Source organism: Macadamia integrifolia, chromosome 13, assembly GCF_013358625.1.
Source record: "Macadamia integrifolia cultivar HAES 741 chromosome 13, SCU_Mint_v3, whole genome shotgun sequence".
Classification (NCBI taxonomy): domain Eukaryota; kingdom Viridiplantae; phylum Streptophyta; class Magnoliopsida; order Proteales; family Proteaceae; genus Macadamia; species Macadamia integrifolia.
Genome location: NC_056569.1, coordinates 24415976 through 24486855, shown reverse-complemented (window position 1 = coordinate 24486855; position 70880 = coordinate 24415976). Strand labels below are relative to the sequence as shown.

Below are 70880 nucleotides of genomic sequence, written 5' to 3'. Positions count from 1 at the left end.
GAAGACCTCCCTCCTTTTTAGGAAGGTAAATTGCAGCCCAACCAATAGTATGCAGGAATTTGTTGCTTTCATTACCTTACCACAAAAAAGAGAAAAAACAAGAGTTTCTCTGTCATTGTTATAATTTTTATGTTATTTTTTTTTATTTATTTTTTCTGGAGATTGTCCAAGATAGAACATTGATGAACTGCCAATTTAGAAGAAATCAAAGGGTTGCCAATGCACTTTCCTTAGCATCTTCAGGCATACCAGTCAAGAATAACTGAGATTTATGCTTGTTGATGTGAAGACCCGACATGGCAGTATATGATTTTAAAATGCATCCATTACTGCTACCAAAGATAAGGGATTAGCCTTAGTGAAAATCATAAATGCGATAATCAAATAGTCTTGGACTTAGAGAAAAGGTCAGTAAGTTTTTGCTCAACCATGATTTGAAGACATTTAGACCTGGCCTTCATTACAAGGGTAAATATGTAAAGGGACATAGGGCAACCCTGTCGAATGCCCACTCTACTTCCAGTAATATAGCTGTACTACCAATGACCAGGGCTACAGATATGCGGTGAAGCACTCAAGATGATAAGGTATGGGGTGGGGGTGGTAACTGCATCTGGAACATTACTGGAATCACAGGCCTTGTAGATATCAAACTTTAACAAAGAAGCAAATGAGTGGGACTTCCTATCAAATCTCCTCACCAACTCAAGAACATATAGAATGTTATCTGTAATACTCCTACCATCAATGAATGCAAACTGATTATCACTAATCAGAACACTAACCACTCTCTCGAATCGGTTAGCAAGGATATTTGCAAAAAACTTATGAATGTTGCAAAATGCAGTGGGTCTAAATTTGACACAATTCCTACCCCTTTCGGCCTAGGAATTAGACAGAGTAAGATTTGATTTACCTTCTTAATTTTAATGGGGTGAGAGAAAAAGCTTTGCACAACACAAACAAGATATTCCATGAGATTATTTTTCAAGATGATAGAAAGAAACCCATACAACCATCAACCATCCGACTAAAGTGCCTTATGAAGTTTGATTGCCTTGATGGCTATAAGAATCTCCTGCTAGTGGGGGTGGTCTCTAAGAATCTCTACTGCTCCTTTGAGAGAAATTTGTTGATTCAAAATTTGAGCTTTAATCAACATGCACCCTATCATAATCCTCTCATAGGCATGGACTTTCGAAGCTTCATTTTATCACTTGATCCATTTCAAGCGGACTAAAACTTGATAAGTGGGCAAAGGATCTTAGGGTCTATTTATCCACAATTATTTTTTTTTCTTTTTTCTTTTTATTTTAATCAAGGTGTTCGAGTCAGCTTACGCGCACCTTGACTAATCATCGGGGAGACTAGCATAGTAATCCACTGTCATGGTCTCCACTTAAATCGCAGATGCACAAATGGAGAATCGAACTTGGGACCGTGCAGTCGTGCACCTATCCACACAATCCTTAATTCGCCCTAACCATATGGACAATCCCATTTATATTCCCATACCAGATTTATGTGACAACTAATAAGCATATATAATCTAACTAGGTAGAAAACTCAATCTTGCTTGAAAAGAATGGGGAGGACCTCATAAAAGTCGGTCATAAAAAGAATTTTGATAATGGGTTTACACTTATTCACTCATCATAAGGACAAGGTACACTGCCATCTGCCAGCCAATACTAATTGCTATTGATTGCCATAATGTTGTGCATGATGGGTCATTGAATCAAGGCCTAAATTTTGATACTACAGTATGGAGTGACTTATTCCTACTCTACAGTAAATATTGCCATATGCTTCACTTGGCCTTGTGGCAAAAAACCAATGATCTAAATTATTTATTTTGATAAGAAGTTACCTTTCTCCATTTCCAAAATGTTACAGTTTCATTTTTGCCCAATTCAAATATTTTATAAGGGAATTTTTTCTCCACCCATGGAATAGGTTCACCCATCATCCCAGGGTATTAAGACAGATCAGGTTTTCTTAGCAAGAAAACCGCCTTGATTTCTATTTCTGCTGATGAGTTCTCTTGAACATTTCCAATACCTCACCACACCACACCGATTTCACAGCTCGATTAAAGCAGCTCTTTGCAACTTTTTTTAGGAGCATACTCGTTTTTAGACTCAAATATGCATCTTTGGTTATATATTAAATATCTTATTTTTACAGATATCTAACTCGACTTATTAGCCTCTATTAAGAGTTCAATACTGGTTCCCTACGAGTCTAGAGATTGTCCCTATTGATATAAAAGGACTTGCTATAGTACCCATCTTTGTTAGTAATGCCCCCTCCTGAGGCAAAGGGGGAGTTTTTGAACTTTTAGTGTAGCGATGGTGCTCGAGTTCTTGAGACCAGGGTGGGCACCCCTGGGCATTGATTAAGTGCGAGAGGAACACTTGAGATAAGGTAGGTGTAGAGCCCGGGCTTGGTGTCTACTACTAGGTCTGGGAATGGCTCCATGAGAGGGCATTGCTAATGGCTGGCCCTTGGTTCCCTCTCACCTTTAGTGATTGACTGAACAAATAGGCCATCATCTATGCCCCTTAATGAATCAAATGGCCCTTTGAACTTCGTTTGATTCCAATGGCTGGTATAGACCTAATAAAACCCACCCACGATTACTATGAGAAAGCCCTTGCCACTACTAGGAGAGTAAGCAACTTCTATTAGTGCCAAATCTTGAGTCGAATTGATTGTGTCATGTGCAACGTCCATCAATGATGGTTCACTAATGTCCTAATCCTTCTACCTCTCAATCCTCCGCTCCTACCTAACATGAAAGTAGTAGTCGGTGATACAAGTTGTAGTAGTTGCCCGGCTGATGAGCACAATAATGTGTGAAATCTTAGGGATATAAATGTACATTTTGCCCCACTTTGGATAGTACTATTTTTATTTTTCTTGTTTTTTTTTAGTTTTCAAGTCTACAAGAGAAAGTGCTTAAAGTGAATCAAGAACCAGTCCAAAGGTGGGACCCACTCATTGGTACCACATCTTCTCTTCTACAAAATTCTTAAGATTATTTTCTCTCATTGCCACCTCACAAGATCTTGAAGATGCTATGCAGAGATTCCTTTCTGATTTAATCAAGATTGCAAGATATTGATGAATATTGTAAGGAAGGAATAGAATTTGTTAATTTTAGAAACATATTCTCTCTTTCCTCACACAATATCTTAGAGAATGAAGATTTTTACTAAGATTTAATTTAATTTAATTTTCTTTCTTTTCTTAAAGAAGACTTGTAGAAGGAAGGAGGCAAGAAAAAAACACTATAAAAGCCCCTTCTTCCCCCCTCCTATTTTATTATTCCTCTTAGTTTATTTTCTAGTTTATGCTTAGTTTTCTTCTCTCTCTCCCTCTCTCACTCTTTAGTTTTAGTTCTTCTCTATTTTTGCTTTAATAACTTTTGTAATAGTTTTTATGTCAATTAATGCAAGCACTCTTTTATTCTTATTCAGCCTTTTATGTTTATGATTTATGCAATTGAGTTGTAATTTTTAAAGTTATAGTTCTAGGCTTAGATCTAGGTGACAAGATCACGAGCTGTGGAGCATCTGTTTTTGTCAAGTTCAGTTTTTTTTTTCAAGATTTGTTTTCTCTAGTACTAGAAATTTCAGATTTGGTTTATACCAGATCTGATTTTTAGTACTGATAGTATCTCAAATCACCCAAGCTTTCAAATTCAAGCTTTGATTCAAGTAAGAGGCTCCTTCAGTAGTCTTCTCTCCCCCCTCTCATTTCCTCTTATGACTACCTTTTCTTTCTTAATTTAGGATTTTAATTTCAGTCGTTACATTATTGCTATCCCTTTCCCCCAAGGTTCATGGCTAGTGTATGTGTTGGCTTTGCCCTTCCTAGCCATAAAATCATCAATTTATTGCTTTTATTTTAATTGTCTCCCTTTCCTTAAAGCCAAGTAGAGTAACATTTGTAAGAGTGACTCTCTGGTCAAGTAGTGAAGCTCATATTGTGATGCATCCCTCGGGTTAAGTAGAGAAACCTACTTGTGAGTCTCTTCCTAGCTTTATCCCCTTTCTTTTACTTTATTTTTATTTCATTATTTTTTTTTTTTAAAATTACGTGGGTTGTTTATTTTTAGTTATTGATTTATTTAATTTTAATTTCGTGGCTTGAGTCTTTAAATTCTTAGATGACAAATGGTTAGGACGTTATTTTAGATACATATGTTTAGGACGGTAATGAGAATTAGATCACAACCATTAATTGGTTCACTTTGCATTATTAAAAGAAGTAAAAAAATAAAGTAACTGCTCTCCTTGTGTTCGATCCATAGCTACACTGATCCGTACGCTTGCAGTTACATTTTAAAACCCAACAAGTTTTTGCCGCCGTTGCCAGGGAGACAGTTTCATGTTATTTTTTACTTTCTTTTGGTAAATTGGAGTGCTTTGTTTGCCTTGTTTTGTTTTTCCTTTTCTTTTATTGAATTACTGAGAAGAACAACTTACAATAATAGTTGTATCGATGGAGGTCGTCATGCCTCACAGTATGATAAAGACAGGTTTTACCCTGTAGCAATACCTCAGGAATTGACTTGAGCAACCCCGGATCCCTGTCGGTAAGCTCCCAAAAAGCCAAAAAAAAAAATCAAAAAAATAAAAAAAATCAAGAAAAAGTCAAAAAATCATTGAAAAAAAGTTTTATTATCCATTCTTTTGTGCATGTCTTACTTTAGTTGTGGGTAGTTTTCTATTGCATGAGTGTTAGGTGGATACGTAGAACTGAGAATCGGTTAGAAAGAAAAGATCCAACAAGTAGTGACCCTATACGTTTGCTCTATTTAAAACCGTTCAATATGGGATACCAACAGCAAAACCCTTCACCTAAATCTCTGAAAGATAGGTTCTACCCTGTAGAATAGCCCAGCCTTCCTACATAGTTCTACCACAAGCCCAGGACAATAATTTTGAACTCAAATCTCAATACATCACTATGTTACCCCACTTCCATGGGTTGACCTCTGAGGATGCATATCTATTTCTAAGGGAATTTGAAGAGGTATGTGTTCTAATTAAGATCCAACAACTTTCTGATGATGCTGTTAAGCTTAGGTTTATCACTTTTGCATTGAAAGACCAAGCTAAGAAGTGGTTATATGGGTTGCCCACAAATTCTATAACCTCATGGGAACAGTTCACAGTTGTCTTCCTTAAGAAGTTTTTCCCAACTCACAAGACCAATAAGCTTAGAAGTGATATCCTTCAGTTTAGGCAAAAGCCTAGTGAGTCATTTTCCAAATTTATGGAGAGATTCAATGATCTACTCCAAGAATGCCCTCACCATGGCCTAGACCTATGACATTTATGTCAAATAATTTATGAGAGTATTGATTATCCAACTAAACAAATGATAGATTCTATGTGCCCTGAGGGATTCACATCCTTTACAGATGAAGAAAAGGCATGAGAATTCTTACTTGACTTAGCTGACAAAACTCGTGAGTGAAAATCAACCCAAGAGAGTGAAAGAACTATAGGAAGAAAAGGATATTTTGTGGATGGAATAGTAACCAAGGAAGCCCATTTGGATAGCCTAATCAAGAGAATTGAGGCTATTGTTCCTAGAGAGCCATCATCAGTCAATTTGGTTAAGATTTGTGCTTGGTGTCAGTCCCCTGGACATCTCATAGAAGAATGCCCTAACACCTCTGGGGGCACTTCTAATGATAGTGTTAATGCCTTATACCAGAATAATCCATATAGTAACACCTACAATCCAGGATGGAGAAATCATTCAAATTTCTCTTGGAATCAGGGCAACCAAACAGGGCCTTCCAATTTTCATAATCGAGGTCAACCTGAACTCCAAAGGCCTCCCTTTGCACAACAATATTTTTTCCAAGATACTTTTCCTAAGTCAAATGTAGGACCTCAGGCTAGTTTTCCTAGGGCCCCTCTCCTATCATCTTATCAGCAACCCCCTGGGTTTACCAACACTGGAAAGGCAAGTAGAATAAGTGACTTGGAAGAAAATATGACCCTCCTCATGACAAGCCATCAAAATCTTACGAGAGAACTCACTTAAATTGTCTCAATTATGCGTGAGAGGGAAAAAATAAACTTTACCCAGTCAACCAGAGCCTAACCTTAGGCATCATTAGCTTGTTAGTTCACAAACATCAACTAATGCACCACCGAATATAGTACAAGGTCAGACCCAACAAGGGCCCCCCAACCAATGTAATGTTGTTTATGCCCTTAGGAGTGGTAGAGAGTACCAATAGAGCGTTCTTAAATCTTCCTCATCTATTACTCCTGTTAACTCTTCTTCAGTTGAGGACACAAGTGTGCCTTTTGTTCTAGGTTCGTCTGATGAACCTAAAGATTTTTTTGAAACTAAAGATGATTTGGTTGAGGAAACAAAAAATGATTCTTCTGAATAGGGGCAAATCCCTAACAGTCCTTATGTTCATCCTATCCCATTTCCTAATCGCTTGGTACACAAAAAGAAGACTACTTCCATGGATAAAATTTTAGAAGTTTTCAAAAAGGTAGAAGTAAACATCCCTCTTTTGGATGTCATATCCCAGATCCCCGCCTATGCAAAGGTACTGAAAGATTTATGTACTCACAAACGTATTACTAGTGTGCCCAAAAAGACGTTCTTGGCAAGTAACATTAGTTCCATAATTAATCAGCCTATAACAGCCAAGTATAAGGATCCAGGGAGCCCTACCATATCTTATGTCATAGGCAACACTTACATTGAGTATGCTTTACTTGACCTTGGTGCAAGTGTGAATCTTTTACCTTACCATGTGTACAAGCAACTTGGATGAGGAGAATTGAAAGCCACTGAAACTACTCTTCAGTTGGTAGATAGGTCTGTTAAAATTCCTAAAGGGATGGTTGAGGATGTCTTACTAAAGGTCGGAGAATTTATTTTTCCTGTTGATTTCATTATGTTAGATACCAAGCCTTTCTCAACCAAGGATGAGATCCCAATAATTCTAGGAAGACCATTCTCGGCTACCAATAATGCATTAATTAACTACCGAAATGGTTTCTTAAGATTATCTTTTGGTAACCAAACTGTTGAGTTTAACATGTTTATGATAGGCAAGCAACCATATATGGAAGAAGAAATTAATATGATTGAGGATTTTCTAGATTTTTCTGATGATTTAATTACCAACTTTGATATTAATTTTGATTCAGAATTCCAAGAATGTATGGATGAGTTGGATGATGATAATGAAAATTTCTTTTCTAAAGTCTTGAGTATTCACACACCTGTGGAGCCCTTAGGACCCCTTTCCAATTCCATTCCCAAACCTTTCATAGTTGAGCCCCCTAGGCTAGATCTTAAGGAGTTGCCATCTAATTTGAGGTATGCTTTCCTAGGGCCTGACCAGACTCTTCCTGTAATAATTGCTTCAAATTTGACTTCTAGCCAGGAAGAAGAGTTACTTAAAGTGTTAAAAGATAATAAGGAAGCCCTAGGGTGGACCATGGCTGATATCAAGGGTATAAGCCCTTCTATTGTGCAACAACATATACATCTTATGGAGGATTCCAAACCATCCACGAAACCCCAAAAAAGAGCTAACCCAGTGTGATGGAAGCTATTAAGAAAGAGATCCTAAAGTACTTGGATTATAGAATAATTTATCCTATTTCTGACAGCCAATGGGTAAGCCCAGTTCACATAGTGCTTAAGAAGTTAGGTGTGACTGTAGTTCTCAATGCCAATAATGAACTAATTCCAATCCGTGTCCAATCTGGGTGGAGAGTGTGCATAGACTACAGAAAACTTAATGTGATAACCTAGAAGGACCACTTCCCATTGCCATTCATTAACCAGATGTTAGAGAGGTTAGCTGGACATGAATACTATTGTTTTCTTGATGGATATTCCGGCTATACCCAGATCCTAATTGCTTTAAAGGATCAACAAAAGACCACTTTTACATGCCTATATGGAACATTTACTTACAGACGTATACCCTTTGGGATTTGTAATGCCCCTACTACATTCCAACGATGCATGATAAGCATCTTTTCTGACATGGTCGAAAAATTCTTAGAAGTATTTATGGATGACTTTTCAATTCATGGGAATTCCTATTCTGAATGTCCTCATCATCTTTCTCTAGTTTTGAAAAGGTGCATATCTAAGAATTTGGTTTTGAATTGGGATAAATGCCATTTCATGGTTAAATATGGTATTGTTTTAGGCCATGTAATATCCAATGAGGGAATTAAGGTAGATAGAGCCAAAGTGGATTTAATTGATAATTTACCACCTCCTCAATCTGTTAAGGACGTCCGGTCTTTTCTAGGGCATGCGGGCTTCGACAGAAGGTTTATTAAGAACTTTAGTCAGTTAGCCCGACCTCTCACTTCATTATTTGCCAAAGATCAAACTTTTGAGTTTTCTAAAGAGTGCCTAGAATCCTTCAAACAACGTAAGAAGGAGTTGACCAATACACCCATTGTTCAACCACCTGTTTGGACTGAATCTTTTGAACTGATGTGTGATGCTTCAGATTTTACCATAAGAGTGGTTTTGGGTCAAAGGATTAATAAGTTACCCACTGTCATTTACTGTGTTAGTAGGACCTTAAATGGTGCACAACTCAATTATACAACCACTGAAAAATAATTTTTAGCGGTTGTGTTTGCATTAGAAAAGTTTTGGTCTTACTTAATTGATTCACATGTGATGGTGTATACTGATCATTCTACTATCAGATACTTAGTTCAGAAGAAGGATGCCAAATCCCGTCTCATTAGGTGGGTTTTACTTTTGTAAGAGTTTGATTTAGAAATTAGAGAAAAAAAAGGAGTTGAAAACCTAGTTGCAGACCATTTATCCCGGCTTCCCAATTCCTTGACTGTCGATTCTCCAGTCAACGAGAACTTTCCAGATGAACAGTTATTTGCAGTGTCCAGTGATCCATGGTTTGCTGATATTGTCAACTTCTTAGTTTCAAGTGTGACTCTGGATCACTGGTCCACCCAAGATAAGTATAGGTTTCATTCCCAAGTTAAGCATTTTTTTCTAGGATGATCCTTATTTGTTTAAGATATGTCTGGATCAGATTATCCGACGATGTATTCCTTATCATGAGCAACATTCTATTCTCTCTTTTTGTTATGATCATGCATGTGGTGGACACTTTGGACCTAAGAAGACTGCCGCAAGGGTTCTCCAATACTGATTTTATTGGCCCACTCTTTTTAGAGATACTTTTGATTTCTACAAGGCTTGTCCCGCCTGTCAGTCTTTTGATAGTATCAATAAGAGGAATATGATGCCCCTCAACCCTATTTTGGTAGTTGAGATCTTTGATGTATGGGGCATCGATTTTATGGGACCATTCCCTAATTCCTTTGGGAATTTATACATACTTTTGACCGTTGATTATGTTTCTAAATGGATAGAGGTCATACCTTGTAAAACTAATGATCACAAAGTAGTGGTCCAGTTTCTAAAAGAGAACATTTTTTCTCGCTTTGGTGCATCACGTGCAATAATTAGTGATAGGGGTACTCATTTTTGTAATCGGCCTTTTGAGGCCCTAGTGAAAAAGTATGGGATCACACATAAGTTATCTACCCCTTATCATCCCCAAACTAGTGATCAAGTGCAGGTGTCTAATAGGCAGATCAAACAAATCTTGGAGAAAACTGTTAATCCCAATCGTAAGGATTGGTCCCTTAGGTTCATTGATGCCTTGTGGGCCTATCAGACTACATTCAAGATCGATCTTGGTCAGTCTCCCTACCGTTTGGTGTATGAAAAAGCTTATCACTTACCAATTGAGTTAGAGCATAAGGCTTTTTGGGCTATCAAGAAGCTCAACTTTGATTTTTCCAATGCGGGAATTCATCGTAGGCTCCAACTATTTGAGTTGGAGGACCTTAGGAATGAAGCCTATGAAATTTCTAGGATTTACACGGAAAAGACTAAAACTTTTCATGATAAGCACATTCTGCATAAATCTTTTACAATTGGTGATAAGGTCTTATTGTACAACTCTCGATTGCATCTTTTCCCTGGTAAGTTTAGATCTCGATGGAATGACTCGTTTATTATTCATAATATATATCCCCATGGGGCTGTGGAGATTCTGAATCCAGGAACAAGGGTAATTTCGAAGGTTAATGGTCAGCGTTTAAAATCATTCATCGAGTTTCCTAATACTAGTAGTGAAGAGGTTATAGATCTCCATGAACCTCTTTACACTGATGACTAACTTTTAATCAGGTATGACCCCCTTGCATTGTCTTTGTTTTTAATTCTTTTCATGCATTGAGGACATTGCATGACTTAAGTGTGGGGGAGGAAAACCAGTTTTTGCATTTTTCACTTTGTTTTTTTTTTTTTTTTTTTTAGCTTGATAAAGGATGAAGTCCTACTTTGGCTTTTGGCTAATGATCATACCATTCAGTTGCTTCATTAATATGCAAAATAAAAGTTTTGACTAAGATACCCATTTTGAACGTATAAAAACCCTGTTGAGAATAAAGAAACAAGCATGTGTCTTGAGATGAGACTTTCTTTTGAAAAATAAGAGACCTCTGTTTTATGGTGTTGGACCATATGTAAGTCTGTGGGTTTCTTGTACTTTTGATTTGGAGTTGAGACATTCTTTTTAATTTGGCATAGGTTGACAAATGCATAATTTTAAATGAAATGTGAAATGTGGTATAAAGAAGAATAAGAGTTGATTTCCTTAGAACTAGACAGGGCATTGTGCCTCAGGAAGCATAGTGTCTTGATCGAAATTCCTTGGGAGGAAACTTCTGAAGGAATTCTAACATTACTGTCTTTGTGGGCATATGCAAAAAGTGAAACTACATAGTAACTTGGGTGTCTGGTATTTGCTCCATCATGTCATTCAGGTCAAAAGTAGTGGAGTAGAATAGAATTTATTAAGCGAAAAAAAAAAGAAGAAAAAATGTGCAAATGTCATTAATGCTTAGTAATATGTTTTGATAAAAAACACTCCAATACCTCAGTCATTGGTTCTTTATTTCTTTACAAGTGGTTTTACCTTAAGGTAAGGATGTTTTGGAAGAGACGAGATTAGTTTCAAATTAAGAAATATACTAGTACTTGGAATTGATAAAGGATAATAAAAGTTCAAGTGTGGGGGTCCCTTGTAAGAAAAATTATCTTTGCTCTGGATCGGTATGAACCTTACCTTTAGCCAATGTTGGGATTTATTTATTCTGAATTTTAGGTGTATATTCACTGCAAACACCCACGAGACACAACTCGTCCACTAGGGTAACTTAGGGGTTTAAAGACTTGTTGCATGTGCTAAATGCAACCGTGATTCCTATGGGAGTGAGTTATACTTTCTCTTTCATTTCTTTATTTATTTATCTTGCTCGAGGACGAGCAAAAGTCAAATATGGGGGAATTTGATAAGCACAATAATGTGTGAAATCTTAGGGATATAAGTGTACATTTTGCCCCACTTTGGATAGTACTACTTTTATTTATTTATTTATTTATTTTTAGTTTCCAAGTCTACAAAAGAAAATGCTTAAAGTGAATCAAGAACCAGTTCAAATGTGGGATCCACTCATTGGTACCACATCCTCTCTCCTATAAAATCCTGAAGATTATTTTCTCTCCTTACCACCTCACAAGATCTTGAAGATGCTATGCAAAGATTCCTTTCTGATTTAATCAAGATTGCAAGATATTGACGAATATTGTAAGGAATGAATAGAATTTGTTAATTTTGGAAACAAATTCTCTCTTTCCTCACACAATATCTCAGAGAATGAAGATTTTTACCAAGATTAATTTAATTTAATTTTCTTTCTTTTCTTAAAGAAGACTTGTAGAAGGAAGGAGGCAAGAAAAAAACCCTATAAAAGCCCCTTCCTCCTCCCTCCCTCCTATTTTATTATTCCCCTTAGTTTATTTTCTAATTTATGCTTAGTTTTCTTCTATCACTCCCTCTCTCACTCTTTAGTTTTAGTTCTTCTCTATTTTTGCTTTAATCACTTTTGTAATAGTTTTTATGTCAATTAATGCAAGTACTCTTTTATTCTCATTCAGCCTTTTATATTTATGATTTATGCAATTGAGTAGTAATTTTTAAAGTTTTAGTTCTAGGCTTAGATCTAGGTGACAAGATCACGAACCGTGGAACATCTTTTTTTTTTCAAGATGTATTTTCTTTAATACTAGAAATTTCAGATTTGGTTTATTCCAGATCTGGTTTTTAGTACTGATAGTATCTCAAATCACCCAAGCTTTCAAATTCAAGCATTGATTCAAGTAAGTAGGCTCCTTCAGTAGTTTTCTCTCCCTCCTCTCATTCCCTCTTATGACTACCATTTCTTTCTTAATTTAGGATTTTAATTTCAGTCGTTACATTATTGATATCTCTTTCCCCCAAGGTTCATAGCTAGTGTATGTGTTGGCTTTGCCCCTCCTAGCCATAGAACCATCAATTTATTGCTTTTATTTTAATTGTCTCACTTTCTTTAAAGCCAAGTAGAGTAACCCTTGTAAGAGTGACTCTCTGGTCAAGTAGTGAAGCTCATATTATGATGCATCCCTCGGGCTAAGTAGAGAAACCTACTTGTGAGTCTCTTTCTAGCTTTATCCTATTTCTTTTACTTTATTTTTATTTTAGCATTTTTTATTTTATTGTTTTTTTTTTAATTGAGTGGATTGTTTATTTTTAGTTATTTATTTATTTAATTTTAATTGCGTGACTTGCGTCTTTAAATTCTTAGATGACAAATGGTTAGGACGTTATTTTAGATACATATGTTTATGACGGTAATGAGAATTAAATCACAACCATTAATCGGTTCACTTTCGCATTATTAAAAGAAGTAAAAAAATAAAGTAGCTGCTCTCCCTGTGTTCGACCCGTAGCTATACTGATCCGTACGCTTGCGATTATATTTTAAAACTCAACACCGGCCATTGATTGGAGTCACTCATCTGACGAACGAGGGGGTGAACTATGTAACAAGGATTCCATTTTAATAGAAGGCAATCCATATCCCTTATTCGATAAAGACGGATTAGCTGCCCTACCTTGATGAGGAGTAGGATTCTTCCTACTCAATCTCATGTCCAACCCTTGCTTGTGGTGTAAACACTAAATTATTTTATACAAATTTTCCTCTTTCTTCACTCTTGACCCTAGTTAGCAATTCGGCCGAATAATTCGCTAATTATTCGGATGAACCGAATTTTTCTGAATTAAATCAAAAATTCTGACCGAATCCGAATTAAAAATAAAATTCAGTAAAAAATGCGATTTTTACTAATTTAAATTTAAAACGTGAATAATTCGGGCCGAACCAAATTAAATCGAATTATTCGGTCCACTTAAACAGTATTTAAAAAGAAAAAAACAAAAAAACAAAAAAACAAAAAAAAAAAAAACAAAAAAACAAAACGTCATATTCGCTTTTTTGACCGAATCCTTAAATTAACCAATCGAATTATTCTGAATAATTCTCCGCCCGAATAATTCCCGAATCCGAATTTGCTAACTTTGCTCTTGACTGGACTCAAAAGACTACTAATCCAGACCTGTGAACTTACTCTTCCTATTGCGCGAAGTCAATCCCTCTCCATTGTTTTCGATGCCCATCCCAAGACGCCCAAACCCATCGATGACACGGGTGAGGGATCCATGGGTCCAAAAGATCGTATGTATGACTTTAGCCTGTAGGGGACATGGTTTGGTATACTGGAATCGGTCTTGAATCGGATGGGGCCAATATTGATCCAATCCCAATCTGGATCAGCCCGTATCAATTGAGAGTGGACAAAAATACCCTTAGTTGTCATTAAAATGTTGATTTATGTTTACATCAGTACCTTTGTCCTATCGATCCAACGATATAAAATCGGTCAAGAATTGAGATTGGATAAGACCGATATCATTCCGATCTGATCAATTCAGGTCGATCCTACCTGGTTCTTAGTATCAATATCGGATCGGTCATATATGGATAGACCGATACCACGAGCTAAATCCTTGGCAAGCAATGAGCCAGTAGACTCGTAGACGACCGTATAAGAAGTCAAGAGGAACCCAAGAGAAGACGTTCGGGTGCGGATGCCATCGTTGCTTTACTGGTCAGTCGTGGAACTGCTCTGGAGTCCAGATCTGTCGAAGTTCTAATCTTCCTTATCAACTGAACTAAGTCTTGATCCTGCAAGAATCCAAAGGCCGAAGGCTCGTTGCTTCAATCAATGCAAAGGGTTTCTCCCATTCTCTTTGGGGGTCAGATCAGAATTGTGGCACCTAATGCCCCATCAGATCAGTTATAGTTTTCTTTCTATGCATTGAAGTTGATGAAGAACGACTGATCTGCGATTCGAGGTAAGATTCTGAACCATTTCAATTTTAGTGTTTGTGGCTTCTTCTTCGGGTTCTGTTTCGAGGAATTTGTTCACGAAACTGGAGTGGAACTTGCGGATGATTTGAAACTGGTAAGGATTTGTCGATTTTGATCGGGTTTATGCTGGTGTTTGTAGAGTTTTAACACATTTCGGTGTAAAGAGACGGGTAGTGCGTATATCCAGATTTGATCTCCAGAGCTGCTGCTTTTGAGTACTATGGATTTGCATTTGAACAATCTCTTTGCCAGATTCCAGCAGCAATTTGGGTCCGGTCCTGGGCTTGGCCCTGGCTCAGGAACCTGTCTTTTGAAGGTCGATGGAATTGCTCCTGCTTTCATCAAATCGCTTTTCAAAGCTTCAGCAGCTCTTTACAGAACCGATCCATGGAAGAGATTGCGACCTCGACACTTGTTTGGCGTCCGTGTTGGCAAAGACTCTGATTGGACTGGTAAGAAGCAGCCATTTCCTTGTGCTCAATTTATTGGTGGAGAAGGTGGGGATCTTTGTTTCCATATGTTCCGATCAGATCACGATGCACAGAAAATGACGGGCTCCAGAGAAACAATTCGGGTTCCCAATGTTGAGGTCTTAAGGGTTTCTTACGAACTAGAGTCATTGATGTTCCCCTCTAATCGAAGGATGATCAAGTCACTGTCATTAGAAGTTTCAGGGACTGATAGGTTTCCTGTCATAGATGTTACCCGTTGCACTTCCACGGGTGACCTCCAGTTCAGAAACCCAACACTCGAGGAGCTTAGGTTTGTCTTCGCATTCATGAAAGCTGTGGCTCTTGTTCACCCATTGCTCCAGCAAGACAAAGAAGCTGCTCCCAAATGGTCAAGGTTGATGGTCTTTGAGCCATTTATTGAAACAGTTGATGTGCAGTGGCCTCTGGAAATGGCCAAGGGTTGGGACCTCGTTGCAGTTACAATTGCACATCCACCTGGTCAGGCCTATGAGGAAAAGGCTACCTCACCTGCTAGCTCAACCCCAACCAAGTATGCGGAACCACCCAAGGAGGAGTTTGTAGATGTGAAGATGAATTCGGCTGCTGGGTTGAGGGAATGCGCCATGTGTGAGAAGGAAGTCAATGGAGACCAGTCCTGTTGCAGTCGGTGCCGTGCGGTTGTTTACTGCGGTCCGGTTTGCCAGAAGCAGCATTGGAAAGAGACGCACAAGGGCCTATGTGGGCTTTACAAGGCCATGATGGAAAGAGAAGAAGAGCTGGCAATGAAGATCTTCATTTTCCCCTGCTCTGTCGAGCATCCTTGTAAATGGCTTGAATTGCTGGATCTCCATCAGAAGGGCATGTGGAGGAGAAAGTGCAATTGCTATTCTCACTGCCCTTTTGGTCTTCTTCCTGTTAAAGGTGGACTATGGGATTCATGGGGCAACCTAGATGATGAAGAGTATCCGAAGGATTCACCTTTTTCTAACCATCTCAGAGATGGGATGTCAAGCCCAATCCTTCTTTCTGGTTGGTCTGAGTACTACAATCTCCGGTCATTGCCATTGTCAAGCCCTGTGGCAGTCATACTCTCCCACCCTTTGACAGTGTATCACATATTGACAACCCTCAATATGAGTACAAAGAATCTTTTGCTCAAAGGGAAAGAGGTGATACTGCACTACCTTGGTCCTGAAGGGGAGTTGGATTGGATGCCAGCATTTGCAGAGATTGGGCATCTGCTCAATGGATTGGGAAATATACAGGTGGTCATGGTTGGGCCTGAAGTTCCTACAAATTTGTCGGGGACAGTATCGGGCATTAGTAGCAGAGTGAGAGTGAATCTGGTCCGGGGTGTTTATCAAGAGGAAGCCACCTACCTCCCTTCCCCTGATGTTGTAATTGCACTTAATTGTGGACTGGAGAGTTACCCAAGCTGGAGTGCAGCACTTGACCTGATCAAATCCAAGAATATACCTGCTTTCTTCACTGATCAGTCTGAAATTTTTTGCACAAATGCCAAACAGGTCCTTCGAGGTGCCGGACTACATATTACACACCCTCTAACACCCAACCCATTCCGTTCTCCTGCAAGGAACCAAGGGCTTTCTACTAACCTGCCCTCATACAGCAATGGTTTTTTGCTGGGTGTGAATTCTTGATATGGGACCAACATATTCAGAATCTTCATCTAGTTACAGATTTACTGGTTGCTTAAATCCAGGGTTTTGATGATAGAAATGAGGCTGATGGTGAGTTATTTTGGTTTGGGAGAGAGTTCTTCTCTTCCCCAATTGAAGCAGCAGGTATTCAAATGCTCTACCTCATCTACATTGTTAAGGTTTGAAGCATGTTTTTTGATGTCTGTACTTTTCATTGGACTGATATCACAGATGGATCGTTTTTGTAAGCATTAATATCTGATCTTGCAAATTGTATTTGATCTCAACATAATACCCTCCATTTGAATATTGATTGTTGAGGAGTTGAAGGCTTATTTATCCCTCTTTATTCAAACAATCTCTCTCCCACTCTCAAAATGCAAATGCAAAGGCTCCAAGGTAGAAGCTACTCTGCAGTCTGCACCTTAGAGATGTAAATAGATAGTCGAAAATCCGTATATGATCCGTGTTCGTATTCTTTTACGCATATCCATATTCGAAAAACTCATATCTGGAAACTATCCGAATCCGTATGAAAATTAAGCGGCGGATACGAATATGATAATCTTAATTTCCGATCGATTGTTATCCGATTCATTTAGGTATTTGAGGATAACAGAATATCCAGATCTGTTTCTCTGAATCCATTTCTCCAATTATAAGATCAAATAAATATTAGTTTTTATTATATTAACAATAGTATTGAAATATGTGATACTAATACATGTATTTTTTCTTTCGTTTTAAAGGTTAGATTTAGGGATTTATTTTGGACCATGAAAGAAGGAAACAAAAAGACTCATTCGACGAAAACCCCAAAACCCTAAATCTTCCTTACGTTCCCTCGTTGCTTCGCCACATTGTCTCATCTTCGTTTTACCCCATTCTTTAACCCAAGTGCTCACTGCTCAATGCCTAAACCCTATTTGTCTTCTTCAACCTCCAATCGCTCATTTCCTTTTTCGTCTAGTTGGGAGCTATAGCTTCTTTTCCCTCCCTTCCTTTGCCTTCTCACCCTCACTCTCACTCTCCCCTCCTCATGTCAGGCTTATAAACCAGTGAGCCTTTGCCTTTTCAGTCACCATGATTCACCAAGAAAACGGAGGCTTTATTCTCTTCAGGTATGCGTAATGCATATTCTTTCTTTCTTTAGTTTATTTTTTGGAGATTCCACTGTTGTTCTTTGCTTTCCTTCTACCCATTTCATTTTCCTCTTGAAAATATTTGAGATATGCCATAAACATTTTTGGGAGTCTTGATTTCTTGCTCAGTTTATGTTATGGATGTATTGATTCTTAGGTTTATATTTTTTTCGGATTTCTTGCTTTTGCCCTTCTGCCTAGTTCATTGATGATTATTATTATTATTATTTCGAAATTCTTGCCATTGTTTGAGATGGGTATGCTGTGGTTTTGTGGATTGGTTCTTCTGAGCACAAGGGACGGCAGCCCAGATTCAACGCTTTAGAACGTCTCAAAATGTGTGCCCGAGTGTTCGGTTACATGATGAGGCACTCCAGGATGTTGGATCTACGCTGCCACCCCTTGTGCGTAGTAGAGGAGCTGAATCCCTTTAGATATGACATGCTATTTCTCAAGTTTAATATCATGGTTATTTTTTTTTATGGTTCCTTGAAGAAAAGTTATATTTTTACCAAAAAATAAAAAGTTATATATTAATGGGCAACTGTTTTCTATGCGAGAGTGGGTCGAGTGCCCAACACAAGAAAGCATGTTGGACATCCTCAAGAGAGGCATGATGGTCATTGCATGCTCCCTATGTCTATGGAACAAGGGCTACTCTCGAATTGAAAACCATCCGTTTTTACACTGATCATGTTCCTTATACTTCCTTAGATTTATGTGAAATGACCCTCTTACCCCTTATGTGTTCCCTAATGAATACGTATGTATGATACTGGAGCAAAAGATACAGGTGCTAAGTAGATTTACAGTGCTTGGTTTGAGCTGAGAAAGCAAATCTCCAACAAAAAAATCCGCCAAGAAACGGGTGCAAGTCTCTGGTCGAGGTCGAGGTCGAGGTCGCATGTAATATCCCGCTTCTTAAACCCGGTCTGATTTCGCGGTTGAACCGGTTTAACCATGCAGGAACCGAGCCAGAGGATGTTAGAGCGGGTTCCTTATGGGCTATGATGGCACGGGTGACCTTAAACACCGGCTGGCCCGACAAGTCCGAGCCAGTGCCAGAAGAGACGGGAGTACCCAAACCGTGTACGTGCACCTACCATAAGGCTATGTACGGATAAAACAGGTATTATATCTGTATTTTAAGATATATATGTAGGCTACAATGTATGCCTGGGGTGGGGTTTGAGCCGAGGTCCGAGCCTGGTCAAAATCCCAAGTTTTGACTCTCGGGTGGGTATGACAGGTGGGTACACCTACCCACCTGAGTGACCCATCCATCACTATTCACTTAAATAGGAATAGTATATAAAGCTTTATGACTTCTTTTCTTTCCATTTATTACCCCCGTACGTTTGGTGAGAAAAGTAAAGAGGAGAGAGAAAAAGAAAGGGAAGAAGAAAGGAAGAGGAAGAAAGGGAGGATCTCAGTGGCGCCGAAGCTCGATCTTGCCATTCCGGTGCCGGGAGAGTAATCTTCAACTCGAGATCTACAGTTGGAGGTAAGAAAAGTTGGGTTTTATGAACCTTCACCATACCCACGCTTTAAACCCTTGATTCGAGTATGGTTTCTTAAGATCTTGTAGATACCCTTTGAAATGATGAATCTAAGGTTTAATAGATGATTTATGTGTTGATCTTGAAGGATTTGAAGAGATATTGACAAGGTAGAAGGAGCATTGTGAGTTGGAAGTGATTTGGAGGGTTTGAAGTCATTCTTGAGCAAAGAAGGTAAGATGGTTCCCCTCACTTGAATCTAACTTAGATCTAAGCTAGAACCATCCTATAGGACTCTAAAGGTGTGAAGAATGGGTTGAGAAAAGCCCTATTTGGGTCCCCAAGGAATGGAGGAAGTTGAGAAGGAACTGGGGTTTTTCCGCCAAAACCGGCGGGTATGACCGGTGGGTAGACAACCCACCTGAGGCACCCACCTGAGAGGACCAGGGGGGTTCTGGCCAAACCGGCGGGTCCTACCGACGGGTCCATACCCGCCGGTCCCAAACCGGCGGGTAGGACCGGTGGGTAGACAACCCACCTGAGACACCCACCTGAGTGGCCAGAATGTGATTTTTAGGTCCGATCGAGCCCAAATCGGACGTGGGACCTTCTTTCGACGTTCTAAACACGATTTTGACGTCGGATTTCATTAATTTTGATTCTAAAATGGTGAAGTGCTAACCCCGCTCAATTTGGTTAGGTTCACCAAAGCCTACCCGATTCGCTCCGGATCTCACCCGTACCGAGCGGGACTCCTTGTGCGCTACAAGTAAGTGGAGAGAGGACGTTTGGCCTTGTTTCAAGGCATTTGTTTGGCATTCATATAACTATATCTAATCTAGTCATGTCATCATGAATATGCTATATAGATTAGTCATTCCTCACATTGATGTGCATTTATGCTATGTTTACTTTTCAAATGCAAATTGAATGTGATGTTATATGTTGAATGTGGACATCATGTTGCATAATGCATTGATAGATTAGATGCCGTGGTCGGCTTAGAAACGAATGCATTGGTGGCCCGTGGTATGGGACACGGTGGCACTATGCAATCGTACTACATATAGGAGCATGCGGTATTAGGATTCTCACCATCCCGTGCTACGACCCTTCCCAACAGGGGTTAAGGTGTTGGGTTGCCATTTGGGGGGAAGCAGGGGTCGCGGTTGTCGGACACTGTGGCGGTTAGGCATTACGCCCGGCGAGTCGCGTAGGACAGCCGGCAACCCTGGTGGTATTTCAAGAGGGCCAATCGTACTGCTTTTAAATTGCTGGAGTCAGCACTGTCATTTAATTTATTTACATTTCTGTTGAGAGCCGGTGGACGGCATTGTCTTTATTTTTCCGAGTACTCACGGTGGGCCTTCTCCAACAGCCCTATGGGCGTATCGCGGGAGGGAGTTCGCGGCTCGTACCCGGAGTATACGCGCACTGTGGTTGTAGTAGCACTAAAACCAAAGACTTAGTAATGTTGATTAGGTGTATGTGATTAAAATGACTTGCATGGCATGTAGTGCATATGATGTGTTGTGATGTGTGGACTGTTGTGTGTGGTCCACCTCTCTACTTACTGAGCTAGTGAGCTCATTCCACGTGTACACCCCTTTTTAGATGATTTTGCAGGTTCATGCATCTGAGGAGCTTGGGGTGGGTCCCGCAGTCGAGTTTCCTGATGAGGACTGGTGGACCCCTGATGAGTTTGAGCACGACGTAGGCTGTGCGTGTGAGAGCTGTGCTGCAGGACAGCAGTTCTGAGGCCGAGCTGAGCTCCAGCCTTGAGATCGAGCCGAGCTGTGTACTCTGATGATTTTGATAAATTCATGTATATATATACTTGATATTTGAACTTCATTCTTTTTGTGTATATATCATGCCTTCGGGCCCAAATGTATATAATTATGGTATTATCATTTGGGTATCGAGTATATGAAAATTATTTACAGATAAAACTTAGTCTTCCGTTGATCTGATGAATTGATGTTAGTGTATGTATGCTGTGGTGGAATACAGTATCTGATGATCCTGGCAGGTTTGGGTTAACCGGTGTTAACTCGGTCACCGCTCCGGTTCAGGGTGAACGGGGTGTGACATCGCAGGTCGCTGTTGTTACTTGGTGCCCTGGGAGGGATCTGGAAGAAAATGAAAACCCTAGACTCTGATGCGTCTCTGGTCGTGAATGGGATCGAGAGTTGTGAGATGGATTCCTTTAATTGGGTAGGGGTTAAACATGGTATGGAGCTGAAATGGGTTGACGCCATAGGCCATAATCCTCAGCCGTTCGATTAGTTTTTGCCATGTGTCACCATCTCAAACTTTTTTTTTTGGATAATTAAATATTTTTTGGATAATTAACCATCTCGAACTTCACTGCACCTCACCATGCCAAAAACTCCCTGCAGAGTATGGTTTTTTGTGTCGATGCCCTTGCGTACCGCCTTGTTGCCCCCGGGTTGGTGTAGGGGCCACACAACCAGGTAGCATTTTTCTTCCCATAATATTTTCAGAAATATGAATTTCTTTCATGGGAGAGGGTTTTCTATGCTAATGGTGTGGTGGAGTCTCCCACTCCACACCAATTGTAACTTAAGTGAAAGTATAGATTGGATCCTCTCCAACACACTAAGCATCCAACGGCTGAGAAGATTCAAATGAACACTTCAACACATGGGGTGTACACGCTCTAATTTTTGTTAAAAAAAAAATATTTTATGACTTTTTAACCCCTTATCCTTACTGTTCAACCAATACGATATCAGTCAGGTATTAGGATAGAGACATGACAAACTAATACAGATCCCCCTTATATAGGAACTGGAGCTTCTGCATGGTTTATATGGGTAACCACCGATGGTAGCTTAGTAAAGAGAACTCCCAAACTCCATGGATGAAGGAGTTGATATTTAAAAATAAATAAATAAATAAATAAATAAATAAAAATTAATAAATAAATAAATAAATAAATAAATTAATTAATTAATTAAGAAAAAGGGATAAAATTATTTACTCTTTCTCTGTGAAAATCAAATCTACTTTTGAGATTTAGATGAATGAGACAGTGACCTCCCCATGTCAGCACCTACATTTACCCTGTCAGGTGTCTTCCTCTGAATGGTGTGGTAATTATAGTTATACGGCATGTAAAGTTATTTCAATTTTCCATAACATCAAGAGAATTAAATATTGTCATATTAATTAGTCATTCATTTTTTTTCCACCTTTTTTTTTCTATAAAGAAATAAATTTACTGGAGATGATAAACATGTATAGAGGCATTAGTTTTAGACTCGTAAAGATTGAAAAGCTAAGGAATTAAATATGGTTAATCTGTCAGATACATGATAGATAGGACCTTCCATACCAGGACATCTGCAATATTATTCGGAGCCTTTGGAATACAAGAGAAAGAAATTGAAGAAAATAAAACACACTGCTGGCTAATGTTAGTGATCATTGCCGTCGCTTTCAGAGGTGGTACTTGATTATAATCTTGAAGTAAATTAACAATCTCCTTGTTATCCTATTCTACTTGAAGATGTAGATATCCCGAAGTTAAAACATGAGATAAAGCAAATCTGATGGCTAGTGCCTCTCATTGAATGGCTGAACTTAGACATTGAGGAATCGAGATGGCCTTGATCAGCCCTCCAAACTAATCTCTGAAAATAAAGCTCAAACCAACTTCCGAAGTCCCTCGGGTGAGCATCACCGTCACAATTAACTTTGAAGTAACTTGGAGCTGGAGGTGACCATCTCGTAAATGGTGCATGCATAGATACGCCATAGATACCAGCAAAGGAAAGATGCTTTAAAAAGAGACTCATGAGCAAGCTTCTTATCTAATCGGAATAGAGCGTCTCAACTTCCTAACCATTCATTTCCTTCTTTGTAAGTTTTTTTTTTTTTTTTTCTTGATAGGTAAAGAGGGAAGTAGCTAACAACTAAGAAACTCGAACTTGAAACCTCCTTGTAAGTTCATAACATTGTGAAGTGAGTTTTTTCTTTATTTTCTTTTTGGGAGAGGGTTTCCCACATTAGCGTGTGAGAAAGAAATTACACATCGCCATCAATTAGGGATCTGAAAAAGATATTAATCTGTGTGGATCCCATAGTTTAAAACTAGATTAAAAAAATGAAACAAAATACATGTATGAAACCCACATTTTTTGTAAAAAATTAATCCACACAATGACAGCGTGCGGATCTTTCCCACTTTTTTTTTACGGGATTGATCCACACAGATGGAATTCATCCAAGGAAAAATTAGTGATGGATTCCATCTATGTGAATCTGACCGTACGAGAATAGTTCTCATACTCTAGCCCCACGACACACCTCAATATTATTAAAGGCATAGAGAAGACTTCTGTTGTAAAACTCCTTATCGATACTAGTAAGAATTTCACCTAAAAAACTACACCGACCAATGAGGATCTGCCGATCTGCATGCTTGGGTGCCCCCAGCCACCGGTACAATGAGGATTTAGATGTTGTGACTGTAAAGAATTCGGGCTCAAGTAAGAATATGGTCAAAACTTAATAATGTAGAAACGCAACCCTAAAAGTGATGCAAAATGTAATGAAAAAACAAGAACAAATAATGTATACAAGTTTACGAGGTTTGGCAAGATTGCCTACATCCTCGATGAGATAAGATTTTGCTACACTATCAATGGAGAATAGGGTTACAATGCTCGTCCTCATACCTCTCAAAATTACTTACAAAGAAAGTAAATCTCATTATAAATATATAGCGAAAAACTCTAATACTCTTTCCAAAACTGCTCTCAAATAAAAGTTTCGAGCGCTTGGCTACCGCTACTCCCCCTACACCCCTGTTACGCAAAGGCTTTCTTGTTGGTGTACGGTGTCTTGTATTCTGTCACAGTTTAATCCAGGGAGTACTGGTACAACGCCTTGACAGGTAGGACGACGGTCCTACTAGCTTGTTAGCGAGCCGTGGGGGTTGCAAGGGGGGTAGGAGGCCCCCTTGCATAACAGGTGTGTAGGGGGCACAGCCCCCGCTCAAATTTTTTATTTGAGGGCAGTTGTGTACTTTTCGGATTAAGGATTTTCGCTATATATTTGTAGCGAGGGTTTCTTTCTCTGTAATGCAAGTAATACTGAGAGATGTGAGGGACGAGCGTTGTAACCATATTCTCCATTAATAGTGAAGCATGATCTCATCTCACTGGGGCCGAAGGCAATCTTGCGACCTCGTAAATCTGTGTGCATTGTTTGGTCGTATTTTTTGGTTATCTTCTGCATCGTTTTAGGGTTGCATTTCTACATTTACCCCCTTGCAACCCTTACGTCCTGCTTACCGGCAAGTGGAATCTCTATTCTATCAATGTTTGCACTAGTACTCCTTGAATTAAATTGTGATGAAATATAAAACACTGTACACCAACAAATAAATGTTTATTTGAAAAAAAAAAGGGGGGGAATTTTTTTTTTTTTAACTCAATCAAGCTAGACTATTAATTGGCTCCTGAAAATTTACAATTTGAGAAAATCACTTTGGGCACCATCAGATTTTTTCGAAAACGAGAGATTCCATGTCCACAATTTGAAAAAATCACTTTGGGCACCCATCAATTTTTTTTCGAAAATGAAAGAATTTCATTAATATCTCCAAGAAATAACCATATACCTACTAAAGGATAAATAGCAAATCCCGACGAAGAGAGAGAAGCTGAGAGCAAGAGGTTATGGAGTCCTCAGACTTCCAACCTTCTCCATGGCATCTCTTCTTCAATGCTCCTCTCCTCTTTCCCTCATACTTAACTCAGGATAACTATGTTCACTGGACCAAAACGCCAGAGTCTCACATTTATTTGACCAACCTTCCAGGTAATTCCAATTGGGAATTTTATTTGTGCTCTTCAACTTTGAATTGAAAAATCTAATAACACTAATGTTAAAAAAAAAAATCTTTCTTTGATGATGATGATCCACACACAGGTGTGAGGAAGGAGGAAATTAAAGTGGAAGTGGAGGATTCTATATACTTCATAATCAGAACCCAGGCCGTGGACGGAGAAGCAGAGATGGCGAGGAGCTTCATGAGAAAATTCAGGCTTCCGGTTATGATTGATGTTAATGGAATCTCCGCTCGCTACGAAGATGGGGTTTTAAGGGTTACCGTTCCCAGATCTTTCGTCAATAGGCGGATTCGTATCGATCCTGCAAATCTACTGGAGCGCTATGAAATTCTTGCACCAGCGGCCTAAGGGGGAAAAAAAGAAGAAGAAGATAAATTTCTCAATTTGTCATTGATTCAGGTCAGCTCTGGTTTAATTTTCTTGTGGAATGTAACAATTAGGAACGAATTGGATCATTACTGTTTCCTGTATTATATTATCAAATAAAGTTTCTGAAAGTCTTGAATTGTAATGGATTCAGTTTCTCACTGGATTCCTGGAAGACTGGAACATCCAAATATAATTATCCAAATCTAAAGATGAATTAGAACAAGAATTGTATTTTTAAGTTCCAATTCTAAATAATTGATCTACAAGAATTGATAATGAATCTAACACAATGTGTGGTTGATTGGTTTCTAATATTTTGGACAAGGGGATCTAAATCTGGTGGAGACAATGGGATGAGAAGATATTTATGGAAGCGACTCCTGGGAACCACCAAATTTCCCATTTATTAATTTTTCCTCCCGAGTTCCCACCTATTTAATTTTTTTAATTATTATTTTTTATTATTATTGTTATTATTTAATAAAATTCCCCCAATTCCTCTCAAGTAGGGGTGAAACAGGGCCGGGTTGGGCCGAGCTTCTTAAAACCCTAACCCAACCCTAGGTCTTCAAAATTTAACTCAGGTCCAACCCAACCCTGTCGGGTTCATATTTAGGCTCAATCCTGTCGAATTCATACCAACCCAACCTGACCCTAATTGACCCTATTAGGGCCAGGTTGAGTCGGGTTGGGTCTGAGTTGGGTTGACATTGGCTTCTATAATGGTTGGATTAACCTTGTTTGACATGTTTTTTCCATTCATGTCACATATATTAAAAAATTATAGAAGAATAAAATACCTATTGGAGTCCTAATTTCTATTATAATAGTTATAATAATGCAAGGTTAAATTTCGGGCCGGGTTGAGACCTCAACCCTAACCCAACCCAACCCTGACCCAGGGTTGGGGTTTTTCAACCCTAACTCGCCCTCAGGATAAAAAAAACTTGGCACAAACCTTGTTTGGGCTCAGGGTGGGCTAGGGCAGGTTCGGGTTATCAGGGTTAAACTTTCACCCCTACTCACAGGTTGCTTCTTGGTGGTTGTAATAATTTAGTAGAAGAATATCTTTTGAGTAGGAGTGTAGGGGCCAATGAGAGCACACCTAGAAGTAACAACAAGGTGGACATTTTCACCTTTCATGGGGAGGGGGTGGTCATTTGTTCATCTCTATGTCTGGAGAGAAAGCATTCTCCCTAATTTATTTTACATTTTAATGATAGAAAGAATTTTACCCTATAGGGTGTATCTATGTCAAGACATAGTGGGTACAAAAAAACTGCATTGCCTGCACTAAAGATGCTTGCATATACCCTCCCTTTGGGCATAGACGTTAGTGTGTATGTCCATTATCGGGTAACATTCTCTCACCTACATGTCCATTATCAGTTAACATTCTCTCACCTACATTAATGTAAGGGATAAGTAAATCAAGGAAGAAATAACAATACCCACCAGTGTGTCCCTACTCCTAGACACAACGGGAAAGAAAAGATAGCACTACCCCGTACTGAAGATACTTCCTTCCATCCTCTCATTGGCCCACATGCTATCATGTACCTGTGGCAGCGGAGGTATCGTTCTATTACCTATTAATTAATTAACAAAAGGGGCAAAATGACCAGCTTCTTACTCAAGAAATGAAAATTGATGTTCCTATTGATGCTTCCTAGTGTATTTTCATCGGCCTTGTACACACATAGGAATAGCACTCTTCTATAGCTTTATAGGAAACACTATTAGCGTTTATCCACCACATTTATTTATTAGGCATAGGCATGGATTCTTAGAGTTAATTACAAATTTACTATCAAGAGGCTAGTGTATGCCAATAATTGAGATACATATTTTTTTTTATTTAATTTAGGGAGAGGCATCCTCACAATGTTAGCGTGGAATGGTGGACTGTATAGGAACGTAACCTCAAAAGCGATGTTGAAGGTAATGAAAAAATAATAATAAACAATACACAGGTTTATGAGCTTCGGCAAGATCGCCTACATACTCGGTGAGATGAGATTATGTTTTACTATCAATGGAGAATATAGTTACAGTGCTCGTTTTCATACCTCTCAGAATTGTTTACAGAGAAAATAAACCTCGCTATCAATGGTAAACCGTCGTTCTATCGAGGGCCCACACTAGTACTCCCAGAGTTAAACTATGATAAAATAAAAGATATCGTACACCAATACATAGTCTTCCACGACCAATGGAATGTGAATTGTGGAAAATGATATACTTCTTTTTTAAAGGTAAAAAGAATGATATAATCCATATGAGGCGCATGGAAGAGGTAACAGAGAAAACAGAAATAATAAAAAGAAAACTCATGTAAAAGCACAAAAACATGTGATGAACTTTTTATCTTTATTTTCCACGTCCATAGTTTCTCCTTTGATCAAGGGATTTGGATGGTGCCCATAGAGTGCAATAATGAGTATTATCAACCACTCGTTAATGGAAAGCAGGCATTTATAGTCATTGATGATCATTGATTTTCTTCAATCACAAAGGAAATTTTTTTACATATTTTATCATATAAAAAAGGATGCAATTCTGTTACCTACAAGAAGTTGTAACCCTCTTTTAATTGTTCATTTATCTTATTTCCATAAATTATTCAACGCATTATTAAATTTAGGAATACAAATATGTTTTCAATAAGTTGAAAGTTATTTAATATGATATTTATGTGAAATGACATGATCTATTGATTGGTCATTCTCATGAAAAAGATTCTAATTTGCCTTGCGACCAAAAGCTTTTCTCTTCAAAATAATTGGGAGAAGATTGCCTAAAAGGCATCATCGCCCCTACACCTTCGCATCGGCTAGTGTGAACACTAGTAGAAACATCAACAAAAAGGTGAGATTTTTGCCTTTCAGTCATTTCTTCACCACCCCACCCCAGAAAAAAAAAAAATTGTATCAGGGCAGAGGGACCATGCTACATTTTACGTTTTTGTTTTTTTAATAAATAATTTTTGACAAATAATGAACAGAAAAAGAACCCTGCTAGTTTGGACATTTCGTGGGGGTGCAAAATGACCTTGCTAGCCCTCCACATTAGTGGAGGTGTTCCCCCCACCCCTTCGATTGACCCTCAGGTATATTTTCTACCAATTGAGAAGCGTTATGTCTTTTCAACATCGTGAATCTTTTTTTTTTTTTTAAGGAGGGGATGAGCTAACAACAAGGAGGTTCGAACCCGAGACCTCCTAGTGAGCATGGGCTTTTTACGCACCATAGCACACCAACTACACTTGGCAATTGTTGTTTGTAAGCCAATTTTTACTCAAGCTATCAAAATAAGGAAAGAACATTGGATTCTTCAAAGCTCAACATTTCATCTTTTTAGTTCAAAATTTTCTTATGGAAAATCCTCCAGAACTGATACATTTTCTTAATTTAAAACCTCCTAGTCTTTACCCAAAAAAAATTTAAAACCTCGTAAGTGTGGGTTTTGCACACCACCACCTCACAAATGCACTAGGCAGTTGTTCTCTACGAGTATCAGTTTTATTTCGCTTATTTATGAGTTTCATGCATGACTACTTTACTAGGAGCGTACGAATTTAAATCTTGAAAATTGGCTCGATCTTTTTTTTTTTTTTTTTGGGTGGAAAGAATTGGCCCCGCCGATACCAGTCTAGATCAGTCTAGATTGATGTATTTTACTCTTACTTTTCATAAAATATAGGTTTTTTCTGATGATTTTACCCTATATGTTATACATATCGATATCAGTCCAGTCAATATCAATCCGATCCAACCAATCCAATACCAATACTAAATGAAACCTGATTGCGACAGTTGAATTGAGGGTGCTCACGTCCATCTTCTCTATCACCGCTTAACCTTTATTGCAAGCACAAATTGCAATCTTTTTCCAGTTACAAAATCCAAACCCTAACAATATCTTGTACAACATCTCCAGATGGATTGCTGATCTTAATTTTGCTTCATCATCACCAACACCTTCAGTTGCTGTGAAATCCCAAACCATACAATATCCGGTGCATCCTCTTTTACATATCAGTGATCATCCACTTGTAATCTTTGATTAAAAGAGCAACCTAATGCACAAGACTCATGCTATTGCAAAATCGGCAAGGAGCAAATATATGCAACCTCATCCCTGCATCGCAACAGAGACTCTTTCCAAATTTTGAACCTATAACCAACTATGATGATAGTTTCAATTCAGAAGCAGATCCTCGCAAGTGTGCCCAACGAACAGCCGAGGGCTGGAAATGAAGCAAGTTAGGCTTCTGCCATCCTGGTTATAGTGCACCGTATCAGTTCTCACTAATACCGATACTGCAATTATCAACCATATCAGACACTCTTGCCCTCAAAGATACCATTACAGGTCTTTGATACCACTGATACGGTATTGGGCAGGTATCGGTACTTGATTCCAGCACGGAGATCCGATCCTGAAACCAAAAACCATGGTCTCTCATATAGCTTAAATAGGCCAACAATAAAAGATGACATCCACGAAGATCCACTTGTGTCTTGTGACTCATCTCATAGACCATAACTTTATACACACAATTTGGGGGTTTTGGCCATTCTCTTCCAACTTCGGAAGTCTTGACCTTTTCCCATGCATTATACATTTAACAGATTGCTAACCCCCAACCCCAGTGGCCACAGTCCACACATCCCCCACCCCTGACCAGTAGAGCATCCTCCTACTCTGCTAAAACAACAATACAACATACTACTTTGAACAGACAACCCTCGAGCTTCTGCCTTTGCCAAAAATCAAGAGGTTCACAAAATATGTCAACCAGATCTCACCACACCATGAGAATTTGTTTTGGAATTCAAACAAGTTCCAGATGTTACAGAACATCATTCGTTTCCTCCTTGTTCACACAAGTCTAGCAATGCCAAGGTCTGAAAAGATATTTAGCAAAGAGTCCTGGTCAGTGCTCAGGCAACCATCACATAACAAAGGTATGATATAGAATCACTGAAACTGATGTATTTTGAAAAGTGCAAAATAGAATTCATATTGGAAGTGTTGGGCCTCATAAAATAGTCGACTACAAAAGGAATTAGAAGGGAAAAAATGTGTAGCCAATTGTAATCCAAAGTTACTGATTTGTTGTACAATGGTTCCAAGCTAAATGAATGTTTCAGAGTTTTTACTTATTTCTCCACCATTTACTTTCCCTTCCACTTTAACAATTGGGCTAGGATATGAACTACAGCACCAAACATAAAATTGAAGAAGCTATCAAGGGCATGAATCCATTTAAACCAGAAAAAAAAAAGCACCCAAAAGTGTGCGTGTCAAACAAGTTGTGGTTGTGCATTTTGGCCTCTTCCCAGAAGGGGGGAAGAAAGAAAAAGTTCAGTGAGACTTGCTCCCAATGCAGAGTTTGTTGACTTGTCAAATGGAAGTGAGGAAAACCTTACTTTTTTTAGAAACCATGTCCCAACTACCCTGCCTCACCAGTTTTGTGAAAAAACTGAGGAAAGGGAGAATCAATGGGGAGGATAAGAGAACTTGGAGAACAAAATGAAGGCAGACTGCCACCTGCCATTTTATTCTTTTCTTGCAACAACCGCGGAAAACATATTTCTTGATAAATATTTCTCTTTTCATTTCTATCATCTCTCTCATTTCTTTTTCACCCCCCCCCCTTTTTTTCTTTGGCACAACAACCAAATGAATGAACATTGCTCGCAGGTAATTGCCCACAAAAGCAGCAGCCATGGTGTAGTTATCACACAGTTTCTAACAGTATGTCATCATTTAAACTTGTAGACTTGAAACAGCATCATGAAATAAACCAGGACTGTCAAAATGATTCTTATGTGCCACAACTGCACTCATTACATCACATATTGCTTTTGGTTAGAAGCCTTCAATGGATTAGGCATCCGAATCCAAATCAATCAGTTTTCAGTTCATTTGCATTGGGTTAAACATCCTTTATAAGCCACCTATGATAAACCAAATGGGCCTAGTTTACCATCCCTTACCCCCACCCCTAAAACACACAAACAAAAAGTCTAACAAATCTTAATAAGATCTTTTAAAAATTTAGGGTTTTAGGCTACCTCAACCAAACTTGAAGGGACTAAATTTTTCCTTTTTAGAAAAACGGCAACCGCAGGAGTAGGCCTCAGTCACAGGTAACACTGGAGCCAAGCCACAGACTTAGCAAGGTCTTGTCCAACATAAGTCAATAAGCTAGGAAGGCAAGTCAACTTGGACCAAGTCACTAAGTTGAATCTAAGTTAGAAAAAAAAGCAAACAAATGCTTTAAAAACAGGCCAAAGGTGGGATACTAACAAGTATACAAGTGTCAAAAACACGGCTACAACACAAAGCCCACTCTTCTTCCCCCCCCCCCCCAAAAAAAAAAAAAAAGATGCATGCAACCAAAACATAAGCAAATATAGACAGACAGATGTTAACAATCCATATGAACTAAGGTTTTATGATACCTCTGGTATGGAGAGCTCAAGACGAAATTTGGGACCATCATAATGATGCAGAACAGGCCTGAAAGCATCTTCTTCGAGCGCCTTGCAGAGTTTTCTTACACGGATCCGCACCTAACAATTTTGCCAATATGAACAGTGAGGGATTCCTGCCTCCATACTAAAAGAGGAGAGTATACAATGCATCAACCTCCATACATTTACCTGTGCAGGAAATCTTGATTCACCTTTACATTTCTTGTCTTCCCATGCTGTTGGGTCAATGTTTGTTCCCCCAAAACTGGCAGCCTGTAGAGAAAAGTCAGCAAAATAAGGAAATGGCTTAAGATCTCTATCAACAAACATAAAACAGTAGCCAGAAGCAGGATATATAGCCAGCATCAACAACAGCCCCCAACCCAACCGCAAAATGAATACCAATGAGACAGGGAATTATCAATGGAAGTAATTCATTTAATTAAGATCATAGGAAAATGGGCAGGTACTAACAACCATTACATTGCTTAGATTGGGATCACAGGGGGATTTACAAAATACATGGGGAATGAGCTGAGTTGACTCTGATTCTGACAGTTCAGATCTCGATAGCACCATGCATGCAGCTTTTTTAAATAATTTACCTTAAATCAATCACCCACTTCTCTGCCCCAAAATAAGCTTAGCAAACTAGACAGGAGAAATAATTTTACAAAATGCCGAAATATCATTTACTGGCGTCCCATGTTTTCCACTCAGAAATTTATTCATCATAAATAAGAATACATTAATAGAGAAACAACTTGATCTCTCTAACTGGAAAATAATTGAGTAAATCTCCTCATTTAAAAAATAATTAGCTATGAATTTAGAATGACAGAATAATCACCTACAGCTTCCATTTTTAACAACCATATTGATGAATGTGAATCATCAATGAGAAATTCAACTCATTTCTTCTAAGGGTGCTAAACTGGGTTTATCAAGTATTTTGATATAGAAAGTGAGATTAATTGATTGTTCTGTAACAATAAAATGGCAATTTCAAATATTACTCGATACCTTGCCAACACAATTGTTAGATTGGCAAGCCATAGGTGATTGTTACACTTCTCATTGGAATCCTACTTAACTATCATTAGAGAGGCTTGATCAATTCTTTTCCAAATCTGGAGGGAGATCATGATAGATTTCACATACATTAATTGTCGATCCTCAAGGAAGTTCAAGACAGAAACTCATTTATAATAACCAAGAGCAAGGAGAACAAAGCCATGCTTTTCACAGAGAATATTTTTTTTTTTTCCTGAATTAGAATATAACATCTTTACATTGGCTTTTCTGCTGTAATAGCTTGCCTAAAATTATTTAGGCCCTTCACCTAGCTTAGAAATAACAGAAAACATTTATTGGCATCATACATCTACTAGACAATGTGACAAAAAACCCATAAAAGAGCAAGCATGAAAATGGAAAGATCTTCCATTTGTAGCAGAAAATGCCTTCATTCATTAGCACCTGAAAATGGAAGAATGAACATCCCATGTTCTAGAAAAATAAAAAAGATGCATACCTCAAATATCCCGTGTAGCTGGTGAGTAGCATAATTGTACAGGAACAAAGGCAAACCCGGTGTTATGGCCCTTACAGAATCGCGATATCTGGGCGGCAAACCTGCATAATGAAAGTAAAAAATGACTCAATTTATTTTTCAGGGTTCAGAATTCAAGAAATCCTCACAAAAACCTCAGCAGTAGCTACAGAAGATGGCATTGGAGCCATTGCCCCCAACCACTTATGCAGTTAAGCAGTGTATGTTTGAGTTGTTCGGGAACCTTGTTATCAGGTCAAAGAATTGCAGTTTACCACTCCTAAACTTCAAGAAATAACTAGAAAATCCAATTCCAGAAAAATAGTACTTCTCAATGACTAAGATAAATATTTTACTAGTGAAATAGAACTTGATAAGTATCTAACATACCGAAAAGCTGTCGCTTCAGGTCTTCCTGCATTGTGTCGTTGTTACACACAAATATGTAACCACCAAGCACCTCATTTCTTGGAAGCGTCTCCGCTGAAGGCAATGTCTTAAACCGTTTCTCAGCAGCATTGTTACTATTGTTGATGCTGCTACTACTATTAGTGTTGTTATTGTTGTTGTTCTTGTTGTTGTTGTTTACTACCTTAGTGAGGCTGCCATTAGGGCTGGAAATATTACCTCCAACAACCACATTAACGTTTCCAGTGCCTTTCTGATACAACGTCTTCGCGTTATATAAACCATTCAAATAGCCAGCCTTGTTGACAGGCTCGTTCAGCTTAGAATCCAAACTCAACATCCCGAAATTAAAGCTCTCAAACTTGTTATCTTCCTGGAACCCAATTTTCTCTGTCGGTTTCATTTCCATGGCGGTCTTAGTGGGATCGAGGTTGTTCATTCTTAAGCCCTTAGATCTAGTCTGTTCAGCCAATTTCGAAGCAGCCATCAACCATTTCTGATCCTCCGAAGAGGAACCAGACTGTCCACGTAGTTCATCCCCCAGTTGCCAAAAGCTTCGCTGACTGTCCATCATTGAAGCTTTCTTCACACAAATTAAGCATCGATTGTCTCAGAAATGGAAAATTTTGGGGAAACAAAAAACGATTGAAAACAGTTGCAAACATTTAAGTAGATCCACATTCCATTCCAAAAGGAATCGAATAACAAAAAAAGGAAGAAGGGTTTTCCACTTACCTAACGAGCCAGTAGTGACTCTGGCTCAGCGTAGATGGTATAAGACAGGCACCGGAACGATCGGATCTACAAACCTCCAGAGGAGAGAAGATCAAGCGAAACAAGAAAGGGAAATCTTCTTAGGAATCAAACAATCAAGAAGGGAAAGGAAAGGGAACTTGGGAGAAAAAAATTTGGTTTTTGAAGACTTGCGACGACGGGAAGATGAGAAATGGACTGGCACAGTGAACTTTTGGTGAGATCTTATTTATATCTAAACGTTGCGATTACGAACAACCCTGTAAAGTAACAAAATTACAGGAATACCTAATTGCCTGCGAAGCACCGAGTCACCGACAGACTACACAGTGCCCACTGTTCTACTTCAGGAAACCTGCGACATATACACTACGATTGGGATCACCGACGTAGGATGATTTCGATTCTAAGGTGAAGATCTATCCATTTGGCCCATTTTCGGATGTAGAAGAGTAGTAATTTGTATAGAGATATGAAATAACAGTACAGCAGAGAAAAGATTAAAGAGGAAATTACCTATATCCGCTAGATAAGAAGAAAATTCCAAGATAAATAAATATGAAATTTGTTTTATGTTCATTAGTTAACATTTTGAAAAGATTTACTTAATGTTTGAAATTTGTTTTACAATCTTTACCAAAAAGAAATTTATTTTACATTTATTAGTTATCATTTGGAAAAGATTTACTTAATCTCTAAGAAGCAATTAGTAAATGAACTTCCTAAAATACCCCAAATTCAATTTATCTTTTTAAATTTATCATTTTATTCAAAAATCAGAATGGAGGTTCTCACTTCTCATCGTCAATTTCACAACGAACTAGGTTGCAAACCATGATGGGTCGAGGTGGCTCATCTTTATTGGTCCTAGACAGTGAGAAGGGGGAGTTCATCAAGGCTCCAACAAGATTGAGACAGAAGATGATACCTAAAGCTCATACCTTTGCGGTGAAGAGTCACAACGAGATGAAAAAGAATGAGTAAGAATGAGATGATGCAACCCTAATTCCAATGAATGGTGTAAAAAGACCATCTTTATGCTCATTGGGAATTACCTTACAAAGAGGTCCAAGTCTTTTTTTCAACAGTTTACTAATGATAATTGTGTGTTCAACCAACAACCTCAAATAAACATAGATCATGAAGCCATGAAATGGCAAATGACTATTATGTAGAACGCACAATTGCTAGGACATTCTTAGGCATTTGCAAAATTCATAGACCATAGAATAACATAAAAGGATTCTACCAAAAGAAATCACTAGAATCTTAAATATCATAAATAGTTGCTACCACTTAAAGAGGGGGAGAGATACTTGAATCTTGAATTTAATCAAGAACCTCCTTGTTGTCTATCTCAGCTTGAAGGTGGGTAAAATCATAATGGAACGCTTATAATAGCACCAATATAATGGCAAGCGTGAGGTATAGTAGCATCCTAATTCACTGATAGATCCCCTGTGTTGGAGCAACTCTACATCCTTTGCAGTGAGCGATGAAGTTCAGTGAACATCGGATGACTGAGAACATCGGGACATACGTCCAAAAGAGCTCTCAGTCACCCGATGTTTAATGCACTAATGCAATGACTATAGACAATATTTATTGATGATGGAGATTTCATCTGATAACCATTTCAACGAACATTCGAAGAACAAATGATTAATTATTTTTCTTACAAGCTTTGCAGAGGGTTATGCGCCGGAAAATTGTCAAAGTTATATGTAGGTTTTCCTTAACTTAATCTTGTATTTTTTTTATTTTTTACCACATGTGGATCAACTATTTATTTTGTTGGTAGAATTGTTTTATGCATATAAATGTGTAAGAAAAAGATAGAAATGGTGGGCCCCATGATGCCTTCATGTATGGCAGTTTGGGATGAAGGAATCGCAGCTCCAACAAGATTACAGGAGTAACAGGACAGATCACCAATTAAAATCCTGTCTTTTGACTTTTGTTAAGAAAAAAGGCCTGTGATCTTCGTTGCTGTAGATTCCTCCTGCATAATGAGTAGTAGAAGCTTTCGGTGATCAGAGATCATCAGATCGAAGGTCCCGAGGCTTTGGGTTGAAGGGATTTTGGCATTTTTGCTTTCAGCAGAAGGGGTTTGATGGTTCGTATGGATCGAAAGAAGTTGGTAGTGGCGATCGTTTTGCTGATCGCTGGGAGTGCGACAGCCGAGTATGTTCGGCCGAAGCCTCGGAAAACGTTAGATTTTCCGTGGAAGGCAAAGCATACTTCTCTTCCCCAACAGGTAAAAATGTCTTTTTTTTTTTTTTTTTTTTTTTTTTTTACTTCCGCCCCTTTTCAGTTTTCTCTGGTCTCATGCTTTTAGTTTTGTAGGAGATGAAATGGAAGATCAGATTTATTTTTTTTTCTTTATATATTTTCCTGTGACTGAATCTGGGTCAATTCATGTTGGATGATCTGTGCTTTTTAAGTAATTATTTTGTAGATTTGCTTTTTGTAGCAATTTGGGGGAAAAAGATTCCTTTCTTTAATTAACTATATTTTTGTTGTACCAACTCCCACTAATTTTAGTACAACCTTATAAGCATGAATCTTAGCCAGAAGGTCCAGTAGTAGTTAGTCTCTTTTCTGTCAGTGTCTTTGCGTCGGTAAAGAATTTAGTTTGGATAATTGGGAATACTAAAGTCTCAATTGTGTATAGCCGAAATTTCAAAATATTAAGGTTTGTGTTTGGGTCGTAATTGGAATTCAGATCACAGTGGTGTCTTCATATGCAGAATTCCATTGGTAAAACCCAGATCACGGCAGGAGGCTTTTTTTGTGAATGATTGTAGGAGCGTTTCCTGTGTAGGCAAAAGTTTTCTTACTGGGTATGTCTGGAGAGGTTCTCCAGACAGGCACTCCAAATTGTGCTTCTAGGAATAATGATGGTGGCAATTATGCAGAATGGTCTGAATATGTCATGTATCAAATTTTGGACTTTAATTCAATTATATACCCTCGCGTCCATGCATCCCCTCGTAGTCCCTACTACCCTCTTGGTAATCTGAGATTTGCTCAGTGCGTTGTTCTGCCATGTGATCAACTCCGTTTCATATGGAAAGACATTTGAACAAGGGACCTTGGAGTCTACATATCTGCAAAATTTCAGCATCATCTGACCTGCCATGTGGCAGAACTAGGTGTCCATCCATGGATCACTCCTAAATTGTCCATGTAGGACCTCTGCCATCTATTTAATCTCTTGTACCTTTCCCCTTAGATGCCGAATTGATCTTATTTATTCCAGACATGATGAGCGTAGCATCTACTTTTCTATAACCATTTTTGTTAGTCTGGTATACAAATTAGCTATCTCATTTGGTTCATAATAGTTTCTTCCTCCGTACTGTGTTATAATTTGGTTCAATTTTACTCGCATGACTGATTGGTTCTTGTAGGTTCACATCTCTCTGGCAGGAGAAAAGCACATGCGTATCACATGGGTCACTGATGACGAATCCTCTCCTTCTGTTGTTGAATATGGAACAACACCTGGAAAATATACAGCCTTAGCTCAAGGGGAAACCACATCATACAGCTATTTGTTGTATAGTTCCGGAAAGATACACCACACTGTCATTGGACCTCTGGAAGATGATACAGTTTACTTTTACCGGTGTGGAGGAGAAGGTTCAGAGTTCAAGCTTAAGACTCCTCCCTCTAAGTTCCCAATTACCTTTGCTGTGGGTGGAGACCTTGGTCAGACAGGCTGGACTGCGTCAACCCTTGACCACATTGGCCGGTGTGACCATGACATGTATCTGCTTCCAGGGGACCTCTCTTATGCAGATTACATGCAGTACCGATGGGACACATTCGGTGAGTTGGTGCAACCCCTTGCAAGTGCAAGGCCATGGATGGTAACTCAAGGAAATCATGAAGAAGAGAGTATACCATTCTTTAAGGCAGGGTTTGCATCGTATAATGCCAGGTGGAAGATGCCATTTGAGGAGAGCGGATCAAATTCAAATCTTTATTATTCTTTTGAAGTTGCAGGAGTTCACGTAATCATGCTCGGCTCTTATGCAGATTATGATCAGTACTCAGATCAATATAGCTGGCTGAAGGTGAACTCATTCTGCTCCTAAATTTTTCTTGCTTTTCCTTTCCTTTCTTTAGTTAGTGTAGTTGGTAATTCTGATAAAGTTGATTCATTCAGCACAAGTAAATTGGTGAAATGAATTACTAAGCTACTCAATAATGCTTCTTCAATTAAGGGAAAAGATTTTTCAAGGTTTTCTGGATTTTAATGAACAAAGAAACACAGTTATGTGATCATGATCCTGGCAAATATTTGCCCGCTTTGCATGTAAACTGAGCTCCCATGTCCTCTTCCCACATCATTTCCAAAGAGTACTGGACTCTTTTAACTCTTCACACAGATATTGAAAACCTTGGTCTCTAGTAATCTCTTTCTCTCTTGACTCAGCTTCAAAGTAATTAAGGAGTGAATCATCTCAAAATTAAGACTATTTCAGCAACACTTGTGAAATTATGAATGATCATGTACTCTCTGCATGATATTTCTTTTCATCATATAAAGAAAGATTCTTGTTATGCTGTGTGTGTAGGCTGACCTCTCAAAAGTGGACCGGAATAAGACACAATGGCTGATAGTGCTATTTCATGCTCCATGGTATAACAGCAATAAGGCTCATCAAGGGGAGGGAGATGGTATGAAGGCTGCCATGGAACCTTTGCTTTATGCTGCTGGGGTGGATATCGTGCTTGCTGGCCATGTACATGCTTATGAACGATCAGTAAGTGGATGCTTTTTAGTCTTGCCTTCTAAACCTGCGGCACTTAGTTTACTGAAAAGGGGGAAGAGTGTGGGGTGGATGTCCAGACAAACCATCTAGAACTTGGATCTCTCAGTACATGACCTTCTTCTTTTAGCGACATGGTCTAGTGATGTCCATTAGTCAAAAGACTCCATTATATAGAGGACTTTTTCAGTTGGTCCCGTATTCTCGTCCAATTCTGTCAGCTCTAACCCCATCATATATTGGACTTTTCCCCTAATGATGCTGGATAAAAAAAAAAATGTCTAAGAAAGTGAACTTTCTTTTGAAATGTGGCTGGGTAACTCATGTGGTGAAGCTCCCAGTATAATGAGTAGGTGGTGCATAGGCCTAATTCAGGCCCATAACCTTTTCTAGATAAATCAAGAATTTAAGTGGCAAAGGCAATTCCTTATTTTGACATATGGTTGTTTGGGTGGCAGAAACGTGTCAACAATGGAAGATCAGACCCTTGCGGAGCTGTCCACATAACTGTCGGTGATGGAGGCAACAGGGAAGGTTTAGCGGATAAGTATGTCTCTCTCTCTTTGCATTTTCATTTTGAAAACTGGGTATTTGGTATCTTGTCATAGAATCATATAAAATGGAACTCATTATGGAATTTTCTAGGAACACAGGTTGTGATGGCTTTCATGAATTTTGCTGAGAAATTCCTTTCATCTTATGATTCTTACCAGTCTCAATTGCCCTCCTTGTGAGTGCTAATGTAGTACCTTCAAAGAGTTATTGATGTGATAAACTATTATTTGTTTGGAACCTTAGAATTGAAAGTTGCTGGGGTTGTAAGTTGAAACAAATGGTTAAGAGTCTATTTGACTTGGATTTGCATTAATGGTCGAAAGATCATGAGGCGACTCCCACACTTCTTCGGATTTCAAACTCCACCTATTTGTAGAACGTAGGAATTGAGTGAGACGCAAGGTAATTGTGGCAATGCTAGATTGGATGATTGGGTTTTTAGGATTCACATGCACATGTGGACATTTCAGATAAGCATTGTCTTCATCTAAGAGAACACATTGGCAGTTTATTTGTTAGTCTTAGGGAGGGACATACTTTCAACAATCTTTTTCAGGTCAAATAAGAGTATCAGTGCATAATTTATTTTCTGATCTGTATGGGTTTCCAATTTGTTGTTCTTTGCATTATACAGAATTTTGGCATGCTCTTTAATCAATCATTTTTTTTATGCATTTACAGATACATAAACCCAGAGCCAGAGTGGTCAATATTCCGTGAAGCAAGCTTTGGCCATGGTGAGCTCAAGATTTTGAATGCAACTCATGCATTCTGGGGCTGGCATAGGAATGATGATGATGAGCCTGTAAGGTCAGATCAAGTGTGGATAACCTCGTTGCGCAGTTCAGGGTGTCTTTCTGAGAAGAGGCATGAATTCAGGAAGATCCTCATGGAACCTTAGAAGAGGGAACATCTCAAGTATTTAATAACTAGTATAAAATGTCCAAGAAGGGACTTTTTGTAAATATACGTGGTGAAAGAATATATCATAGTAGTGTGCAACTTTAAAGTTTTTATGTCAATTAATAGATTGGGTGAGAGAGAGAGAGAGGTTTATGGTTTTCTCCAGTTTTTTTTTATGATATGTAAGCCAAAATACTTTGGTTATTTTACATCAACTTTACTTATAATAAAAAAACCCCATAAAACATCCATCTGTGGGTTGTCTAGATGGTTAGGGCGAATTGGGGATTATGGGGATAGGCGCACGGTCCCAAGTTTGATTCCCCATCTGTGCATTTATGATTTAAATAGAGATTGTGGTGGTGGGTTTGTTACATTAGTCTCCCCGAGGATGAGTCAAGGTGTGCGTAAGCTAACCTAGACACCTTGGTTAACAAAAGAAAAAAATATGTGATAAATTTGACTCTTACCAAGTAAGTGAACTTTGCAAATGATATTATCAGATTTTATTAAGGAATATATAATCTTTTTCTTTATTAGATTTAAACAATCTCCTTGAAATATCTTTCTTTATTAGTTCTCCTATATTTACCTCAAGAATTTTTGAAGCTTAATTAATGAATGCTTCTTTCTGAATCTAGGTTTGGTGGGTATAAGGGGAGCTTTCCAAGACTCGTGGACATATTTTCTAGGTCTACACCAATCCCATATTCATGAATTCGAAATTTGTCATACCAAAATACATGCTATTAATTTTATTGAGCTTAGTTCACTTATTTTCATAAAATTTTATCATTTTGGAAATTGATTATTCGACTAAATTAATGTATATCCTTTCTAGTTGATGTTCCCAGGTACGCTGAGAGTGGGGTGTGAATCAGTGGTTCCAAAAATTTCTTTATTTGAAACCTAACAAAAGCTTCCACTACGCAGTTCTAGATTGGCTAGAGCAATCCCATAATTACCAATCATGCAAACGACACGCCCATCTCACACTACAATGTGGATGTGTCTACCAGACAATGTTCCTCCACTCTGCACAACACGCACTTCAAATATATGTAGAAAAGTAAATGCGAGACAATAACATCAAATATACGTGATTCAGCCAAAGTGCCTACTCCACAAAGGAATACTCATATAGGGTTTCGTATTTCCTCAATACTCAACTTTTAACAGCCACAACGGCCCAAGAACCTATCCCTACTTTAATTTGAGATGCGACTCTGACAAGGGCAATAACCCCACACCCTAGACAAGCCCCAACTTGTTAGGTTCACAATTTTAAATCAATAAAAACCCAACCCAATACATCATTGATCTAGAGTTTCTCAACAATCAACAGACTCTAGAATACCAAAATAGGGATCTTAGATACGGATTACCTCGCCTTGTGTAATCCAATTGATGGTTGCTTGCTTGTCATATAGAAGAACATGCTCAAACCATCAACATAGCAGCAAAGCAGTAACCTTTCTTTCTTGTTCACAATCGAGTCTCCATTGCATGCTTAATAAAGGCAAAGTGTGATAGCCATCAAACTTACTTCTCCCTTCTTTCTCTATTTCTCTCTAGAACGGTTGCCAAGGGTTTTCTGTTTCGGTTTTGCAGTACTAGCCAAGACTCACGACCCCTCTAATCTGATATAGTATTCAATAGAAACCAACTCAAGGATGCCGTGTCAAAAACCAAGATTGAGAACCGCAGGACTCTCTGATAGAAGCAGTCCATAACTAACGAGGGATCCTCACCTTTTGAAACTCACTCTCTATTTCAAATTCTGCTAATATATTGAGCAACAGCAGCTCACGCACATGAAACAAGCGTCCCACTTCAATTAACTACTTTCTCGATGTCCAATGAGATACTGACACATAACATCAAGGAATTATTTTTAAAATCAGATTATATAACCTCCTTGTTGAAACAATAACACCACAACAACAAGCGTAGGTGATGTACACCTGTGTGAAAGGAGTTCTACTCCTATTGGACTGCTAACAATGCTTACCCATCACTTTTACAACTTCTAGCCGAAATTACCTTTCAATAATAGAGTCATGATTGAACTCTACTTTGCTGAACCGCTTTGTATATCATATAATAATGCTATATATAGGGCTGCTGTCCACTTGTACAAGAGCCCAATTCCATCAAAACATAAGAAATACTTCTATCCACGTACTAGAACTTCTTACAATTGCTGAAATTATAAGCTCTATGGTGCTTAATGACATCATTGTTCATAAACTGCTGAAGTATTAACTCCATAATGCTTGAATAACTTGAAACCTGTAGCCAAATTGATCAAATAATTCTACAAGTCCTCACCTTATAGTACAGCTGAACCATATTTTTGAACCATGAACCATTAGTGAGTTCTCAACTAGGCCGAACCAATTTATCATATTCCTAGTTGCCAACAATGACAACATGTGATCCCATTTCTCAACAATAATTCTGGTGAACCATGAATGCCTAGTTTCAGATCTTCTTCCTTTTTTTTTTTTTTTTCTCAAAATTATATTGTTCTATTACCATTTGTATCTTACTTAATTTCCTTCTTAGAAGAACGGAATTTCTTATTGACACCACTAAAGTGTAGAGTATTTTTAACCCTTACCCTTATTTACCCTAACTTAAAGTACTTTTGGGAATAAGAATATAAGACAAAGGGTATCAAAAGAAAAAGGGATCAAGTCCTAAAATATTTGTGTTGAGAAGCTTGGATTAATAATTATTAACTATTCAAGAATGCTTTAATAGGTTTTCATTTTTATCAAGAGGCTATGAAATGTTTGATTCGTCTAAATAAATAATACCTGCTTCCAACCATAATTATTATTTGCATCATAATGCATAAAGTCTAGTTTAGATTGATAAATGTTATGTTGTTTATTTCCTTAAATACTTGCTTGGCTTATCAATTTTTTAGGAATCCTTGCTTGGTTAAACAGTATTAGATGGTCACCTTATTTTTTGCTAGAAATTTATTTCATTAAATGAAAAGGAAGACAACATCAAACAACCATCTAAAAAAAATACTAACACCTCAAGCAAATCATATCCTCCCACCTTCAGTATTTCTGTATTTTCAAATCTCAACCTAGGACTAGTCCATCCTTGCCATCAGGCCACATTACCTAGACCATTTGATTGGTCCTTTGAGCCATTATTATTCTCTCACCTTTATTCCAATATTTAAATATCTTATCATATTTTATTAAGAAAGGGGTTTGCTGGTCTGCGGGCTATGGGGATTTGGGGGCATGGGAGTGAGAGATGACAAAAACTGAAGGTTTTCCAACATTTTGTCCAATAGCGTTGGGGAGAATATTTAATCTGCATGGTCTGGTGCTCCAAACGAAGGTGTCAGTTATCTGGTAAGCGGACCAGAAAACTTCTCCTTCTATTTTAGGAAAACAATGAGTTTTATAATCAGGATTATGAACATCATCCTTATAAAAAAATTTACAATTTTTTTATACGGGAAGTTTACTATCACTTCCCTACCTATATTTATTAAAACTCTCTGATCATTTTTCTTTTTCCTGATACTTTTATAGTTTTGGACTCTTACTTCTCTTTTCCCCTATTTTTTTTTAAATATCCAGATTACCCCTCATTTTATCTAGATCTTATTAAACGCTTTTCAAATTGATTGGCTCAAAAATGACATTGTGGAAAGATGACACAAATGTGTTTGTCTTGGATTGTCCAAATTAAGTGATTCGTATTGACATTGGTTGAGAACGATATAGATCTAATCTATATCGGTATTGGTTGAGAACGAGATCTAATATTTTTATTATTTTTTTAATCTCTAAAATCATTTGTAGCAACCCTAACGTTAGGGGTGTCAATCGGTCGGTCCAGCTCAGTTTCGGTCTGGGTTGAGTCGGTTTCGGTGTGGGAAAGCTGAAACCGAAACCGAACCAATAAGGAAATTCTGGTTTCGGTTTGGTTTTGGTTTCGGTGCGATTTGGTTTCGGTTTGTCTTCGGTTTCTTAAATCGATTTGTAACCGGGTTGGTTTTGGTTTTTTGTCCAGTTTGGATTTGAATTTCCATACAAATGTATACAAAACTATGCAAATTTTGATTTTTTTAATGAATTTTGGAGTGTTTCGGTTTCTTACTGGTTTGGTTTCAGTTTCGATTCTAGTTTTGAGCCGATTTGGGTTTGGTTTCAGGTTCATCCGATTTTCGGTGCGGTTCGGTTTGGTTTTGGGGTTGCAATACTCCAAACCGAACCGAACCAATAAGGCTTCGGTTCGGTTCGGCCCGTGTTGTTATCAGTTTGGTCCGACCGATTTTACCGGTTTGGTTTAGGAATTGACACCCCTACCTAACGGGAAATATAACATTGAGATCAATCAATCCGAATTAGTATCAGTTAAGACCGAAACCAATCTAATACAGATAAAAAAAAATAGATTACTAAACTCGAGATGATAGATGAGACAAAAGAGAAAAAATTAATAAATAAACAATATTCTTGATGATGGATGAGACAAAAAAAAAATTTAATAAATAAATAAATAACGTCTTTTAAGTGATTCAATACTAATGCATTTACAGAAAATTCAAAAAAAAAAAAAATAATGATATGGGAGCCATGGAGGAGTTTAAGTTTCAGCCAACAAAGCAACATTTGAACCAAATAATAATGGAAGGACAAACCAATTAGCTATTTTTTGGATTAATCTGCGTATTTAAAAAGTGCACGGGAGAAGGAGATGTGAAAGTTCAAAAGCAGGGGAATATCAAGGAAAAAAAATATATAGGAGAGTTTTAGTAAATATAAGCCAAGTGTAGGGGAGTCATAATAAATTCCCTTTGTTACAAATGGTAAAAGAACAATCTCTAATTACACAACTCTTGTGCCTAAACATAGAGGGGTACGAACTGACACCCCACCCCACCCCACCCCACCCCACCCCTGTGAAATACAAGAAACCCATCCTCTATCACTGCCCATGTGCAACCACACCCTCCTCCACCGAAAAAAAAAAAAAAAAAAAAAAAACCAATAACAAGCAACATGACAGTTTCAGAAATAGACAAACACTTTCCATTGATTTAGTAAACATTTTAATACTCAAAACAGCCTTTGGACATTCTTAGGTTAAGGCTATATAGTTCTCGTCCCCTAAACCTCGCATGTGGGAGCCTCATGGTGCCCTTTTTTACGGAATGCAAACTTTTATTTTGATATTTGATTTCACTTCTCTTTCTTTATTTCTCTAATAACGAACACCCTTTCAAGATGATCACCATCCATTCTGAGAAAGATACCAAGCCCCAGAAACCTATGGAAAATGAAATTTTCTTCCCTTCCACTTCTTTGATCTTCCTCTGCTCCAGTTTCCAACTAACCGAGCAGAACCTAAAAAATAAAATACTACATCAATAGTCACTGGAATGTATTTTCCAAATCCAACCAACTGAATTGGATTAGGACATTATGGACCTGTAATTAGAATTTCAGATTTGCACAACAGCCACATGTCTACTTATACAAAATCAAGGGAGGTTAGACTTATAGAGGTCATTATTTAGAGTTTTTTTCACTTTAGACCACATACAAAATTCCACCACCATGCCCTAGACAATCCTCGTCTGTATTCTACACCCCCTCCCACCACGCAAAACAACAAAGCCTTCTTCCACCAACCCTACAACAGAAGGTAAAAAAAGGAAATATGATACAATCAAATACTAGCTAGAAACAAGGATTCTTGAAGTCCAGAAAGGCTAATTGTTCTTATCCAGTTGTAATCAATTTCAAGAGCTCTTCAACCTCTCTTAACCTTCGTTCAGTGCTGTCCCTCAAAGCCAGAGGGCGTCCATTCCTACATCAAGCAAAAACAAGGGCAAGTAAGACTTACCAATTGTTGTAGTATCAATAACACTGTGGTTCCTCAATATGAACAGAAGATTTCTTTCAACCAAAAGAGAATCCCTTCTTCATAGCCTCACCTCTTATCATTTCTTGCTTTTCTCTTGAGATCCTCAGCAAGGCTATATAGCCTCTTTAAGAGTAGAGGGCGTCTGTGTACAGCATCATACCCTTTCTGTGTTGAGCACAATTTCTTCAAAAGCTCAGAGGCAATGAAAAATCCTTCCTCCTTGTTCCTGCAGAAAAATTAACAAAAATTAATGATACAAAATATATGGTTTGTGACCAAAAGACATAACAGATGAACTAACCTTAGTAACTCCCATAGGAATGTTTCTACAGATCCATGGGTATTGATAAGCACTTCAGCCAAATGTGAGTAGCGAGCAAGGTTTCTGAGGGCGGAAAGTGCATATTTTAGAACCTCTTGATCAGGGATGCTACGGCTGACTGAGCTAATCAGCTTCAATAGTGTGTCAATGGCACCAGCAGACACGAGCTTCTCACAACAATTCTGAGAATGTGTTGTAGCAACATCTGCACCAAAAAACAGGTTTGCATTTGTTAAATTATGCACAACGTGAGGAACACAGTATAGTTATTACCTTTAATTTAAAGTTAGTGGTTGAGAACTAGTCATCATATTTTCAACATATTCTTAGTCACAAATCAATGGTGTAAACAAGGAAAAGTGTTAAGAAATGATAGATAACCAACAAGAAAATACATTGTAATAATCTTAAGTTATCATTAGAATGTTTCCAAACGTCATATAGGGTTCATTTTCTGTTGTTACAAAAGGTTCAACATCTATTAGAAAACAAAAAATTCGAAAGTTTGTTACGTCATTAATATTATTTCATTATTTCTTATATGAAAGAAGAAATAAGAATAATATTTTAGTTCTAATATTGTTGTTTAAGATACAGAAATAATTATGAGTTGTGCCTATGCATAATGACCAATAAATAATCTAAGCAAGTAGTTCAGATAAGAGAACAGAACAGTGTAACTGAAAACAATTTTCCTTCTAAAAGACTGTCACCAAGAGAGATATTACCTAGAGTAGAACAAATATGAAGAATGCTAGTGACACTTCTAATGTTCAATAGTTCTGAAAGTGCGGCTACAAGTCTATTTATAAGACGCATACTATCATCCACATTTGCAGCAGACTTTTGCACTCTGATCCGCAAATCCTGTAACCGATCTTTTGATTCTTTCCGTGCAAGGTACCCTTTCCAAAATGACTGTCCATGTAAAGTGATTAAGCAAAAATTATTAGAAAAAAAAGGTCTTCAACTTAAAACAAATTTTATAAATCAAACAATCAATTCAACAGTTAATCTTTCAATGTGCCAACTGGAAGAAAAAAATATACCAAGTTGAAGGCGTAGAAAGCATGAAATTATTTTTATTTTATAACGTTTATTCATGATTAAGACAAGAAAGCACGTTGAGCTCCTTGTGGGCAGAAGCATAATGAATAGCACTTCGTAGTTCCATGTTGATGCATCGATTGAAACAAGAAAGTATTCAAATCCCAAACAAATACAAGTAGCAGGTTCAGTGTTAAATTAAAATACACTACTCTCAAATATCTAGGTTCATAGAAACAGTACAAATATGTGGGATGTGGTACCTAAGCTAATTGGGCAAGCTGAGTACACAATGGTATCTTAGTAAACTCAACTCCCACCCCCACCTTCAAAGTAAAAGGAAAATGTAAAATGAAACTGAGTTAAACTTTAGTAGTTACTAGTTAGACATCTTATTCATATTTGTGCACACCTCGAATGAGCCACACTTACTTAAAGTCATTCATGGAGTTGAAGTAAATCGATTACAGGGCCTTCTCAAATCCAATGTCCCATGATCTAATTTGGGTATTTATCATCCTAGATTCCATCATGGCTGTCAGTTATCATCATGATCCACATACCACAATTGTCATTTCACTGCATCAAAAAATTGATGCCACTGTGCTGCTAGGAAATCTCTAGCAACAGACCCATAATATGCTATATTCCTATTACAGCACTCAATATATAGAAGTTCGCTGAATATACAAAAAACCAAGCATATATAAGATTGAGTTTTAACTAAAAAGAAATCAGTTTCACATATATGGAACGTGGGAAAAAATTAATGAAAGCAGCTCAACTGGACAAAATTTTGTGCATCACATTCCCATCTCGTTTCAATCTTCAAATCTTCAAAATGACTTGGGTTAGCTTTAATGCAACTAAACTTGACTGAAGAATGCCAAGGTGGGAGAAGGAATCAAAAAACATTAACATAAGACAACTCCTTTCATAGCTTGCATGGAAAGCCCACGCTGAGTAAGTAACACTGGTCACTAACCAAAATTAGTTACAGCTGTTATTTGAATTTGTAATTTTATTTAAAATTATCTAAATGCTATTGTTAAGTTCCATTATTTTTCGGCAGTAGAAAGAACTCAATAGGATTTCTTGTATTAAAACAAATATAAGGATGGTCATAACACAAAACAAATGGTAATATTGATTCTATATCACAAAACCAAAAAAATCTTAAAATAACTCATCTAGAAGTCTTACTTGGATCACAACAACACGATTCCGCTCCCTTATAGAAACTTGTTTAGCAATCCACTTACGAACATGAGACTGAATAATGATAGCTGCCCTTGTTCTGGTTTTCATCCACAAAACGCTCTTCCACCACCTTTGCAATTTCAGAACTGAATACAAAAGAGCTTTCAATTCTGGGCTCTGGATGAAGTCTCTCGAGGTCTCATCCATGCAACAATAACGCATAACCGACTGAAGACAAGAAGCACCTGCACTGAACCAGCTTCAGAGTTCCACAACCAGCAAAGCAAACCGAACCCAATCATTGAAATAAATCAGAGCATCAAATTTGACAAAATTGCTCACAAACCTACAAGCCTCCTTCGATTAACCCGCCCTCTAACAATTCGTTGAATTTCAATGGCTGCATGCCTGTAACTCTGAAAATTCTTCCAGCATTTTACGCATCGGAGACAATTCTGGATCTTTATTATAGCATTCTTTTGATTTAAAAAATCTTTCCTCACCAACCAACTGCGCCAATGACTCTGGATTTATCACAGCAAACAATAACACCAAATATATGAATTACTATTGTCACTGTTAATTAGGAGTACAAAAATACTACGACTTAGGAAGTCCACTCAATGAAGGAGGTAGCAGAAACTCTACAGAGAGAATAAGAAACTAGTTTAAAATGGCTTGTCTGGAAGTCTTACTTGGATCACAACAACACGATGTCGCTCCCTTCTGGCAGCTTGTTTAGCAATCCACTGACGAATATGAGACTGAATAACTGTAACCGCCCTTGTTCTGGATTTCATCCACAAAATGCTCTTCCACCACCTTTGCAATTTCAGAACTGAATACAAAAGAACTTTCAATTCAGGGCTCTGGATGAAGTCTCTTAAGATCTCATCCATGCAGCAATGACGCATAACCGTGTGAAGACAAGAAGCACCTGCACTGAACCAGCTTCAGAGTACCGAAACCAGCAAAGCAAACAGGACACAATCATGGTAATAAATCAGAGCATCAAATTAGAGAAAATTCCTCACTAACCTACAAGTCTCCTTCGATCAACCTGTCCTCTGATGAACCGTTGAATTTCAATGGCTGCATGCCTGTAACTCTGAAAGGCCTTCCAGCATTTTACGCATCGGAGACCATTCTGGATCTTTATTATCGCATTCTTTTGATTTAGAAAATCTTTCCTCACCAACCAACTGCGCGAATGACCCTGGATTTATTGCAGCAATGAGCAAACAATAACACCAAATACAAGAACCTCTTTGTCACTGTTAATTAAATTCTTTTAGGTATGAACTCTCTCTCATACATAAATACTACTACTTAGGAAATCCACTCAATGAAGAAGGTAGCAGAAACACTACAGAGAGAAAACTTACTTGGATCACAACAATTTGATGCCTCACTCTATTAGCTTCTCTCCGAGCAACCCATCCACGAATATGGGATTGAATTATGATGGCTGACCTAAGTGTACATTGTTGAAGCACCATCTGACATTTTAGATATCGAATCATAGTCTGAATCTTTATTGCTGCTCTCCTTTGATGCAAAAAATTTTTCCTCATGGACCAACCACGCCAATGACTCTGAATTTTGATTGCAGCAATGCATTTGTTGGAGAAAGAAGTGTGCATGGTAAGTTCTCTCCAAGCAACCTGAATATTATCCTCCGCATCAATTTGGAGGTCCTTAAATATCAATTTGCCATCCGTCAGCTTGCTCTGTAATAAACCAAGTTATTAAATTTAGACCTTGTTCACTCGGTATGTGAGTATATGATCACATAATAATGGCGACAGTGAGAATGGAAAGAAGCATAACCTCAACATCTAAAATGCTTTCACTCTGATGTATTTGCTTAATCCAAGCCCTTGCTGCTTGCTGAATAATCAAAGCAGAGTTTCTCAACCTGATAAAGCTATGTCTGTCAACTAAGAACTTAAAATACTTCTGAAATGTGTGTGAGTGTTCCTGCCATCCTGTCCAGGAAAATCAAAGGATCATGAAAGCGGAAACCTAATTATAAGCGGAGAAACAAGTTTTGGAACAATAACAGCTCATTGTATACCATAAGACTGTCGTTCAGTGATGGAGGAACTGGCTTTCTTGGTCCCCATCTGCCTCACCATTAGCCAAGCCAGAATAACAGTTTGCAGCAAAGAAGCAGCAGACTTTATCTTCAAAAACTTGTGGCGCTCAATTGAACCTCTGAGATAAGACTGTATGATTTTTGCAGCCCTTTCTGGGAGAATACATAAAGGCCAACTCAGTAGTAGAAGAATTCAATTGTGAAAATTCCTAGCATACTGATGCAGGTGATCTTTTTTAAGAAAAAAAATGCAAATGGGATCCCTAGTTCAATGAAGTATTGCTAGGTCCCCTCAGCTTTCCTCACATAAGCGGATCAGAGACTAAAAGAGAAAAACTATGAGATATCAGTTGTTACAGGAGGTTAAAATATGGAGACAGAAGCTGGGGGAAAATAGGAAAAGGAATTCTCAGTCAGGCTAATTTGGATAGGATCATGGGACACATTTCAACGCAGAAATAGCAAGGAACAGATATGGGTCACTGAAATTATTCATAGTTTGGATCTCAACCTTACCAAAAAGCCAAGAAACAAAGGTTCTCAAGTAAGATTAATTAAGGCAATATTTAAATCAGTTACCAGTGTTTCTGAGAATGGAGAAAGGAATGGTTCAGGCCAAATGATCAATTGTCTGAATGTTCCTGCCACCAGCCAACCACATTTTTTTTTTTTTTTTTTTTTTTTTGGTGGGTGGGGGAGGATGGGGGGGGGGTTGGTGGGGGTTGGGGGGGGGTTTTGGGGGTGGGTGATGGGGTGGGTGAAGAAAAGAGGAAAACGAAACCAGATGACAGGTAAGAAGCACCAAAAAAAAAAAAAAAAAAAAAACTGGATGACAAGTCTTTCGGGCCTGGCAGTGAATGATCCGAGTGATCAGACTGCTGTCCCCACAACCTTCAAAACAAATTGCAATAATAGATGTCAAGACAAGTTCCAGTAAGACCTGGTGTCTAGATCAATGGTTTAGTACAGCATACCAAGTATTGCAGACGCCAACATGAAGTACATTAGCACATTAACTAGGAAACTAAGCAAAATAGAGACATTTCATACAGATTACCTCTTTGAATGTCAGATAACTGATTGCTAGCCACATGGCTCTGTACATTAGAGGCAGATGATTTATGTACACGGCTGTTGTTACGTTTAGCCATTTCTTCCCACCAAGCGTGGATGGCTCTAACTGTTTTCACAGCATCTGCTTTGACAGACATGTGGAGGAATCAGACAGCTTGCAACCTCAATACAGTAAAAGTACAGAAGTAATGGTATGAAGTTTCCAAAAAGCTTTGCATATATAAACAGTGAGAATCATCAACAAAGCCAAATTGCACATCACTAGTGGGATTTTCCATATAGAAATCAATGAATTAAGTACCCAGTAACATTATTATGGTTCTTTCATATTTTCACAATCAGGATACCCCAATAAGCCAAACCTTGTAGATGCCTCTGATTCCATTTGAATTAAGGAAGAGTATAATCTTACAGATGTCATGAATTGCATCAAGAATAACGAAATAATGACATTCAAAACTACTATTTAGTTGGTGACTAATCCTTTCCCAATACTGCATTGATGTATGGTCCCACATCCATTAATGTCTCATTTGACTTCCCATATCTAAACCAACTCTAAGTGGCACCCCCTAAGTTCCTCTAGAAGCATTTATATAATACTATCCTTTCTTACATACATTCTGTTAATGTCTTGTTTCATTTTTAGCCAAATTTTGTACATAAAGCATGGAAAGCTTAAGGTCATCTTATAGAATTTTAATCACAATTAATTAGTATGAAAAAACCAACTAGCACTGCATGAGAAACACTCCATACATTTAAATTCTATCTACCAAAATTTCAACTTGTGTTTAACTGTAAAATACATGACATTTCAATGGATATTCAAGAGATCTATTCCTCCGGTAGTTTTGATTTTCCAGTGAACTAAATTTTTGTTCGTAGTAATGTATTTGAAGGTGATAAAAGATATTAATAGAAAATTTTGAACGTTCTCTATGACAAAGATCAAGGTAATTAAAGAACTTGAATTGCAGTGCTGATAAAATAAACCCTACAAGTAGCAGAATGGAAACTATAAAACCCACACATGGATGTTACTTCAACAGTTTAAGAAAGGCACCTGAATCTTTAGATGCATTTGTTAAAAATTTAAAATAAAATTCCTAGAAAAATAAACAATTGGAAGATCTTAACCTCTGTGCTCATCTGATCCATTTTCTTTCACCAACTTTTCTGAATTCAGGAAACACTTCTCTAGACTTAAATTCTTCTTATGTGGACTTTGACAATTGCATCCCAGAAGCTTATGAAGATTCAGCATATCCTAGAAAGGAGATAAAAATATGTTGAGAATAAGAGAATAAAATCCTAGACTAACAAGCTCCAAACATCACAAAACTTCAAAATTACCATGCTTTTCCTGCCAATCAGCTGGGATGAAAAGAATACCAACAAAACTATCACACTGTGTTCATTACAGGGACCATTGTGTTCAAGTATGTCGCTCATTTGCACAACCTGTAAGTGATCAAACGTGATATATAACACCACAGCAAGTATTTGATTATGCAATCATATATTTCGTATGCTACTAAATTATTGAGGCCTTACCTCAGGAAAGTTTCCTAAGATTGATGTTATCTTCTGCGCTAAAATAAAGTTGTGTATTGCATCAGTATTATCAGCAGATAACAAAATGGAATCTTCATAATTGGCATCCTGAACCCCCTATTAACAAATGGGACAACTGGAAATTATCAACCACGAGTAAGAATGTTATAAATGTGAGAACCAGATCAAACAAAATACATTACAGTTTCACCTTACGAAAATGAGAACAATGAAGTTCCTTATGGAAATAATGATCCATCAAGCACCACATGGCTTTACCATCAACCAAAGATGCAAAACTTTCAACCTTAACATCATACTTATGACAAATGACCTGCAATGGTCATGGTACAATTCAAATAAACAAAAGTCACCACATATGAGCAATTTCAAAATTAACCTTAATGAAACGAAGCAATAGATAACAGAGATAGAAATAGAAAACAAAGCAAATTCAAATACACAAAAGTCATTTCCAAATCTTTGATCACCATTTAAATATTCACCAAAAACAAAAAAAAAAAAAACAAAACAAAACAAAGCAATAGAAAACAGAGTCCTAATAAGAAAACATAACTATATACACAAATTTTCTATTATTTAAGTGACCCCATGCTTATCAAGTATCAACAAACCAGTCAATGCATCTGTCTACCAGTAAGAACGGAATTCAACCACACAAGAGACTTCGTAAATTTGCACTGTAGTACGTAAAATTCCAACACTACCCCACAAGGACTGTCTGTTGTGAAGTTTTTCTATGTCTCAATTGTTTGTCCATTGCAATTTTAAAGCTTCAAAATTTTCTCCCTTTCCCATGCTACCCTTAGCATGTTTAATGCATAAAAAAGGAGAGGATGGTGCATAAAAAGAGGGAGAGAAAAGTGTATTTGAATTTGTAGTAGGTTGTATATAAAGGCTAATTTTGGAAGATTAATGAAAACATAATTAATGCAATAACAAGCTCTTCTTGAAAATGAGAATTGTCAAACTTGACTATCATTGTGCAATGGAGGGAGAAAAATATTCCAGGATTATCAACTGATAAATGAAATCGAAGACTTGGTATTCCCCATCAACTCTGTGAATGGTAGTGAATATGTCCCTACGCACTCATTGGTAGATCCATTGAACCGTCTAACTTCTATTCACCTATATCTAGAATAAATTTTGGTGAAGTAGTTTTATTTTTGTACAAAATCAAGGGACCGCACAAATTGTTGAGAGAGTGAAGTAAAACAAATTCCAAGTAAATTTGTAATTCGTGGGGGGGGGGGGGGGGGGCGGAGAGAGAAATGTAAGTTTTATATAGGGAAGTATGTTTTGTGATAGAACTCCATTTTTCTCTCTTCCTTTGGGACTTTGCATTAGAAAATGCATCCAAAATATTTTCCAAATAACAGAAGTGCAATTGTAGAGTACGTAAGACTATGTTTTTTCAAGCAAGTACTTACACAGAGCTTATACCTGAACCCACTCCAGAAGCATTTCCATCAGGTTGGAAGGTTTACCCTTTGAATGGTCCTATCAAAGAGGAGGAAAATTAGAAACGGAAGCATATTCACATGCCATACAGAATTTTAGGGAAACTTAACTACTGTGAGTGATAAGTTTATGTGGAATAATTATCCAGCAACCAGATATAAAAAGATCAAAGATTAGAATTAATCTCATTCAGCTCCCTGATTCATAATCAGACGTGAGAAATAAGTTCAGATAAATTTAGTTTGCACTTCATGCACTTCAAAAATAAAGACATACCACATTAGCCCCCTTGACTTTAGATATTTCTTCAAGCAACAGTGTCTGGTTGATTAACAGTGGTAACTGCGGAGTCATCAAGAAATTAGCCTTGTACAATTTGAAGCCAAATCAAGTACAAGAACATCAAACATTAGGCTTTGGGAAAGCTCTACCTTAGCTTCCATAACTTATACAAAGAAAAAATAAATAGATAAATAAATTGGCTTGTTGCATTACATCCGTGGAAAAATAAAAATAAATCCATTAGTGATGCAAATATGCGATCAGATCTTCTGCATCCACAAATTTCTAAACCCCCTTCAACACATTCAATAACAAACACAATTCGGTCAGAGCAGTGAACTTTGTAATAATTAGAACTTCAAAATAAATACCACCAATGATAAAAATAATAAATGGGCTATAAATCCCAATGGAACCCAAGCAGTGAGGAAACTCACTCATAATTAACAGAACCAAATGCAAGGAGGAAAAGGAGGGGGAATTCTTAAACCGAAAACTAACCCTCCTCTACCCTGCCCAGAATTTTCCATGTGGTTGCTAATGTCACAATCTAATACTCAGCAGGGTACAGTTCGGGCAACCCCTGAACTCCTACAACACATTCCACACCTAATGAGGAATGACTTTGGAGACTAACAAATCATCAATCACATAACAACAGGAAATAGAAGAAATAGTTATGAAGCGTCATATGTAAATATTCTGAAAATTTGAGAACGAAACAAACCTGTAAGTGGACAAAGATGTTCCACAGCAGTGAAAGGGTGAGCTCCTTATCTCCGTTAGCAACATCTTCAGCTAAAATCATCACTCCATCTTCATCATACAATGGCACAGCAGCATGCTTGATATATTGCATAGCTAGCTGACAATTTGCTAAATCCCTCTTCCTAGTGTCTGAAGGAACTGCCATTTTCTGATAATGGGCTAAACCATCAAAATCCCTAACCACTAAAAGGATCCTATGAGGAGAAATTGACAGGAAAATTGCATTTCGTTTAAATGAAACTAACCGTGAGAATTGAGGCATCATGTTGCAAGAGTTGAATGGCTCTACAAAGCCGTATACCATCCTGAAGATCTTCAAATAACTCTTTTACAGAGAAGTCGTACTCAAAGAGTGAACACTGCAGCATAAGTTAGGTTTCAATTGTTTTCTCAATCAACCATTAAAAGTGCATGCCAACATGCATAATATTCAACTCCCATCATGAAGTACATGAGAACCCAATGGGCAAATATTAATATAAAAAAATAAAACCCAAATTACCACCCCATTCCTGAACAAACACAAGACAATAAGGAAAGCAATATGGCACAAGACAACATAGCATAGCCACTTACCTGTTGGTAATGGACTTTGTATCCAATGATCACCAGATGTGCAAGAACATTGCCTTCTCCATGCATTACCTCCGATGATAAGAAATCTAATTTATTACATAACAAGAAATAGGAGAAGAAATTAACCCCCAATTTATATAAGTGGAGAAAAGGAACTTCTCAGTTATAAATCAAGACAAGAGGAAAAGTCAAGTTAGACTACCATGTATAACTTGTCGACTTGATTTAATATCAGACTGAGAAATGAACAACAGTGGAGACCCCCCATCAGTCCCATCAATACCATAATTAATCGGAAGACTGCTTTGAGATTTAGCTCTATCAAGTATAAGAACAAGAAACAAAAACCTCTTCAATATGATGTTTCCCAAAGCCTCAAAGTAACCTGGTCTGTATAGACCTTCAACCAACTTGTTATAGGCATAAGCTTTTGCAAGACCCACATGAGAAAAGAATTGCTTCTCAACCACCATCTTCAAGAACAGAACTTCTTGATCAGAATTGACATCTACAGTGGGCAACAAGGAGTCGCCACCAAAAATAATGTACAATCCAATTCGAAGCCAAATTGGATTATAAGTCATGAGAACTCGTGTGGCCTTCTTCTTCATTCCTACATCGGTTACTATGGGACAGTGTGCTTTCATCTTGAACCTCCCTTCATCTATATTCTGTAACACAAGACACTACATAGATTTAAATACTGAAACAACTAGATAGGTGCATACATAAATCTCCATTGAACAGTCTAAGGACCACCAGAGAACATGGACTTTTGCTGGAAATGTGTGATTTACTGAGCTAACTATATATTGATGTTTCCTCCACTTGTACCATACATAATACAATAAGCCCACTAATGTAAAAGTGACTTATTAAAAACGGTTTTCTGGGAGCCAACTTTACTCTGAAGAAAATAATTAAATACCACCAGCAGAAAATTATTAAAATTATTGAGATGGTATCTTAAAATCCCATTACTAAAATAATCAAGTAGAAATATAATCCAATGCTCCTTAAAACATTTTAGCTGTTGGAATTTGTAAAAATATAAAAGTAACCCAACAAATCACAATCAAATAGTTAGAAATACCCTCCAAACTTCAAAGTTTTAGCTCCTAATAATATTTTGATTAGTATTCCACACTATGAAAAAAATTAGTCAACATTCCTCAATTCATATGTATTATTTCTTTTCTGTGGTCATTTATATGCCTTAAGAACTAAAATGTTGCAAGAAGGGAGTTATAAGATACATACCTTGCAAATCCCTTCTCTTCTCTCATCTGGCTTTTGCTGATGATATTATGATCTTTTCCAAGGAGGATCTTCTCTCTATCACCACCATCAGGGACACTCTTCATTCCTTCGAAACCCTTTCGAGGCTTAAAATAATCTCCTCAAATCCAACATCTTCCTCTCCGGTGTGTCCCTGGATGTACCAGATCTCCTCTTGGGAATCTCGGGAATTCCACTAGGTTCCTTGCTCATTAAATATCTTGGTCTCCCTCTCATCTCCTCTAGGCTCTCCTCCCATCATTGCACCCCCTTACTCAATTAGCTTAGGAAAAAGCTTCAACTCTGGAAAGTCAAACTCTCTTTTGTTGGCCGCCTCACTCTCATTAGATCGGTCCTCTAGTCCATGTACATATATTAGTCTGGTACCTTTGTCCTTCCGGCTTTTGTGATCAAGTCTTTTGAAAGTCTCTTATGTTCCTTCCTTTGGAAGGGCTCTGATTCCTCCAAATTCCTTCGGCCTCTCGGTTAGAAAAAAATTTGCCTTCCCAAATCAGAGGGGGGCCTTGGCATCAGAAGAATCAAGGACGCCAACACTGCGGGTGTCCTTAAGCTCATCTGAAAAATTGTGTCCAAAACACAAAAGCATTTAAGTCAATTGGATCCTTGCTGGGGTCCTCAAGAATAACTCCCTCTGGACTGCCCGTTCCATTGTTGATGCCTCCTGGATCTATAGAAAGTTCCTAAAATACAGAACAATCGCCCTCTCTGCAATCTCCTTCTCCATTGGTAATGGTCGGACCACCTTTCTTTAGAAGGACCCCTAGCACCCTTCGGGTATCTTGTCTCACCTGATTTCCCCTAGAGTTATATGCTCTTCTGGCCTCCCCGCCAATGCTTTTGTCTCCTCTATCCTTTCTCCCTCCAATTGGTCCCCTCCCTCCTCTCCCTCTTTGCTAGATATTTGGTCTTCCCTCCCTCCTCTTCCCCCTAGTCATAGAGGAAGAGAAGATAAATGTATATGGCTACCCTCCTCCAATGGGATCTTCTCCTTTGCCTCTGTTTGGTCCTTTGTTAGAACCTCTTCCCCGGTTGTCCCTTAGCATAAGTTAGTCTAGTTTGAAGGTCCCATCCCTCGAAAAAGCTTCACTCTTTGGCGATGCTTAACCGCCTGTCTCCCCACCCAATCCTTCCTCATCCACCGCCATATTCCCAACAACCCTTCTTGTTGCCTCTGTCCCCAAGGATCGGAGGACATCCCCCATCTCTTCTTCGCCTGCCCCTTCTCCTCAATTGTTTGGAATTTGTTCTCTCCAAATGTTGGCCGACTAGAAGATGTATCCTTCCTTTTCATAGGGAATGGAACTAGATTGACATGACCTTCTCTGGATCCTCCATCTGTGACATTATTGAAAAATTGGATTTTTTTGCTACCATTAACCACCTTTGGATGGAGCGAAACATTCGTAGATGAACCCCCAAATCTCGTTCCCTGAACATGATTTGGAAAGTTATCTACGTTGATATTACCTCCAAAATCCATGCCCTCCCATCTAGGCCCGTCCCCTCCTCCCCCAAAAATTCTCACATCATTGCATCTTGGAACCTACAGGTTGATCTCATCCACATTCCCCCTTCTTGATGGCATTTTTACTTCCCCCCCCCCTTTTTTGTAGCTCCACAATTTGATGTTTAGTTTCTTTTTCTCTATTGTCCCCCCGTGGGTTGGCTTCTCCTTGTTGGCTTAAGCCTCCCTCCCCCTTTCCTTTGTATATTCTTCTTCTCTTCTTGGCGATGAATTATTTATTCATCCAAAAAAAAAAAAGATACAAACCGACCTTTGCATGGTCAGACATACAGAAATTATACAATGGGATTTTTTTATGAGGGGTTTTTAAGATATTTTTCCAAATATTTTCAAGTCTCTCCTCTTTTACTCGTTTAATTGAGATAAGCAATTTAGTCATTGGAACTTAGAGCAGAAATTAAAGAAATGATGGTCAGCAATGCAACAGTCTTTCATTTTTATATTTGAGAAATAAACCAGCCCCCTAACCAAAACTGTTTCCCATATCATTCGGCCATGACTTGAACGACATTTATGAACAAATTTTGGTCCATAAAGCGTACGAAGAGACAGAATTCAGACCTTTGCCACTTGAATCATTGCAGACAGCACCTCCTTGCAGCTTCCTAAACTCATGTAGGCCCTCATCCGCTTCGTCAAATCTTCAAAGCTGCAAACCTCCCGCATTGAAACCTCGAGTGATGAAAATGCCGACAATGACAATAAGGGCTTTGTATCAGCAAATTGTGCAGGCTTCCACGACTTATCTTTCTGGCGCTTTGGGGTCCTCCAGGCTCCATCGATCCCAACATCAACTCCTGGCCAACTCTCCTTCTTACCATTGGCAAACACTGTACCCACATTTTCCAGTCGAGCTGCTCCAGTCAAGGCGGAAAGATCACAGCCACAATATTTAGGATTCTCGAAGAGGAAATTGAGCCAAGCAGTGAGTGATTTGGCTAGATATTTAAGAGATTTCTCTTTGCGGATTTGGGCTTTGCGAGAAGACTGATATTGTTCGAGTTCGAAGGCTTTGAGTTTACGAGCAGCTTTTGATTTAGAGGATGGAGCAATTGAAGTGCGGCGACGGAAAGCAGAGGAAGAAGAAGATGGGGTTTGTTTTGATGCAGTAAAGAAGGGGGGAAATGGGGAATTTAAAGTAGGGTTTTGGGAGGAATGTTTTGGGGTTCTGAAATTGGAGATGTCTCTGAGGAGCGTCGAAGGATGTGGAGATGGGGAAGGAGATGGTTGCTCTCCTTCCATTCTTTCTACTCTTTCTTATTACCCCTTCTCTCGCTCTTTCTTCTTCTTCTTCTCTCCTCTTTCTTAAGCGCGAAACTGAAACTATGAAGCCATGATGGTGGGATTTGAATTTGAAGAGGAGAAGAAGCGGGAACATGTGACCTTGCGTCGTTGGGTAATTCTATTTTGGTGCATATATTGATTCTGGAATTTGGGACAGTTCAGTCCGCTTTGGTCGGGCTGAATCAATATTTGGTTCAACACTTGCCCAATATTAGGGGTGTCCATTCCTAAACCGAACCGGTAAAACCGGCCGGACCAAACCAATAACAACAATGACCAAACCGAACCGAATCCTTATTGGTTTGGTTCAGTTCGGTTTGGAGTATTGCAACCCCAAAACCAAACCGAATCGCACCGGAAACCGGATGAACCTGAAACCAAACCAAAATCGGCTCAAAACCCGGACCGAAACTGAAACCAAACCGGTACACTTCAAAATTCATTAAAATAATCAAAATTTGCATAGTTTTGTATACATTTGTATGGAAAGTCGAATCCAAACTGAACCAAAAACCAAAACCAACCCAATTACAAATCGATTTAAGAAACCGAAGACAAACCGAAATCAAACCGCACCGAAACTGGAATTTCCTTATTGGTTTGGTTTCGGTTTCAGCTTTCCCACATCGAAATCGACTCAACTCGGATCGAAACCGAGCCGGACCGACCGATTGACACCCCTACCCAATATGAAGCCAAATTGGTTCATTTTCGACCGATTTTGGTTTGATCTGGTTTGGTCTTGTATGGATTTTCATCAACATACTCATATCTAGGGGTGAAACAGAGCTAGGTTGGGCTGGGTTTCTTAAAACACTAACCGAACCCTAGGTCCCAATACTCAACCCAAGCCCAACTCAATCCTGTCGGATTGATTCTAGCTGGTTTTGTATTTTATTTTTTTTACTTCCTATAAAAGGTCACAAATGTTAAGCTTATACTTATCAAAGAGGGGTGGAGAGATGTTAAGACTATGATCGACCCTTATCCACATTTAATCCATAAATTTGCAGTAAGCAAAGTTATCAATTTGGTTATAAGATAGACGTTTTAATCATTTGGCATTGCCACATCTCCTAGAAACTAGACAGACCAAATTTTGTCTCAATTCTTCATGGTTGTAATTGTTTCTAAAGTTTATATCAATAAATGACAGGAGACACAAAGACGGCATATGAAAAAAAAAATTGGGGAAATAATTTAGCCATTTGGTCGTCTTAGCTCAATAGGTAAGAGTATGTGACTTGTGTAACACATGATGTGGGCCTTGGGGAAGGGGAACACAATAATAGATCAAAGCTAAAATCAGGCCGGGTTGGGCCTAGGTCTCAACTTAGGCCCAGCCCAACCCTAGTAAGGGTTGGGATAGGTTGGACCGGGTTGACTCTCATAATTGGGTTAGACAGGGTTTGGGTTCAAGGTGGGTTCAGGGCCTTCAGGCCATCAGGGCCAAACTTACACCCCTACTCATATCGGTCTCACTAGTTTGGATCTGTTTTAGTTTTAGTTTAATGTATAAATTTTTAAGAATAAATTCAACATTATCCTAACTTAATGTGGTCGGCTACATGAATCAATGTAGGGGTGTCAATTCCAGGCCGACACTGGTAGGCCCGACTGAGCCCATCACATTTATGGTCTGACCAAGACCGGCCCGATTAATAAAATTGTCGACTTTATAAATAGGTAGTACACGGTGTAGCCACCTAGCCCGACTAGCCCCTGATCGGTCTGACACGTTTACAAGTCCAATTTGAACCGACAATTTTAAGCCCTACCTAACTTGACCCTTTTAATCCAACTTGTATTTAAAAAAAAAATAATAATAATACTATTTGTATTTGGTGCTAAGATTATCTGATGTGTACAATTAAGATGGTGATGATTGTTATTTGAACATTCTTCTTTTTTTATGCATAGTTTAATTGATTTGAATTTGTTAAACTTAGGTTGTGTAAGACATAGTTTAATTGATTTGAGCTCATGGATTAAAGACCAAGTATCTTAGTAATTTAGTTGCTTTGCCATTTTTGGCTTAATCCATTTCAACTATGGGATTTTTTTTTAGCTATTCCCATATTTGAGTCATTTTTTATTGGTATTATTCTTCAAGCACATTTAAGAGACTAATTTTAAAGAGGACCCATTTAAAACCCGGTTAAAGTTAAATAGGTCTATAGCTCGATTAAGGTCCATTTATGACAGCCCGATTAAAACCCGAGACCGACCAGCCCGATTATTAACCGTACCATGCCCGTTTAGCTAAACGGGTGTTCACGGTGCAGCCCTAGAAATTGGCCGAGCCTGGCTAGGCTAGACCGTAATTTGCCTAGCCAAACCTCTTTACACCCCTAGATCAATGCAAAGGCCAAATAAAAAAAAGTGAAAATAATACAACACCAGCAAATAAGAAAAAACTAAGCTATTTGAGACAATACCTAAATTATACATGTATTTCCTTACTATTTCTCTTATTATCATTTTAGACCTATCCTTAGCTATTTTAACTCCTCTAATAAGAATCAGATCGCTTTAGGCCTCTGTTGAACATGATCATACTATCACAAACAATTTTCTTATAACTTATCATGAATCGAAACAATTCTCAAATCAACTCTAATATATTCATTCTTTACTTTATATTTTTAAGAATAATTATTTACAAATAACAAAGTATGCAAGATTGCCCCACTTTGTCAATATGTTGTTTCCCAACTCCAACCTATGACCACGACCTTATCGTTACGTAGATGTTCACCCTCTATTTGCCCACCTCCTGCTATTTACCAACTTTTTCAAAGTTAGTGGTTTTTTTTTTTTCCACCGTGTCCTTATTTCTCTCCATTCTTCTCCCCTTCCCCTTCCTCTCCCTCTTTCTCGTTGGCTCCCTCTCCTCCTTTCCCTCTCCCTTGTGTCAAAATCATCTATGATAAAGTGTAATTAACATCCAACGACTAATATGTATGACTGACCCTCCCAACTAGACTCTTCTTCCCCCTCCCTATCGTCTCATACCAACGACACCTGCCCCCACGCGTGCTTATTCTGTCAATATCAATACTTCCGAGTAGAATGAGTGTTCCAATTGCTTTGCTGACTGCAAGAAAACGTTGATTTGATGCCATTTGCGACCCCATCCCATTTCCCTTCACTTTTTGTTCTCAACTTTAAGTCATTGTTTATTTTCCCATTGCATCCCATTATTATGAGAAACATCAATCATTGCTTTATTTAAAAAAAGAAAAATCAATCATTGAATTTCTAATGTCTCTTAATTTTCCCTTCTAATATGGACAAGGCTTCATTGTTATTTTTTAGGAAAATTATCTTGTACAATTCTTATTTAATTTGCGTACCTTGTTTTGTAAAAGAAGAAAACTCTTAAATCTATTCCATTATATCAAAATTATCAATTTATCATGTGATAAGATTGTTATTTTTTAAAAGGTGATTTACATTACCTTATCATAGAGAATGTCACTATTATAGAGACATCCCTTGCTTAATATCAAATTATATTTACATTCCCTATTGTCAGTCTCTGTTACAGAATATACTTGAAAAGTTGACATCGGCTGTTTTTTTTTTTTTTTTTTTTTTTTCTTAAATACCAAAATACCCTTCAAAATAATGAAGCACCTATTATACCCTTTGCAAATCGTAAGCAACCTTCCTTGCTTGTGTTTCTCAAGTCTGTACTTTCCATCTTTAACCTCAACTCGCCCTATCGTCTAATTTTCCCTTTTCTTCGTTTTCTGTCTTCTTGGGTGTGCAACTGAACAAGGGATTTCAAGCTTTAGAATGCAGAACAAACTAGGCGAATGTGAATCCTTAGTATGGTGAAAATAGGAAAAGAAAAACAAAATAAATTTAATTTTTCAGTGCAATAGATAGGCGAAATTAAATGTCTAAGTAGCCCTTTAGAATCCTGATGTTGTCTGATGCAAGCACGATAAATTTGATCTTCTTCTATTTTGAGGATCTCTGACCTGCTTGCCTCTTTGAATTGAGTTTTAAGTGGAACAATAAATGGAGAATTAAAATCTTTGGAGACAACGACTACAATGTGATGTTCTTCAATGCAAGTACAGTACATTTGGTTTTCTTCGTGTGGGTCTCTTGGCTCTTTTTGCATCCTTATTATCATTTTCATCCAAGTTTCATGGAACCACTAAGTGTCCATTGGGCAGAAAACGTTTTTAATTGCCCTTTGTGTCACCATAGACCCTGATCACCATAACCACCGTTGAAACTGATAACCATCCACCCTACAATTGAGTGGTATAACCTGTAATGTTGGGCGAGCTGATTTACAAGAATTTATGCTGAGGAATTCGGTAAGTAAAGTCTTCCCCCTTCCAAATAAAAGAATACATGTATAAAGAAGAGGAGATGTCAGTTACAAGACAAAATTTTGAGGTGCAATAGCACTCATATCACCATATGCATCGATGACACCTCATCGCTCCATCCGACTACAATGAGATTGGCAACTTGGTACGAGCCGTAAACAGTCCGTTACCGGTGTTACCATCCACGGCGGAACCGTTGATGGGAAAGGCTTTTCTCTCTTGGCTTGCAAGGCTATCGGCAAGAAGTGCCTGTCTAGAGTTTCGGTTGGTTAAATTGAATCGTAGAATCGCCCCTCCGTGTTCTTACTGGTGGAAGCGGTGTTGGTACAGGTGGTGCCGTTAGGGTTGGAGTTTCTTTCGAATGTCTATTATGGTAAGACTTATTCCGATAGGTATACAATACTTGGAATATAAGATCCGACCGGAAGGGAGTACAATTCTCGCTGGGATGGAGAAGGGGATAAGGGTTTTCTTCATGCCCAAGGTGAAGGCGAGGGGTATTGATGGGTTTGTGTAAAATAAGATGGATATATGTATTTTACTCAAAAGGGTTAAATTGTCATTTCAGAGCCTCACTTAACAAAGATTGACGACAGGGGGTATAAACGCAATTTGGTATTAAGAAGGGGGTGTCTCTATTATAGTGGAATTTTCTAGGGTGTTGCGCTATAAATTACCCTTTTCCAAATGAATGGAAAACTTGCTATTTTACCTAAGGATATGAATTTGAAACCAAAACCGAACCAAGTCGTTTACACCAAAATCGAAAATCGTCTAGTAAATGGTTCGGTTCTGGTTTCAAGTTTAAGACCGATTAGTTAAATGGGTTGGGTTAGTTTTAACTGTTTAATCCATTGGTTTCAAATCAAATTGACATTGTGAAAACCAAACCATTTAAATCGTCAAAATCGATCCGATTAACTCATATAACGATTAAATATTTGGTAGTTTTAACAAAACATAATGGTTTAATTTAAGGAAGAATTAAGGACCATAGAGACTGTCCAACAGTCTATTCAATAATTTACTTCTATTATATAGTTAAATCCTTGCTTGTTCAATGCCTTATTTATTTTGATACAAGATTGAAGCGTTTTTTAACAAAAGAAAATTTTAGTAAGCATGAGAATAAACTAGCAAACCGATTGCTAGCCGTTTAGAAACCGTATGGAATAAACTGTGATCAAAACCGTTTAAAACCGTGAAACCGACATCATTTAAAACCGTAGAACTGAAACCATTTACTAAACGGTTGTGATTTTAGAAAGTGCAACCGCTTAGTAAATAGCGTTTGATTTCAACCAAATAAATGTGAACCGAATTAAACTTCACCGTATACACCGAAACCGAACCAATTAACACCCTTAATTTTACCCTATGATGTAAAAACCCCCATTTCATTCGATTGAAAAAAAAAAAAAAAAAAAAAAAAAAAGAAAAAAAAAACTTTGATTTAGGGTTTCAACTAAACCTTCTCCTCTGATTTCGAGAGCTCCAACGACGACGTTTGCAAGTTTGATTTTTTATTAGAGCTTTTCATGGGTTCTCTTCATAATCAATTGTGGCTCTTAATCTCAATCTCAATCTCAATCTCAATTTCAATCTCCCTTCTTGTCCTCAACTCAGTTGTTGCTTCCTCCGATCTTGACACCTCATACTTCGAGGACACAGCTCGTTATTTCTGTTCCAAAGATTCAAACTTATGGGCTTTCATTGTTATCTTCCAAGACAACAACAGAGTCAGATTCTCAAGTTTGGACTAAGATTGCTCAGATGCTCAGAAAAAGTGTTGGAACTTGCGAAACAGCTGGAGAACATGGAGACGTGGAGTTGTTAAAAGGGTTAAGGAGAAGGATTCATGAAAACCCAGAACTGGCTTTTGAGACTAGTAGGTTGATTCAGCTGATTACCGCTTCCCTTTGGCGTAGACTAGCATCAGGGCTTCTATTGGTACAGGTGGCCTTCCTTTCGCAGCCATCAGAGTTGACATGGATGCTCTTTCCATCTAGGTTTGGTCTGAGGACTGCAGGTGCTGAAGTACTCCCAATTTCTTGGAGACCTCCTCCAGTGGCGGATGGCTCCAATCTGCTATTCTTCAGCACTTTCAATCCACAAATGCAAATGCTCTTGGTTTATAGATATTGCAAGACTTTTTTTTTTTTAACAGAAGAAAATTTCACCATTTCCAATGTGAATTTTGAGATTCAAAAAAGAATCTTCTCTTAATTAAAGATATTTACAAACATGAGAATTTATTAAACCAAGAAAATAATATAATTTTTATATTTTTTTCTTTTCTTTTCTTTTCTTTTATTCTCTTGACTACCAAACAAAGCCTAAAATAGTATGATGGACTTCTATAATTCTATTGTTGTTCAAGATAATAGTTTCATTATTGCATGTGTGGATTTTGATAAACAAGGAAAGCACAAGATTCCGAAACAAGAGGATGCTCTGACTCAAAAAATTTTTTTTTTTTTTTTTTTTTTTTGGTAAGGGTCTGACTGAAAAATAGGATCGTTTGAAGGCCAATGTATTGATATTTGGAATGATAGTGAGGAATTGGTTCATTGGGTGGATCAAGATACTTACCATTGAGTAAATACCCGGATCGGGCTCCTCTGTAGGGCATTCCTACGCTGCATGATTTATAGCACAACAAAACAACTCGACATGTGGCTTTTGGTGATCGTCTGTTCTAGTGGGCTTAAGCCTTAGAGAGCTGAATACAACAGCGATACACTTGAGACCCCCAAGGTCTCGAATCTCAATACAACAGCGATACACCTGAGACCCCCACACAACAGCTCGACATGTGGCTTTAACTTCAAGCCGATTCCATACGGTCAAGAAGGGGGAAGGGAAAATAATCAGAATCTATAGTTTTAGAAGGGGTTTCTATAAATTTTTCTCGTTTTCCCCACTTGGAGAACTTCATCAAAGAATCTGTTTTTTATATCCTCTCTCTCTCTCTCTCTCTCTCTCTCTCTCTCTCTCTCATCTACCTAAGCCGAAGGAAAATCTTGACAGGGTTTTTGGTGGTTCTTCTCCCTCACGTTTGCACCATCAATCCTCACAAGCTTCTCCAATGTTTTCTTAGATGAAAGCTCCAACACTCTTCAACTCAAGTAGCAGAAAAAAATAAGAAAGTCTTTAGCTTTTGTGTATTCCCGTTTCAAAAATGAAGAAGAAGAAACACTACTATTGTTTTCTGGGTTTACTTGTAGCGAATCTCATTAGGAAAGGAAACGGACTGAAAAAATCTACAGAGAACCCATCGGGAAGAATATCAATTCTCCATAGACGGAGATCAGGTGTATCGCGGATATATTTGACTCTCTGAGGCTTTAACTCCACTAGACCACACCATCTCTAAAAGCCACGTGACAAACTGCTGTGCTATGCTGTGCTACATGATGGGCCCGATCCTAAGTACTTTACATTTTTGTATTTACAAAAAGGATAGGAATATTATTGTGGTAGCTCATGATCTTTATTTTTTTTTTTTTTTTAATAATTCTATTCAAAAAAACATCATGAGGTACACAAAGTCTCGAATCTCGATACAAAGTATCAAAGACCAAGAAATGGAATATGGCCAAAGTGTCTCATACTCTATCGACACAACCTTTCAGACTAGGAGATAGATAACACAACAACAAACACCCTAAAAAACTATAACCTAAACCGTTGTAACAGATATTGTTCCTATGTTTCTTTTGGTTAATATATATATATTAAATGTTTAATTGGTTAATATTACAAGTTCAAAAAGATGACCCTACTATATGGAGCCCTTGTATATTTATGATTAACTCAAATGAAAGGGAATCCTACCACCCATTAATGAAGGGAATTGTTTTGATAATATTTGGACACTCCAATTAATCTAGTGTAACCTTTCGTACATGTGGAAATTCCTCATTTAAGATATGGTTGGGTCCTCCTTTTGTCTTTACAACGAAAAGGAAAAAGTCCTCCTTTTGTCTAGGTAAAAAGGCATGTGGTCCACCAGCTAATCTTTCTTTATCATTATTTTATTATTTTCATAACTTTTTGAGTACGTTTGGTTGCGAGGGGTATTTAAGAGGAAGAAAAATGGAATTTTAATACTTAGAAAAATAAATTTGTAATTATTGTCCCAATGCGGTTATATCATTAATTTTAAATTATTTCATATTTTGTTAGTAAACTTACTTTAATTTGCATCTAAAACCCTTTGTTATAATATGTGAAGTAAAAATTATATGTAAAATATATTATTACTAAATATGATTAAAAAAATAAAATAATTTACAAAATCACATGGGATCACGTGAAGGAATGGTCATAATTTTTTTTTCTCTTTAAGTATGAAAATTTTACTTCTTTTTATTTTTTATTTTTACTAACAATGGGTATCCAGACCTTCGGCTTGACTAGTCCCACAGGTCCATATTGACCTCACAATCGCATGGATCGAGTCATACTGGGGTTGAATGAGAACCATTTAACTTTCATTGAAAGCAGTGAAGAACACTAAACACCCCGTGTGAGTGACCTAAGGTGTACCTAGTGAGAATTAAACTTAGAATTTCCAAGTTTATGGCTCGTACCAAGTTTATTCTTCACTTCTCTTTCTTTTAATATCTGTTACAATCAAATCGGAGCGTGTATAATCCCTTATTTTCAAGGGACCTCAAAAAGACACCTTTGTCCCATTGAAAACAGACGTTCAGGGCGCCCCTCTACTTTGACTGAGAAGCCTTGAACAGGACGAGTGGACTGGTAGTGGAGCAAAGAGAGTTGGCATTTTCAACAATAAAGTGGGAAATGGATCTGTGAGGAAGATTCACAACAGGAGTAAAGAAAGTTCATATGTCACATTAAAGCGGGAAATGGAGAAGGATTTCATCAAGAAGAATTTTAAGAGCAGAGGCTGTGGAAATAGGAGGCGAAGTACTAGCTCAACTTGAGAAATAGGAAAGAGAAGAAACTCAACTTGAGTGCGAAAGTCGAACATGTGGGAAAGGAGAGAGATGCAGATCGGCCCAAGATTTTCGCTCATTCCATTTTTTGCCCATTTGCCTTTGCTGAATTTTGTGAGGATGTCACTCAGCAGCTGGATGATTATCTCATCAAGGGCTCTAATTTCCATTGCAGGTGATGATTATGTTGCCACCCTTAAATCTACTTAAGTATTTAAAGGAGTAAAGCATTAAAGAATTCCGTTTTTTTCTGAAGAGAAAAATTTAATAACCCTATATATCTTCTTGGATCATTCTTTTAGTTT

At 37.9% G+C, this 70880-nt stretch overlaps 6 protein-coding genes and 1 non-coding gene across 10 annotated transcripts in view; 4 read left to right on the top strand and 3 right to left on the bottom strand.

Moving 5' to 3' along the window:
• Positions 1 to 5226: 5226 nt before the first annotated feature.
• LOC122060359 lies at positions 5227 to 5333 on the bottom strand. Its single transcript, XR_006134378.1, has one exon. It is a non-coding gene; the product is annotated as a small nucleolar RNA R71 (small nucleolar RNA).
• An 8697-nt stretch (positions 5334 to 14030) lies between these two features.
• On the top strand, positions 14031 to 16832 carry LOC122060052 (zinc finger MYND domain-containing protein 15). Its single transcript, XM_042623207.1, has 2 exons — positions 14031 to 14368; positions 14524 to 16832. Exon 2 carries the CDS (start codon positions 14605 to 14607, stop codon positions 16495 to 16497), a length of 1893 nt encoding a protein of 630 aa, XP_042479141.1. The 5' UTR covers positions 14031 to 14368; positions 14524 to 14604; the 3' UTR covers positions 16498 to 16832.
• Positions 16833 to 24786: 7954 nt separating this feature from the next.
• On the top strand, positions 24787 to 25615 carry LOC122060011 (15.4 kDa class V heat shock protein-like). The gene is made up of 2 exons (XM_042623133.1): positions 24787 to 24991; positions 25103 to 25615. The coding sequence occupies exons 1-2, from the start codon at positions 24850 to 24852 to the stop codon at positions 25369 to 25371; spliced, it is 411 nt and encodes a 136-aa protein (XP_042479067.1). The 5' UTR covers positions 24787 to 24849; the 3' UTR covers positions 25372 to 25615.
• Positions 25616 to 29834: 4219 nt separating this feature from the next.
• On the bottom strand, positions 29835 to 34790 carry LOC122059438 (B2 protein-like). Of its 2 annotated transcripts, none has more exons than XM_042622221.1 (6): positions 34573 to 34790; positions 33820 to 34420; positions 33412 to 33512; positions 32067 to 32150; positions 31866 to 31976; positions 29835 to 30302 (listed from the first exon to the last, which is right to left on the bottom strand). In XM_042622221.1, the coding sequence occupies exons 2-6, from the start codon at positions 34409 to 34411 to the stop codon at positions 30258 to 30260; spliced, it is 933 nt and encodes a 310-aa protein (XP_042478155.1). In that variant the 5' UTR covers positions 34412 to 34420; positions 34573 to 34790; the 3' UTR covers positions 29835 to 30257. The 2 variants fall into 2 exon arrangements, with proteins under 2 accessions (XP_042478155.1, XP_042478156.1); XM_042622222.1 differs by having other exon boundaries at positions 33820 to 34416.
• Positions 34791 to 36483: 1693 nt separating this feature from the next.
• On the top strand, positions 36484 to 41078 carry LOC122059437 (purple acid phosphatase 18). Its single transcript, XM_042622219.1, has 5 exons — positions 36484 to 36847; positions 38004 to 38672; positions 39177 to 39365; positions 39830 to 39918; positions 40608 to 41078. The coding sequence occupies exons 1-5, from the start codon at positions 36704 to 36706 to the stop codon at positions 40825 to 40827; spliced, it is 1311 nt and encodes a 436-aa protein (XP_042478153.1). The 5' UTR covers positions 36484 to 36703; the 3' UTR covers positions 40828 to 41078.
• A 5241-nt stretch (positions 41079 to 46319) lies between these two features.
• Positions 46320 to 61322, bottom strand: LOC122060031 (abnormal spindle-like microcephaly-associated protein homolog). 3 transcript variants are annotated; one of them, XM_042623167.1, is made up of 23 exons: positions 60534 to 61320; positions 57351 to 57819; positions 57149 to 57234; positions 56818 to 56931; positions 56532 to 56720; positions 55799 to 55864; positions 55505 to 55561; positions 54249 to 54371; positions 54038 to 54154; positions 53837 to 53944; positions 53621 to 53750; positions 52464 to 52601; positions 51386 to 51559; positions 51139 to 51296; positions 50694 to 51038; positions 50347 to 50524; positions 50004 to 50146; positions 49655 to 49832; positions 49312 to 49553; positions 47790 to 47979; positions 47041 to 47266; positions 46810 to 46965; positions 46320 to 46682 (listed from the first exon to the last, which is right to left on the bottom strand). In XM_042623167.1, the coding sequence occupies exons 1-23, from the start codon at positions 61212 to 61214 to the stop codon at positions 46595 to 46597; spliced, it is 4356 nt and encodes a 1451-aa protein (XP_042479101.1). In that variant the 5' UTR covers positions 61215 to 61320; the 3' UTR covers positions 46320 to 46594. The 3 variants fall into 3 exon arrangements, with proteins under 3 accessions (XP_042479101.1, XP_042479100.1, XP_042479102.1); XM_042623166.1 differs by having other exon boundaries at positions 50004 to 50245; positions 60534 to 61318; XM_042623168.1 differs by lacking the exons at positions 50004 to 50146; positions 50347 to 50524 and having other exon boundaries at positions 60534 to 61322.
• Positions 61323 to 70386: 9064 nt separating this feature from the next.
• LOC122059316 (protein NRT1/ PTR FAMILY 5.6-like) overlaps positions 70387 to 70880 on the top strand; it is a 4398-nt gene continuing 3904 nt past the window's right edge. The window contains exons 1-2 of the mRNA XM_042622037.1: positions 70387 to 70750; positions 70878 to 70880. The exon at positions 70878 to 70880 is cut by the window's right edge and continues 221 nt beyond it. Coding sequence (XP_042477971.1) covers positions 70609 to 70750; positions 70878 to 70880 — 145 coding nt within the window. The 5' untranslated portion in view covers positions 70387 to 70608. The remainder of the gene's footprint in view (positions 70751 to 70877) is intronic.

What these genes read in the sequence shown, in the direction of transcription:
- LOC122060052 (XM_042623207.1), top strand. Translation starts at nt 14,605, where the DNA reads ATGGATTTGCATTTGAACAATCTCTTTGCCAGATTCCAGCAGCAATTT.
- LOC122060031 (XM_042623166.1), bottom strand. Translation starts at nt 61,214, where the DNA reads ATGGAAGGAGAGCAACCATCTCCTTCCCCATCTCCACATCCTTCGACG. An exon ending in CACTGAACGACAGTCTTATG is followed by an intron (nt 51,297 to 51,385) that starts GTATACAATGAG and finishes TTTCCTGGACAG; the next exon opens with GATGGCAGGAACACTCACAC. An exon ending in TCATATTTGTTCTACTCTAG is followed by an intron (nt 47,267 to 47,789) that starts GTAATATCTCTC and finishes TTTTTGGTGCAG; the next exon opens with ATGTTGCTACAACACATTCT.
- LOC122059437 (XM_042622219.1), top strand. Translation starts at nt 36,704, where the DNA reads ATGGTTCGTATGGATCGAAAGAAGTTGGTAGTGGCGATCGTTTTGCTG. An exon ending in TACATGCTTATGAACGATCA is followed by an intron (nt 39,366 to 39,829) that starts GTAAGTGGATGC and finishes TTTGGGTGGCAG; the next exon opens with AAACGTGTCAACAATGGAAG. An exon ending in AGGGAAGGTTTAGCGGATAA is followed by an intron (nt 39,919 to 40,607) that starts GTATGTCTCTCT and finishes ATGCATTTACAG; the next exon opens with ATACATAAACCCAGAGCCAG.
- LOC122060011 (XM_042623133.1), top strand. Translation starts at nt 24,850, where the DNA reads ATGGAGTCCTCAGACTTCCAACCTTCTCCATGGCATCTCTTCTTCAAT. An exon ending in TTATTTGACCAACCTTCCAG is followed by an intron (nt 24,992 to 25,102) that starts GTAATTCCAATT and finishes ATCCACACACAG; the next exon opens with GTGTGAGGAAGGAGGAAATT.
- LOC122059438 (XM_042622221.1), bottom strand. Translation starts at nt 34,411, where the DNA reads ATGATGGACAGTCAGCGAAGCTTTTGGCAACTGGGGGATGAACTACGT. An exon ending in CCTGAAGCGACAGCTTTTCG is followed by an intron (nt 33,513 to 33,819) that starts GTATGTTAGATA and finishes TTCATTATGCAG; the next exon opens with GTTTGCCGCCCAGATATCGC. An exon ending in TTGAGCTCTCCATACCAGAG is followed by an intron (nt 30,303 to 31,865) that starts GTATCATAAAAC and finishes ATATCTTTTCAG; the next exon opens with ACCTTGGCATTGCTAGACTT.